This window comes from Cydia amplana, chromosome 11 (genome assembly GCF_948474715.1).
Source record: "Cydia amplana chromosome 11, ilCydAmpl1.1, whole genome shotgun sequence".
Taxonomy (NCBI): Eukaryota; Metazoa; Arthropoda; class Insecta; order Lepidoptera; family Tortricidae; genus Cydia; species Cydia amplana.
The window spans coordinates 14,079,225-14,135,353 of NC_086079.1; the positions used below are offsets into that span (position 1 = coordinate 14,079,225).

Sequence of the window (56,129 nt, forward strand, 5' to 3'; positions counted from 1 at the left end):
TAGAGTTCCGAGTCAAAAAATAACATATTTCAGGATTCCGATGGCAAAAATGTTGTAATTCATTATGTAGATGTTGGAGTTAACAAACACCTAAAAACTACCCTCCTAAAACAAAAAGTTAAAGTATAATTGGATTATTTAGCAGGATACGCTCTTTTGCATGAGCTGGTGGCCTAGCGGTAAGAGCGTGCGACTTGCAATCCGGAAGTCGCGGGTTCGAACCCCGGCTCGTACCAATGAGTTTTTCGGAACTTATTATGTACGAAATATCATTTGATATTTACCAGTCGCTTTTCGGTGAAGGAAAACATCGTGAGGAAACCGGACTAATCCCAATACGGGCCTAGTTTACCCTCTGGGTTGGAAGGTCAGATGGTAGTCCCTTTCGTAAAAACTAGTGCCCACGCCAATTACTGGGATTAGTTGCCAAGCGGACCCCAGGCTCCTATGAGCCGTGGCAAAATGCCGGGAAAATGCGAGGAAGAAGAGAGACGCTCTTTTGCATGTACCGACCATCTCATGAGTACCTACCGAAAGATAATATTTAATTAATAAATGGTTACCTACGTATAAGATATTATGTTGAGGTTTTATGATGTGGGTAACATAAAGTTATCATAGTTAAGTAAGTACCTGATTTGTGAGATAGCCGTGTGCGTACTGCGAGTCGTCGTCTTCGGAGGTCGGTTCGTGCTTGACCTGCGGATAACCGCGGCCGGGCATTTCCTGCAATAAACAAAAATTTAATAGGTATTCTTCTTCTAAAACAGTCGTTATTTGATAAAGATCACAACAACAATATAATGCCAAAGAAATACATAATTTGCATTTTAAAGTGTAATCAAAATACAAAGAAAAGTAATTTAGACAAAGTACCTATTGTCGAGAGGTCGGGCCCTCGCGGGCGATACAGCGAAATGCTCCATTTTCCTTCTAAATGTCGCAGAAATCGAACAGTCGGCATAAGTACGTATACGTAGGCAATTAGACAAAAGGAAGCGAGCTTTATTGAATTTTTTCTCGATTGGTGCACAAATGAAGAGTGCGAAGTTAATTTCCCTCCCTTTCTGTCGCCCGCAAGGCCAGCGCTTTTTTAATTCTGTTTGTTTTTGCCGGGACGCTCGCAAACTTAAGTATAACTATATAGCTACCCACATATAACTCTCCGATAGTAACGTATTTTTTGACGCGCGTAAATTTCAAAACTATCGAAACACGTGACGGACGGCCACACAACTACCCACTCGCACCTGCGGACGCGGGAATAGTGAATGTAAAACTTGCGCGGTTAACCCTCTCCCCGCGTTACCGTGGACACCAAACACGTGCGCGAAAGTCTACCGTCTTTGCGAAGGACGAAGTAAAACACGGACGCGATAAACGTGGAAAAGGGCGCGAATAACGAACTTTACTTACCTAGAACACGGTCAGGATCCGCTGCCGCGCGGTGACCTTCGGGATGGGATGTCGCAAATGAAAGTGAATCCCGCACACACCCGGCCGGGCCCGCGTAGCTGCGTGGCGCATGTTTAGGACGCTGCAGGGCGGCGTTATTTTTTTCGTCGAAGAAATAAAAACAAAACGACTTCGCCCCGTCGTCCCCCCGCTTCGAGTTTCCAAGCGATCTTTTGAAATCTAAAGCTTTCAAGGCTACAAAACTACGCGTTTGGGAGAAAGTTTTTCGATTGTTTAGGAAGAGGTGTAAAGTAGAATTCGCGGAATAAATCGGGGAGGCAGGAGGTAGATGCACTATAGAGTTGTGTTGTAGATGTGCGGGGGAGCGCCCGACCAGTCGGCGCCCCGCGCGGCGCCTTCCTCGCTCCGATTGATTTTTATTACAAGAATTTTCGCTGGTGGTTTTTTTTTTGTTTTCCGCACACCGACACGGGCGCACACTAAGAGAATCGTATAATTCGTTTGTACGAACTTACTAATGCTATTGATTTTTATAACGAAGCCGGGCGGCCGACGACGATCTGTCTTTAGCTTGTAATGGTTACACGCGATTGTTTGATTTTAAAACGGTAAAATAAACATTACTTAATTCATTTTAAGTTTTGGATATTTCACGGATTTTAAGGGGATTAAAGTGCGACATAAATGTAGGTAGGGTAGGTAAATGTAAAACTACCCTCCAACAATTTCTTTAAAATCCATCGACAGTTAAATTTTTATCACTCAAATGATCGTAGAGTGCATAGATAGCTAATTAAGTTAAAATAACCTTGTATTTAAGCCGGTTTGATTAGATAATACTTGCACAGATATTTAATTTGTACAACATCTTTATAGCTAGATTTTTTTATAAATATTGAAAATCTTGAAGTGGTTGCAAAATCGCAGGTAAGTAAGTAGGTACACAAACTAATAACTATTTACATATTAGGTGCTTAACACGAATTAATCTACTTGTAACTACTAACTAATACTAAGTCTAAACAAGACGCAGCTCGCCTACTAACCGTTATCATAGCCTATGGATGCTTCCAACTCTGAGGATATACAAGTACATATCACATTCGCATTGCTGACTCTTTAAAATCCTGTAGGTTACCTACCTCCCTCCTTTTTAGGATCCTGTACCAATGGTGACAATGGTGACAATCGGAACCCTAACTTACACTGTTTGAGTCTGTACGTCCGTCTGTCTGTCAGCTGGTTCTATCTCAAGAACCGTTAAAGGTAGACGGTTGAAATTTGCTCAGTGCGTTTATTATTGGCGCTAAAAATTAAGAGCATAATATAGTGAACGGTCGCTACTCCGTACAAATGTTGTTCCCATTTTCCTCTCTGGATATTGACATTATGAAAAATATTCTTACACAATTAGATGGTAGGTATATTAACCATTACATTAACCATAGCTACGCCCCTACGTTTGACTTTTTTCAATTTTTTTATTATTAGATATAAAAGTAAAATTTTGAAATGCTAATTAACTCTGATATTAATAAGTACTTACTACCTACTTAATTAAAAATCGAAATAAATCACACCATTGGGCATAGCTGTATTTAATTTACTTCAAATTGTTTAAAAATATTTAGCATTATGTCGATATCCAGAGCAGGGATGTTGCGGATGCAGATTTTTTGACATCCGCGGATGTGGATGCGGATGCGGATATTTAAAGGCTCACATCCGCGGATGCGGATGCGTATGCGGATGCGGATGTCAAGATTAGGTACTTAGAAAACGTCAAATATATATTTTTATTTAAAAAAACGAAACGTTTAGTATTTAAGCAAGAGATATTAGGTGCGTTATATTTAATAAACAGTAACTTGGCCGACTTTTCTGGATCTAGACGATTTCGTTATAGATAATGACGAAATTACCTAGCACTTACGCCGCCGCTAAGACGTTCCTGTACCGACTTGTTCGACATCCGCATCCGCATAAGCTCCGCATCGATTTTATGCGGATGCGGATGTTGAAAATAATGCGGATGTTCCGCGGTTGCGGATGCGGATGTTCGCAACATCCCTGATCCAGAGAGGAAAATGGGGACAAGTTTGTATCGATAGACGTTTTCGTATTAAGACGAAAGTGGAAGACCGCTTCTCCATATAAAAGTAATTCCCATTTTCCTCTCTGGTTATTGACATTATAGAAAATATTTAGACGCAATCATTAACCACAACTATGGCCCTACGTTTTATTTTTTTACATTTTTTATAACAAACGTCCGCAATTAGCCACTGTTCGGGATTATCCCACTCTCCTCTACTTCTCGTTTCTGAAATCGCGTCCTTTAATTGGGTCCGTAATAGTGTGCCTAAGGGTGGTATGTATTACAATACAACTGTCCAATATTTGATCAAATGTGCATTATGTGCATTGCGTCTCACCGTCTCCATAAGCAAAATATAAAACCGGGTTATTCCCACTAGTTACCACCAAGTTGTTACCAGTGGTAGCTAGGTACTGGGAATTATATTCCCAGTTTTAGAGTTAGTAAATACAAATAAAAACACTATAAATAGTATAATATAAACATACAGTGATTTTGAATTACCTAATAAAATCACTTGAAAAATAATCTAAATGGATTATTAAATTTATCCTTACATATATTTTAGTTTATGTACTAGTACCGGTTAAACTGTTTCAATAAGTTACATGATATTGGATTACCATGCAAACTTCCACCGAAAATTGGAAAAAAATATATGATGTACATTAGTACATCATGTATTTTTTTTAGTTTTATCATTCTCTTATTTTAGAAGTTACAGGGGGGGGGGGGGGACACATTTTACCGCTTTGGAAGTGTCTCTCGCGCAAACTATTCAGTTTAGAAAAAAATGATATTAGAAACCTCAATATCATTTTTGAAGACCTTTCCATAGATACCCCACACGTTGCGTCCAAAGTTAAAACGGCCGTTTTTGTTTTGAGTTTATAGATTGACGAATCCAGCGAGATAGAAACTAGTTTGATGTATTCAAAAGGTACTTTAATGCAAGATACAGTACGTAGCGGCCCCCTTTTTAGGGTTCCATAGCCAAATGGCAAAAAAACGGAACCCTTATGGATGCTTCATGTCTGTCTGTCCGTCTGTCTGTCTGTCTGTCTGTCTGTCTGTCTGTCCTGTCTGTCCATCCGTATGTCACAGCCACTTTTTTCCGAAACTATAGGAACTATACTGTTGAAACTTGGTAAGTAGATGTATTCTATGAACCGCATTAATATTTTCACACAAAAATAGAAAAAAAAAACAATAAATTTTGGGGGTTCCCCATACTTAGAACTGAAACTCAAAAAATTTTTTTTCATCAAACCCATACGTGTGGGGATAGGTCTTCAAAAATGATATTGAAGTTTCTAATATATTTTTTTCTGACCTAAATAGTTTGCGCGAGAGACACTTCCAAAGTGGTAAAATGTGTCCCCCCCCCCCCCCCCTGTAACTTCTAAAATAAGAGAATGATAAAACTAAAACAAATACATCATAATTTGCGGGCTTGGTTTCCGCAACTCGACGTCATATTATTGCGCCTATTTTGCGTGATGGGTTGGCGGCACTATTCCTGCCAACCCAGCTCTACCAGGAAGCCTAGCAGACCCTTGACGTTGCCGACGACTTCTGGGAGCGACCCCGGTGAGCCGAGGTTTTGTGCCCGGTACTCTGCCACCCCTGGTCATTCGAGAATGACGTGGGCGGCTGTCTCCTCTGCCTCCATGCACGCCCTGCAGAGGGGGCTATCTGTAAAGCCGGCCACACACACTAGGTTATAACCGATGGTTATGCCTGCACAGTTTACTTGTGCAGGCATAACTGAACGTGTGTATGACATGACTCCTTGCCTGCGCAAGCAAAATTGAAAATATCAAAATTTATATTTTTTGCCTGTCGGTTGTGCTTGCGCACTTCGCTTGCGCAGGCATGAAGCCCTTGCTACACGGTCGCCGACAAGCCCCTCAGACCGCGTGGCCTTGGTTTGGACGGACCGTGTAGACAGTTGTTTCCAACAAAATTTGACCAAAACTGATCAAGGACAGACCAAGGTCAGACGGTTAGAAGGCTTGTCGGCGACCGTGTAGCAAGGGCTTAACTGAACGTGTGTGGCTGGCAGGCTTGATAGGCTTCAGTTATCCAGTGATTGCCGAGGGGATTGGTCGCAAGTCACTGTGCAACAATGTCGTCTCGCAAACGAAATGCAATTGTAGAGGATTTTTAGTAGATTTTTAGGGTTCCGTAACCAAAGGGTAAAACGGGACCCTATTACTAAGACTCCACTGTCCGTCCGTCCGTCTGTCACTAGGCTGTATCTCATGAACTATGCTAGTTAGACTGTTGAAATGTTCACAGATGATCTATTTCTGTTGCCTCTAGTACAACAAATACTAAAAAACCGGCCAAGTGCGAGTCGGAGTGGGGCTCCCATGATTTTTTTCCGTTTTTATAGATAATGGTACGGTACCCTTCGTGCGCGAGTCCCACTCGCACTTGGCCAGTTTTATTATTTTTTAAGTGTGGAGTGGATTCATGGTTTGTATGCGTGTATGGCTGACGAAATATAAGCCTAATAGCGCTATTGCGTCTACGTCAACCACCGCTACCGGTGCCATGATGGTTTGAACTGAGAGTTTGTGCAGGTTTGTCGTTACGTGTGTGTGCCCTATGGAACTTGGTCGTGCCTGTTGGTTTTGCTTGCACAAGCAAAACCGACACGCAAAACCTAGTGTGTGTGGCCTGCAGGTGCCTAGGTTAGACCAGTATTGTTGGTGTTTTACCTTGGTGTTATGTCGCAGCATGTTCCGGAGCCAGGCAAATGGCAGAGGTAGAATTGGCTCAGGTCCTGCCACCTTCAGTTCCGAGCTGAGCCACCTCTCGCCAGGATGTCGGCTGCATCGTTACCTCGTGAGTTGCTGTTTGCTGTGTCCTTTGATCCACTGCAGAGTTACGCCATTGGCCGCTTTTTTAAAATATCTTTCGTTAAATTGAAATAATCACGATTATTTAGCAGTGGCGCTAGTGTGCACGTTGATGGGCTCTTGTGGCTCTTAACTCTAACAAAATTTTGGTGATAACTAGTGGGAATAACCCATAAAATCCGGCCTAATTAGTAAACGTCAAACACTAAAAAATTTATTCGTCAAACTTAAAAAAATACTTCTAAAATTGCGAATTTTATATGCGCAAATATTTATAAATGCGCAATTAATCCAGGTAAATTAGTCTAGACTAGACAAGTAGACACTCTAGACTCTCGATAACAATATTAATTTTACCTATTATTAACCTGCTGTCAGTGTTTACTAGCTTCCAGTTTTACTCTAGTTAATTCTGAATAAATACCTACACTACCTACATCTTGAAATTGTTCATTAACATGGCATGTGTCCTCTGATAACATAATTACGACAAAATAAATACAATACAGTTTTTGCTTGCCGCGGGGTATTGCCAAGTAGCGAGAAACTGTAAAAATACATTGCTGTGTCGGTAGATGACGCTGATTTCAATAAAGTGGTAACAAGCCAGCGTCTATTTATTTTTCCAACTGGCAATGTTTTGAAGAATTGTTTTAACTTTATTTATATTTTATTTAATAATAATAATTTTAGTTATTAATATTTTAGATTGATTAAAATTGTACATGCATTAAACTAAAGTATATCACGACTTTGCATGAAGTAGGTCAAGGACAAGAAATCGAAAGGTATTCAAGTAACGAGCGCTGACTGTTTTAGACGAAAATCACATTTATAAAGTATATTGGAAACGTAACCCCAATGCACAAATTACTAAAATAGTTGAAAAATAACGTACTGCATTCATCAATGTTTGTTTTCAAGCTTTCTGACTATTTAACTCTGGCAACATTTTGAAGCTTATTTTGGGTCACTGCGTCGCTTCCAACTTGTACTTCATTTGGATTTTTGTAGAGGTGCCTTTCTCTAAACTTGCAACATAGCATAGTAGTTAGTATCTACTCTAAAGTAGGTGTTTTCATTCAAGAAAGCTGGCGGGTGTGCAAATGTGCTGAACTATAATCGTAGCGTTGTTAAAACAGTTCAATATTATCTAAAACAGTGTTAAAACTTCATACAACAGTTAATGAAATAGTCAAGGTAAGCGTTTAGATCTCCGATGTAGCGTTACGACCGCGATAAGCATTGCTCGCTACGAGTTTTCATCTTGAAAATTTCCACTCGTGAACTTTCGAAGTAAAGTTTCTCAGAAGTTTCTTTGTTGACTTCAAACTTTGTGGAAGTTCAGCGTGTCGCGGCCCCGTGTTGAACTTGAATCTGTTATATGTGTCATGAAAAGTTAGTCCAGAAAACAGTAAAACTTAGAATTTTCGTCGCCATTTTATTTTTTGTCGCGCTGGAAAAGCGGCCATTTTCTTTGTGTCGAGAGTGCCGCGTCGCTTAGGACCGACTCGTATGTGGTCCCTAAAGTTAAAGTTGGGGTGTGAAATCATTTCATGAGGTGAATCGGTGAGAAGATTGGCGTTTGCGCGTGATAATCGCGACTGATAAATCGTTGTTTGTTGTGGTCGGGAGAAGTTTCCGAGTGGCCTAATTATTGCGTGGTGTATAAATTGTGTTGATGAGGGAATGTTTTGATGTAGAACCGTGGGCGCGACGAGTGGCTCGACGACTGCAGCATGGACGACGACCAGCAGTTCTGCCTACGCTGGAACAACCATCAGTCCACGCTGGTGTCGGTGTTCGACACACTCCTAGAGAAAGGCATTCACGTGGACTGTACCCTCGCGGCCGAGGGCCAGACGCTAAAAGCGCACAAAGTCGTCCTGTCAGCGTGCAGTCCCTATTTCGAGGTTGGTAATTTGCTAACGCGCTCACGTAATGTAGGTCAATTGCTATCGTGTTTAACTTACAAGGCAACACAGTTTTGCTCTAATAAACAGCCCAGTTGTTTCGTTCTAGCTTTCATGCCTTAGCAATTGACTTAGATTGATGAATAGATGAGTTGGCAACAGAAAGTTGTTGCGAACTACTTTTCCAAAGTATCTATTTGTTGGCTACCATTACCCAATGATGCTCATTAATTGTGATTTGCTAAATGACATCAATGACATCTAGATCTTATATTACTAACTAAAACAAATGAATAACTTTCAAATAACATTTTGTTTAGGAACATTACATTAGAAATGTTATATTCAACTTTAAACATAGGCTTTGAAGTTTCAAGACAATGCACATTTACAAAGAATCAAAATAAATGTTTACCTGCACATAACAAACAATGTTTTTGTTACAGAATGTACTATCACAGCAATATGACAAGCATCCAATAATCATCTTAAAAGATGTGAAATATGCAGAGTTAAGAGCCATGATGGACTACATGTACCGAGGAGAGGTGAACATCTCGCAGGACCAGCTGGCAGCCTTACTCAAGGCTGCAGAGTCCCTGCAAATCAAGGGCCTCTCTGACAATAAGCCGTCCCGGCCGCCGTCGCGCCCTGCACAGGCTGCCCCAGCACACCCGCCTCGCGCACCGTCTCCACCACCACAGGTTTGTTAAGATCATAATTGTCTTTCATTTTATTTTAACGATGAATGAATGATGTCCAGGGATCGGATATTCGGATTGATATTTACCTAAACTTTGGCGGCGTGAACGGTGTGGAGACGGACTCGACTTTATTTTCGTAATAAATTTCCCGGGATTTCCCGGGATTTGTTAACTATGTAACAAGGCAATCTAAACTCATATTTGAACATTTTAATACGCTTATTTATTATGTATTTAATGTAATTTACTATGGAGAAATATTAAATTCAATGTACCTGAGATTTATTCAACTAGCGAAATATCATTATCATAACTTAGTTTAACGGAACTTGTCGTGAGTACTAGTACTTTTAAAACTACGAGTACTTTAGAAATTGTTTTCCTTCGACGTTTCAAGGACGACATTATGCCCGTGGTCTCAAATTTTTTCCCTTCCGCTATCTCTGCTACCGCCATTGTCTTACGTATAGCAGGTAAAAAAAGACGGGCAATACAAAGAAAATTCGTCACCACGTGTACTTTAGGTATGTACGTGGGCTTTATCTTAGAGATTAAGTGGGGTGTTGAGAGTAAATCATAGTGTCACGAATACCATCAAGATTTAACTAGACGTGAACCTTATGTACAACTGACAAAATTGTACCTTTTGCTTGAAAACGTCACATATATGTGTTATACAAAAAAATGTTTTATTCATCATCTTCCTCGCGTTGTCCCGGCATTTTGCCACGGCTCATGGGAGCCTGGGGTCCGCTTGGCAACTAATCCCTGTAATTGGCGTGGGCACTAGTTTTTACGAAAGCGACTGCCATCTGACCTTCCAACCCAGAGGGTAAACTAGGCCCGTATTGGGATTAGTCCGGTTTCCTCACGATGTTTTCCTTCACCGAAAAGCGACTGGTAAATATCAAATGATATTTCGTACATAAGTTCCGAAAAACTCATTGGTACGAGCCGGGGTTCGAACCCGCGACCTCCGGATTGAAAGTCGCACGCTCTTACCGCTAGGCCACCAGCGCTTTAAAAATGTTTTATTATTCTCTTATATTACAGAACCCTTGAATCTACTATAATAAGTAGTAAATAGTTATGTAAGATATGTATAGAGAAATGCTTACATTATTTTGCCAATTCACGCTGCGGCTACACTACATACACTGTTCTTGTTAGATCTATATAACAACATATTTCCTTACAAAAATTGTCAAAAATAGCCATAAACTAAACATGTAGGTAAATTTGTACCATCTTATGTCATTTGGTGCGATCCCGGAGTCCCGGAGCATATTTATTAAACTTATAATAAAAAAGAAGCCGACTCCATATTTTCCCAACAATTTCCGGAATTTTGCCAAGTTTAGGTAAATATCTATCCGAATATCCGATCCCTGATGATGTCATAAACACAAATAACAGAATGTGTATTTTTATTAGGAATTTTGACGTGGTTGCTCGGCAATTAGCTTAACTGATCAATTAACCATACAGGGTATTAACCATGTAGGTACAGGTTCTAATGGATCCTATACCACAGCAAGCATATAATCATAATACTAACATAGAATGAGAGATATCAATACTGGTTTAAGTTGCATATAACTACCTAATGATGGTACATAGGTATATTTATATTTGGTTTATGTTCAGAAACTTGTGCAAGGTCACACAATTCTTTGCAATACATTCCTTATGTAAAGACTAGGGATGTACCGACTAATCGGGAAAGCCGACTATCGGGCCACATTTGTAGTTGGCGACTAGTCGGCAAAAAAGGCTGATAAGTCGGCCTATTATTAACTACAGAAAGCAGGACATAAATAAAATAAAAAGTCAATATTAATCACATGTTACATGCCCATTTTGCTCAAATACGTTTTTAGGGTACAAAATGAGCTTGTGTTCATATTAAATTCATGTATAGGTAATTAATGTAATTATGTGGGTGTATCGTCGCAGTAGCATAAAACATCTTTAAGTTGATATTGAAAGCGCGACGACACAAGGAGCACAAAACATCTTTAAGTTGATATTGAAAGCGCGACGACACAAGGAGCAAAAAATATGTTTTTTTAATGCATCGTATACGAACGTAATCTTTATCGGGAAGTAACGATTATGAACTTGGCCGACTAATCGGCCATCCGAGCGCCGATTAGTCGGCTAGTCGGCCAAAACCATGGTCGGTACATCAGTAGTAAAGACATAAGGAATACACGAAGAGGAATATTAGTGAAAAATGCTGCTTAGTTTAATTCATAGGTACTCACCATAATTACATACTTTCCATATCTAATCCTGTAAATGAATGCTAAGAATTTATGTTTATTAATTTTATAAAATACAAGTTTTAGGGAAAAAAGTTTTCCTCTGTTATTAGCTAGAAACTGTTTCAATATTGTATTGTATAATTACTACTACCTTATACTAAATTATACCAAGCAAATAAATACTTAATTTAGTATTCAAGCTTTATTCTAAGTATCTATTTACTTTCATTATGTTCATCCACCTGACTCACACTATCTATATTTATGCCATTTATGTCACAAGCAAATGACAAGACATATTGTGATTAAATCTTGTTCCCTGAATCGGCTAATGAATGAATGAAAGTTTATTCACAAGAACTAAAACACAGTTGTTATGCTAATGGTTATATACCTGCCTACAATTATTTTACATAAATATGGTACGTCATGAGGAGTAATAAAAAATTTGGTGTCAATTTTTCGAAATTGTGACTGTCGTCATGAAGTTCTCCATTGTAAAGTAATTCTCTTCTTGTCCTAGGTCCGAGACGGTAGCATAGACAGTCGCGAAGGGTCCATAAGCCCGACCCGCCGCCGGAAGAAAGCGCGCCGCATGTCCGTGGAAGTCCCCGCGCCTATACCACAGCCCGCAGAAGTCCATGGAAATGGGGAGGAGCCCCCTTGCAAGGAGGAGAACGCAAGAGATGGTGTTGAGGATCTCACGCTGGACGAGGAGGCCGAGGAGCCCCCAGCCGTGGCACATAACGACGTCGTACGCAGTTAGTATCTCCTTGATTACATAAATCTAATACCTTTAAACGAGCAATTCTTGTTTATTTATTTATTTATATATATATTTCGGGGATCTCGGAAACGGCCCTAACGATTTCGTTAACGATACGGGGGTTTTCGGGGGCGAAAAATCGATCTAGCTAGGTCTTATCTCTGGAAAAACGCGCATTTTCGAGTTTTTATATGTTTTCCGAGCGAAGCTCGGTCAACCAGATATTAAATATTTCTCAGACTACTTAGGCAATATATATTATGTTGTGGAAGAATTGGTAGGGGAAAATAGAAGCAGCCTTCAAAGTATGGACAGTAGTTTTCATGATAAAAAGACTAATAAAATACAGTGTACGTGTGTTCAATGATGAGAAATATAAACTTGGAAGGGTGCCTTTTTAAGGAAAACATTAGTTTGATCTGATATAGCAATTTGCTTGAACAAAACTCCCTACAGAAGTTAGAGGGCTTAGTCACTTTTCTGTACTTTGAAGGAATATTTCTCATTAGGTTGAGATTGGGCAGCTAAAAAAATACGAGTCATTTATTTTAGACATCACATAAAAACAATTTTTAGGAATGTTTATTTATAGTACTTAATATTTATTATTTGGTAATAATCAACTATGGTTTTATTTAAAGTTTATCTTTATCGGCACTCGCTCGAAACCCGCGCTTTTTCAAAATATAATCTTAACTAACGCATATTTATCTAGGGTGGTATTCCACCTGTCCAGTTTCTTTATCCTTTGTGTATTTGCGTCTCACATTTTGCTAAGTAAGAGAGTGAGACGCAATGCACATTGAACCAAGAAATTGGACAAGTGGAATACCAACCTTATGTAAGCTAAGAACTATGAAGACTCCCTCCTCCCTTGTAAGAAAGAATAAAACATGGTCGTAAATCGTCTTACGTAATAAATGAATGAGCTATATCAAAATAAATCAAATTGGAGCCAGACAGTTGGGTACCTTTCCTTGTTAGTAACTGATGAAACGCCTAACACAAAGTACAAAAAAATCTAGTGTAACCACAAAGATAGTTTTATAATATACAAAGTGATCATTTCCTATAAATATTTACATGAGCAAGAACATGAAAACATCAAGAAAACAAATATTCTAGTATGAAATAGGATTGATGAAACTTGATGACAACAGGTGGGCATAACATAATCCTACTACAGCTACACAAATGACATTCTATTTCAAAGAAATCTCCATAAGGGTCAATCCAGGAAAATATAATGCGAGTTACGATTTCAAGTATCAATATATCTAAGAATGCATGAAACACTTAAATTTTGAAACAGGAATAAAAGGACACGCAATGGCGACTCGCGTTACACTTGCCAAGGACTGACACATGAATCCATTTTTGAAAAATACATTACTCTACGTACAGTCGATGTCAAAGATATGTTTACATTTTCAATAACTATTTATTTATCATCAAACATTGTATGCTACAAATGTTGCTACAAAACAAAGCATAAGTGCAACACATGTGTTGTAGTGTGCAAAATCGTGTAAAACTACCGCCTAAGTACACTTCTTTACAGTATGTACAACTATGTCAATAGAAACTAGTTCAAGGACATATGTGTTTACACCATTCAAGTTATTGGTGGTACTGGTAATTGAGTACCAATACAAACCAAATGTTATTATGATTGGCTCATATTATTCCTATACATTCTAATATGAATCTTCATTCCCAATTAACTTTTACAACATCTCTTTTCGAATCTTAAGTTATTTTTAGGGTTCCGTACCACAAAAGGAAAAAACGGAACCCTTATAGGATCACTCGTGCGTCTGTCTGTCTGTCCGTCCGTCCGTCCGTCCGTCTGTCACAGCCTATTTTCTCCGAAACTACTGGACCAATTAAGTTGAAATTTGGCACACATATGTAAGTTTGTGACCCAAAGGCGGACATGTAACGTAAACAAATGAATTTTAAATATGGAGGCCACTTTTGGGGGGTAAAAGAGCAAATTAAAAAATAAAGTTTTTCAAACTATATCGTGTTACATATCAAATGTAAGAGCTCATTTTAAGAATCTCAAACATATTTTATTTACAATTTTAAGATAAATAGTTTAGCAGTTATTCAAGAAAATAGGCAAAAAATGACCATTCCCCCCCCCCCCTTTATCTCTGAAACTACTGGGTCTAAAATTAAAAAAAATATATACAAAATAATTCTTTACCCATAGATGACAGGAAAACCTATAAGAAATGTGCAGTCAAGCGTGAGTCGGACTTAAGTACTTAGTTTTTGATCCGACCCCTACGGGTTTTTTAAATACATTTTACTCACTTTTCATTAAAAAAACATATTGTTAAAAATACTTGTAACGTAAAAAAATGAATTTTAAATATGGAGGCCACTTTTGGGGGGTAAAAGAGCAAAATAAAAAATTAAGTTTTTCAAACTATATCGTGGTACATATCAAATGAAAGAGCTCATTTTGAGAATCTCAAATATATATTATTTATAATTTTAAGATAAATAGTTTAGCAGTTATTCAAGAAAATAGGCAAAAAATTACCATTCTCCCCCTTTATCTCTGAAACTACTGGGTCTAAAATTTTGAATAAAATACACTAAATAGTTCTTTACCTAAAGATGACAGGAAAACCTATTATAAATGTGCAGTTTTTGATGGGGTTTTTACTCACTTTTTATTTAAAAAAAAAACATTGTTAAAAATTGTGTAATGTGCCCTTGGAACGCGAGTCCGACTCGCACTTGGCCGGTTTTTTTTTATATCTAGACATTCTAGACCACAGTTTTAAAAGTTGATGTGTATAACTGTAACAAAGGTTTCCATTTATCAATATTATTATTTTATAAATTGACTTATATAATATATATGATGATGACGACCGGTCTGGCCTAGTGGGTAGTGACCCTGCCTGTGAAGCTGATGTTCCCGGGTTCGAATCCCGATAAGATAATTGGTTTGTGTGATGAACGCAGATATTTATTTCTGTCTTGGGTGTTTTCTATGTATATACCCAGTGTACAAGCTTTGCTTAGTTTGGGGCTAGGTTAATCTGTTTAAGATTTTCCACATATATTTATTTATTATTTTATTCACTGGAGGACCTTGTGTCATTTTCTTCTAAGCCGCATCATTTATTATCACTGCCCATACAATTGATTTTAAACCAAACTATTAGTTCACTATCTCAAGCAAGGGCAAGCAGACAATGTTAAAAGATCGTAACTTGGGACATAAATATTCTATTATCATTCAAATCCGTCACAGCTGCGCGTTTTAACGTTTTAGGTTTAAAATGCATGTATGTGACTGCCATTTACAAGGCTTATTAATGCTAAAATAACAATAACTTGTACATATTATAAATGTTTTCATAGCCCAAGCCCTCTCGCGCATGAGAGGAGGCCTGTGCCCAGCAGTGGGACGTATATAGGCTCAAATTACTATTATTTATTCATAGTTATTTTCGATAGATTGCCACATCAGGCGGTCTAGCATAAGTTGCGTTCTCGCGCGCGAGACTCATGCTAGACCGTCAGATCTGTAAATACAAGACTTGTGGTCTATACAGTAGAGCCAGCAAAAAAAGTTGCTAAGCGGGCTTGGTGTTAAAAATGATTTTGACGCGACTTTATTGTTAAGAGAATAAGAGCGTGTCAGGGTAATTTTGATCACCTCGCCCGCTTAGCAACTTCTGCTGCTGACTGTACCTGAAATATTGCTTGTCTATTTTTACCCTGAAACAAAAGATAATACAGCGAGGACTGATAACTCGAAGCTTAATAGCTTAAACCTCCTCCTAAACGTATTTTCATAGTTTGATTGCAGGGACGCTATGTACGTGTTTAGACAGCTGTGGTGAAGTCTTTAACCACGTATAGTACGATGAATTTTATCGACAAATAAATAAATCACCTATACGGCCTAACGGCCTATACGGTCATTGTAAGAACCTCAATAATTATAATTTTAGGATAAATAGTTTAGCAGTTATTCAAGAAAATAGGCAAAAAATGACCATTCAACCCTTTATCTCCGAAACTACTGGGTCTAAAATTTTGAAAAAAAAAATACACAAAATAGTTCTTTACCTATAGATGACAGGAAACCTATTAGAAATGTGCAGTCAAGCGTGAGTCGGACTTAATGTACGGAACCCTTGGAACGCGAGTCCGACTCGCACTTGTTTGCCAACCGTTTTTAAATATCACCCCTTTAAAGTTTTAATAACAATTATGTTTATTAACAAAATTAAAATTATGTTTATTAACAAATTAAAATTATGTTTATTTGACATGATTATTAAACAATTACTTTTAGCAAAAATGACTATTCAAAAAGTGTTTTTTTTTTTATAATTACTATATCATATGTTATTTTTCTTTCTAGATTTTCAATGGCATATGGAAAGATCTCAGGATGAAATCATGAATTCAAGTGACAGTGTTCGAGACTCGCAAGGTAAGCCCGCACATGACTCTGGCAACATTGCCGGTGACATGCCGGCAACGTTGCACCAAAACACCTTGCGTAGCGTTGTGCTTCAATACATACCTAGTCTATTATGCTGACGCAGGGTGTTATTTGGACTTGAGTTTGGTATTCTGGGACAATGCACTTTGTATTTGTAATTTGCTTAAGATTTTTTTTTTGCTGTATGGATGACTAAAGTCCATTGTCCCAGACGTCTAAGGAACGGATGAAATGCGCAATGTCTTCCCATAATTTGATGAGATAAACAGTCATTGCTTAAATAATCTATTTATCTTGTTATATATAAAATATTATATTTCACGACGGCGGAAAGAGTGCTAGTGTTTTCACATGTGAAAATTCAACCATATATTAATTAGTATCTAATATTAGTATTATAAATTACTAATCTTATCACAATTTATATTTCTGTATCCATATGAATTTGAAAATATTTCAGTGCAACAGGTAAAGGTATTTTGGTAAAAGGTTTTTTTTACTGTAGCCTTTTTAAAAAGGTGAGGTAATTGATAAGGTAAGTTGATCTTGTTTTACATTTGTTTCCACTTGAATGTGTATGACGTTATGTACTCGCTTTGTCGTGGGGTCGCCAGTAGATCACTGCATGCTTACTACTATTCATAGATATTGTATTATACTTTGCATATGTAATACCTAACTTTCAATAGTGCTAACCTTCTTTGTCCTAATGTGGAGTGAGCTCATTGGTAAGTAAATTTTCTCATATTTATTATACACGTATTTATTTTTAATATGAATTAGATTCATGATAAATGTGCACAAACACCACTTCACCTTCGATTATATTTGGCTATTAAAAGCTAGCGGGTTTCGTGCGACTATCGCTCGGCGGTAGAAGTTTTATTTTGGCACAGATAGTGACACAAACTATTACTATTGTTTATAGAAGATTGGATGTGCCTCGGAAGCGGCTGATGGAACAAGGTAAACCTTAATTTGATTTAATTTGTAGTTTGATGGTAATGTGGCTTATTTATCTTATTTATTATTTCTTTATTTTATGCATTCACATGTGATTTCACTGCAGATGTATTTTTTATAGATTCATGTTTTAAATCATCAATCGATTTTATAGGCGTTCTCATTTATTGTGCATGTTCTTTAGACGAAAAACATCATTGTCCGCAACTAGGCTAATCCTGAGATTATTGAAAGCATGTCGAGACGTAAAGAACCCGATGATATTGGATGCGCATTTCATTTAGTCATACAATATGATTCAGTACACAATGTTACAAACATGTTAATTTAAAAGACTAGTTAGGTTCAAAGTGTTGAGTAGGGACCAGAAATCCTACCTACCTGTCACATGCCAAGCTGTTAACTATCTCACAAATATTAACCACTTGTAATATTCTTAATCCCAATTACCTGTTCCTGTCTTAGTCTCATAGCACAGACTGTTAATAACACCGTACTAAGCTGACGGCGACTGTACTAATTTTCTTCTTCACATTTTTATGTTTCTATGCTCATTTTAACTTTGTGTAGATCTTTTTACTTATCATTATTTATTGCTTTTCATTCTTTGGCCTTGCAGAACGACCCATAAAACTCATTAACGACCCACATTACGCGAAAACCCCTTTCCCATTAACTCGAGGGTGTCTTAAGAGCTCAGAACTTGTGAAAGCAATAGGACTAGAAATTAAACAGGAACAAGCAGCCATAGAGAACATGATGATCGTTAAGAGAACATACAAAAAGAGAGGAAGGAAACCTTTAAAGAGGGAATCGGAAGCGTTGCCTCCTAAAAAAAGGGGAAGAAAACCAATACATGCCGACAAAGATAGTCATTATTCTTGCTCTACTTGTAAAAAACTGTACAAGTATAGAAGAAATAAACTGAGGCACGAAAAGTATGAATGTGTAACGGGTCCTCAATTTGGCTGTGACAAATGTGGTAAAAAATACTCACAAAAGAAAACATTGACATGTCATATTGCTCTTAAACATCCTAATTGGCTGCAAGAGTACCAAGAAATTTTTAAAAAAGTTAAGAAAGAAGAAAAACCGTGACATTGTGAATTTTACCTTTTGACACTTGTTTTTTTTTCTATTTTGTTACTGTTGATTTTTTTCCAAATATTTAATTATGCATAGATTTATGCCACTTAGAAAAACTTGTTTTCTAGTTATTTAGCAGTGTCTAAAGATACATTATGTTCCTGTTAATTTAGAGTAGAACTTGATCTCGAGTAAACTGCCATGTTCCTTATATTTACAATTGTTGATTAGTAATATAGGTTTTAGGTACGTTGTTCATAAACTACACTTTACATTCCATTGATTCCATCTTATTTAAATGTGTAGCAGTGTAGGTTGGATATTGTTGAAACATTTAGAAGAAATTTGTTTTTTTGTTATAAAATTAAAACTTTTGATACTTTTAGTTCGTACTGTTTCTTTACTTTCAATATATGGTTTTCTTTACGTCACATTTGTTTTTATTTACGCTTTTTTATACAATTATGATTTATATTCGCAACTAAGCGAAAAACTGTATTTAGTTTTTCTCTTTCAGGACTGATATTGCCGAACAGAGTGGTGACTCGTAGTAAAAAAGTGGTGGAGGAGCCTCCGACCGCGACCACATTCGCAGTATTGAAGAACGTCACCTCGCCCAACTCGCTCGTCATGCCCGAGGAGACTAAAGAAAACAAGCGACAGCCGGCCAAACTAACTCCTAAACCGCCGACCACCCCCAAAGCTCCCAAAGCCGAGCCCGAGCCGAAATCTGAACCGAAAACCACGAAAAAAGAGTCTCGCTACAACATCTTCCCCCGGAGCGACCCGCCCGCCAACTTACCCTGCGCGCAATACAAGACGGAGGCCAACAAATACAAATGCCCCAACTGCCAGCGCGTGTACAACGCGCGCAAGAACCTCGTCCGCCACATAACGCTGGAGTGCCGCCGCGAGCCGCAGTACAAGTGCCCGTACTGCACGTACAGCAAGCACCGCCGCAACGAGCTCAAGAAGCACCTGGAGCGCAAGCACCCCGAGCACCGCCCGCCGCGCTCGCCCAGCCCCCCGCCGCGCGACGACGCGCCCCGAGCCACGCCCATTAGCGTCGAGTGATACAAACATATTCAGTGCTTTATACTAGTGCCTTAACTCTTCGATCTTCCTTAGATGATATTAAAACGTTAATTTTATATGAGCCTCGTATACATGTATTATTGATAATGATATTCGATATTTTTTAAAGCTATTAAACGACTTACGGTAGCCGGGCCTTTCATTTCGTCGCCCGATCCTCTTATGGGAAGATAATCTCGAGATTGTGCATGTCTGCATGATTAGAAGCTTCGCCTTATTTCTAACAGAGATTATTATTTTTTTAATTTATTATTATAACGCATTTCTTTGGTTCCTTAATTTATTTTAGCCTCTGGTAGTATTAACAGTACGTAGTCGCGCTTTTGTTTTTATTTTTGCAACATGTTAAACGTATTGGATTTCAGAGTCGCACAAGGAGGGGCTGCCGTCCGCGTTGCTGTCGCTGCTGTCGGCGCAGGCGCAGCCCGGGCTGGCCGCGCTCGTGCCCGCCTGCATCCAGGTCACCAACATCCTCAAGCCCCCCCTGATGCCCAAGCATCCTCTCGACTCGTTGGCCGCCATTCCCGACGACCTGAAAGCCCATCTGCTGCAACAGGCCTTTCTGCAGAACAACAATGCGCCAAAACGGGAGGAGCTAGATTCTGAGGAATACGACGATACGGACGACATCGTCCTGCCCGAGGACACTGAGGCCTTCTACGACCATTCCGTGCCGGGCGATGAGCACGAAGAGAACAATGCGGAGGTGAAATATGCGCGCCGCGACGGAAACAGCTCGGACGACGCGAGCCGTCAGTTCGAGTGCCGGCATTGCGGTAAGAAGTATCGCTGGAAGTCGACGTTGCGTCGTCATGAGAACGTAGAATGTGGTGGCAAAGCCCCGGCTCATCAGTGTCCTTATTGCTCCTACAAGGCCAAACAGAGAGGCAATCTTGGCGTTCATATTCGTAAGCACCACAACAACGAGTGGTACATCTACGCCAGCAACAAAGTCAGGCGTAATAAAAAAACTTCAATCTAGTTTAGACTTCATTCGACCAAAGTAGATACCTAACCAAATCGGTACTGCAATAATATTATTATTTATATTTTAACTTTTTTGTTAAAAGAGTTTATATACACTGAGAATAGTTGTAATGTGCACATTCCCTAACGGCATTAGCGTTAATTTTGTTGTTTTTGTTAGAGTTTATGATCGTAGTTAAGACTGACCCAAGTATTTTATCGGGAGTACGGCCCCAGGTCGGATGTATAATTATATAATAGAGTTAATGTCCGTTATTTCCAAAGCGATATATTTAATGAAAGTATAGAATCTAGTAGCGAATATTTTGATATTAATCGGACTTTACATAAAGCAATAAATTTTCATACCATATTTAGCTCGAATTTGTCTAGTTTTATAATCAACCATTCCTTATAAGGAATATGTAATTCCAAATTTGTTAATCGTAGTGCAATGATATTAGAATGACTAGTTAATTAGGTAAAAGTATATGTAATTGTTTTGTAGGTTATATTTTTCTTTCATCTTTCTCTCACGGGTAGAAACTTATTATAATTGTTGATGGTCAAGTCTTATATTCATTAACCAAGTTGTTAGTCCTGTTTAATTTATTTCTTCAGTTTTTGTTTTCCTAACTTAGAGTTTACATTCGAGGGACCATTATTTATTATGTACCTTGTCTTCCTATCTCTACACCTTTGTAGCAAACCCAAAGTTAAATTAATTTAAATTGTTTATTTATTAGTGTAAGGATAATGTTTATAAAGCTGCTTTTGCAGTCCTTTATAGGAAAACAATAGATCTCTCATGTGACTGTCTGAATTGTTGAGTTTGTTGACGAGGCTGTTCCACCGAGCAAATATATCAGTATACTGAGAATCTATTGCTTTTAACACGATTAGGTAATAAAAGCTCATCCATAATGTGCCTACAATGTTACCTGTAGTTATAATATTATAATACTTAATGGTGTTTTTGATATTGTTGTTATTCGGTAAACTGGGATAGAAAATGTGTTCAAAATTATGTAAATTGTTATCTTGATATTAACTGATATTTATTTGCAATAACCTATTCGAGTTTTGTTTAACATATTGACTGTTGATATTTTTTGTTAAACTAGGATAACAAAGCTATTTGACCAAAGTCAGTATTAGATTTAACGTGATGGTAAGAAATAAGAAGTTATTGTTGTAGAAACATTCAAGTCATACAACCGAGCATGCAAACCATTCTGATTAAAATATGCAATATTCCCATCATATATTTATTACGCTCTTGGACACTGAATGTATGTAGCATGAATTATATTCAAAACGAATGGTACGTCGTTTAAATTGTTTGTTAATTTTATTGGAAAACTAGTTTAATAATTAGTGTGATTTTTATATGAATATTTTGGGGTTTATCTGGTAGAAACGTTTAATCAAATATAGTTCTAATATATATGAACCATTTGTTTTCTTTTTGTTTCTGTTTGAAACGTTAATTAATAACCTATCAACAAAACGTGTAATTAAGGGGTAATTTTTAATACATGTTAAAAGTACAAGTTATTTTTGAAAGGTAATGTTTACTGGTAAGTCTTGTCACTGAATATTTACACCTGATTAACAATGCATGTACTGCATGTTAAATGTGAACCCATCGCAGCTTATTTTTCAACTTTGCATGTTTCAGTTTTTCCTTTTTTTTTCGTTCATACTAATATAATTAATAATTTCAGGTAGACAAGAAAACCCATGGGTCGGGAGACTACTTTTAAGTAACAAACTTGTTAGAGTTGTGACTAGAACCGTATCGGTCCAGTAACATCATTCCTTAGCATCGCGTGCCGATGATGCCGGTTTAGTATGCATAAAAATAAACGGATCTGAACGACGATACACCTTCACCGAACAATTTTATTCTTAAAAAAATAAACGTTATGATTTCCTTTTTGTTTCTTTTTTTTACTTTTCCTTTGCAAAGCTTTCATCACAGCACTCGGTGGATACTCACAGTAGATATCTTCTATAGTTTATGTATCTTTTTTGTATTTATGTATATTTTATTATGTATATAACATGTATACGTTGCTTGTAACTGTTTAACCACACGGGAATGTTGAATGTTGCGTGTCTGTGTGTTCGCGTGTGATCGTTTTATGACGTCTGTGGCGATTTCAGGAGCCGTGCCGGAGGACGTGTCTTTCACTAGGATCGGGGGCCTGTCTTGGGACCAGTGGTCGGCGCGGCTGGCGCTGCCGCTCGTGGCCTCCATGCGCGTCAGCGGCCCGCAGCTGCCGCCTGCGCCGGGGGAGCCCAGCTTCACCTGCCCCGACTGCGGCCGCGTCTACAAGCTCAAGTCCTCCCTCCGCAACCATCAGAAGTGGGAGTGCGGGAAGGAACCACAATTCCAGTGTCCTTACTGCGTATATCGCGCCAAACAGAAGATGCATATCGCGCGCCACATGGAGCGCATGCATCGGGAAGTCCACATGAAACCCGAACAGTACATAAAGCAGGATAACGTCGACGCTTGCACATAGCGCGACCGGTATAGTCACTATTAAATACTCCATATTTTTGTAAGAATTTTGAAACTGTATTGATGTTAGTGTTACAGTCTTTTTGATGTTTTTTGACACATTTTTGTATTAAGGACCAATTTTGATGTTAATATTTACAGTTATTAAATCGTGCGAAGTATATATTTAGTCAAGACGTGAAAAGAATCGTATCTAAAATCCGAAGTTTTCCTGATTGTGATAATTGTGATGAAATCTATTTGTGATAGTGGCACGAGGCAGTCACGTTAGATGTAGACGTCAGCTAGGTCACAAATGGTGCCTATAATCGTTACCCACTTAATGCGACATCAACGAGTGATGAACAATAAGATACCACAAATGACAAGTTACTCATAGTATTCACACTAGTTGCAGTTTAATTGCGACAGTGTAAGAAACTGTTGCATTTACGAGTATACAATAAGATTAAGATGAAGTGATTTGTATAGTTACGCTTTTTACTATTTTATGTACAGCATTTATTATGTAAACTTATCATTCCTGTACTAGGGCGTAAGTTCCGTGATTTTGGAGCTTTGATGTTACATACTCTTTGTTTAAAATTGTTACCAATGACAGTTTAGTAACATCGCTAAATCAGCATCGCTAACAGATTTCGTACAATTTAGAATATAAATTTCAGTATCGTCAGATCTGAGGTACCTACAACTTGCCACATTTTGTTAAGTATTTTGACAACCGTTTGAGATGCATAGAAATCGTGATTGAGATGTGCGACTCGTATATTACTTATATAAAAATGATATTTTAATTTTAATTAAAATGAAGCTATTACCGCTTAGTAAGCAAGCTCTAGTTCTCTGCCATAATGCATGTTCCATTATATTGTAATACTCACTTAAGTTAATTTTTCTATTATTTTTAGATCTCTTTACGTCTAATGCATTTATTTTATCTTTAGTCTAGGATTTTTTATGTTAAAATTCTTATATCAGTTGAGTGGACAATTGACAAACTCTGTAGTTCCTGGAATTGTATGTCTGTTAATTGATACGTTCTTGTGATTTTATCTGTAATTATAATTACTCCTTTTGGGGCCAATCGTGGTTGTTAGGTCAGACCTGCAATAGCTAGAAGTGCCTTATGAAAATTGTTGATTTTAATCGTTGAAGCTGAAGACACTGCCATTAAAATTGCGTTATCGATACTTAGTGCACAATCCAATTTTTAGAAGTTCAAATATTCTTCCACGTAGTTTAAGTAAATATTTACACATTCATTACCATTTAGAAATTATTATAAGATTAGTGTCGGTACCATGTTATAGTAGCTTATAAACATTTGTGAACAAATAATCAAAAATTTGTTGATTTAGTGTTAACATGGTACCATTGTAGGTTATTTCCGGAGTTACCATCATACAATCAAAATGTAAAGTTCGCAGTACAACCATACGAAGTCTTGTCAATATAAAACTAAGTGCCTTCAATCGTTAGTCATTAGGGTTTAAAACGTTCCAGTTTCTAAACTAGTTCAAAAACAAGCGTTAGTTTGACGATAGTGATCCTCTTGAAGAAGCTAACTTCTTTGCAAAGTACAGCATTTCTCATAACTGTGATATGTAATTTTTGCAGACAAGACGCATAGAAAACAGCGATACAATGTAGTAAAACTAATGTATTCCTAATTATTGGTAAGATCATGATCCTAGTGATGTATTGCCCCTCTTTCACATGAGTGTTTATTCAGGGCGGGTTGAAAAGTACAGGAATCTGTTAGAAAGAGACGGTTATATACATTCTCACTAACAAATTGCTGCATTACTATGGCTTTTCAACGCGCGTAATAAAGCGCATGTGTGAAATTAGGGCATTTGCTAATGAACAAATCTAGATACTGCCTATAGAATATTACTAGGTGATAGAACCAAGTTTAATCTGTTGATGAAGTTACAGTGATTAAATGCATTTGATTGTATTTGTATAACCATTTTGTATTTTAATAAAGTTGCTATACTTGATTCTTTGGTTTCACTTGCTAATGGTCAAATTTGGGAGGATTGGGACGAATTGTATGGGATACAAAACTAACAAACACTAACATTGCATGATAACTATGATAAGTGATAAAATATACCTGTGTATTTCGAAAACTTGTAACTAGGAACAGTCTGATTTTAGTCTGCAGATGACTTTCATAATGCGCGTCAAAGTCTACCGCTCTTGAGAAAACTTCAAAGATGATAAATTATTACATCGAATAGTTTGTGCTAGCCCTGTAATTTTTTTGGCAAATCAGACTGGTCCTTGCTGATCAAATACTGTGAAACGAACAAAATTTAGGTTTAAATGGTCGCATGTATAATATAAGGAGGTAGATATAGATATACCTGTAGATAAAGCAAATTAATGGGAGACATGGTGCATTATCCTACGCTTGGCGGCACATTTTATTCTTAAAGGTGGCTTGGCTTTACAGTAACGGTGGTAGCTTAAGTACTTGCACGTTTTATTTTGATTTGCGTTTTATTTCAGTTGCACAGTTGTACACTCCTTATATATTGGGTTATGGTACTTCGGGTTTGAGCGGCGGTAAGGCGGGATGGACGCTATACGAATGTGTGGACTGCGGCAACAAGTATAAGCACAAAGGTTCTCTACAACGGCACATTAAATACGAGTGCCGAAAACAGCCCAGTTTTAAGTGCCCTTACTGTGTGTATCGGGCCTATCAGAAACACAACCTGTTATTGCACGAACGCCATTTACATAAAGATTTGCCGGAAAAGGTGGATTTCGTATCGGAATGACACGCCAGGGTGTCCATGTCAGTAAAGTTCTTGTTTTTCCATAGCGACTAACATTGGGTTTAAGTCTTCTAGCTAGAACATGAATAACTAACCAACTAGGTACTTAAGATTTTTCTTGGGAAATTACTTTATTAAACAATATTGGATAGTAACACATAGATAAATTATTTGAGCATGATTTTAAATTTCAACTTCCGGTTCGGTATCACTTCCATTCCATTAGTGTATTAGTTTGCACGTATTTAACTGTAGTGTTTTATTTTAAGTTTGATAGCTTCATATCCTAGACCTAGAATGCAGTAGTTTGGATGTACAATACCTTCAGTTCGCAAGACAACTAATAATTTGAAAATGGTCATTGATAAACAATTTTAAATGCTAAAGACACCTTTCAGAAATAATAATGTCCATAAACTCACGCTCGGCTTACTAGATGGCGTTATACCCAAGCTGAAATCAAAGCGTTATACAAAATAAATTGCGTATAAATTGATATGAAAATATGTAAAGCCACATAATTAAGAAACCTTACCTGAATAACGAGGAACACGATTTGCAATATTAAATTATTTGCCTTAATCAATATAAACTGTTATTAATGGCCATCGTTTGTTGATAATAAAGAAATATTAAATCTTATTTCTGTTACAGCTATTAACAGTTTCAAAGAAAGAAAATCCTTGGACTTAATACTTAACTCTACAATATCATCGAGCCGAATGCAAGAGGATAGTATAGAAATAAATGAAGTATGCAGGCCAACCTACAGTCTACATCATAACGGATGACGTTAAGTGTATTTTTTTTTAATTTTACAGCTATTGTAAGCAAATGCACTATCGTAACAGAATCATTGCAGAGGAGCACGACATTTCACTGACTAGCCCAACTACATTATCAATGTATTTAGTAGGTATATAACTAGGGTGATTTTCGGGCTTGGATTTTCTCTGACACATTCACTACCAGGAACCCACCTGGTGGGCGCTCGTGAATTTTGCTCAGATGCCGGACAACCCGCTGGGCGGGTTGTTTTATACGCAGCTATAGACGACCGATTTCTGGGGTAGTGCGCCGTTTTTTGTCTGGCAGTGAATGTGTTAAAAACCTAACAGGCTACTGAAAAGACGGTTTCCGTTCTCGAATTTAAACTGTCGTGAGTCTACTATGCTAATTATACCCGAGTAGTTGCAATAATGTAAAATCGACACTAATATAATTCTAACCGTCAGAGAAATAACAAGGGGTTTTTGCCCTTTCTTCTTTTTAATTTGGACGTAGGTAGTCGGCAAGACCTTATCTTATATCCTTAGCTACCTCGGTGTATCCAATAATTTGATGATTATTTCTAATGGCAATTGTATGTCTAAACATTTTCTGAATACATTAGAAACCTTAGTAGGAAGCGTTTTGGAACCACCCCACCGGCTAAACATAAGGTAGAGGATGGCTAAGCTAACTGCACCGTATTTAATAGCACAGAATGTGAAATATTATTTTAAATTATAGAAGTTTGACTTTTATAATAACACTTCCACACTCTGCTATCAAACATGATGCAGTAGGTATTAGCTTAGCCTGACCACAGTATACTAAGAACAGTAGTGAATCTAAGGCCGCTCGGCAAGTTATTTACCTACTCTTGCGTTGGCGCTTAGGGTCGTCACTTTTATTTTTAGTTAAATATTATTTGCGTATTATGAGTAGCACTAGGTTTCTGTTTATATAATATAATGAAATGTTCTATCAATTCATAAATGAGGTATAAATTAAGGACGGTAAGAGCAGGTAAATGCGAGCGTACTCGAATGCGCGCGATCACAGTCGCGGTACGGCCCACACTGCCGCCACCGTATTCCCCCGTATATTATCCGAATGTGTGCGTGGCAGCGCGTGCGTACACGGCGCCCGGTGCGCACGCACACATTCAAGCCGGCAGCGGCACATTTATATGAAGATTCACTACTGTTCTTGTACTGTGGCCTGACTCTTTAGACAGTTATCAATCAAATTTGTTTTGTTAATTTTACAGTTTTATTATAGGGTATTTTCTAACCTTTATCATATGTATAAGACATATGGTAAACCTTAACAGATCTTCGAAGTAATGATTCTAAAGTTTGATATTTATAAATTTTATAATTTCATGTGAAGTATGTAAGAGAGTGCCTTTAACATACCTAATCTAGTAGGTGTACTGTTAGCAGAATAATGTAGAGGCTATTAAAATATTCAAACGTAGTGCCAAACCTTGTGCCTTAATTATATTTTGTCTTAGAAAGTCCAATAAGAAAAAAAATCATTGGAACTTTTTATAGTTGGCGATAAGTGTAGCTACATATTCGTGTGCAGTTACAGTTATACTTATCCGGTGAAATTAGTTTTTACATTGGATAAGACGAATGGACTTGTCTTATTATGCAATGTTTAAAGTACCTATTTCTAGCTAAAACTTATTTTTGGCAGCTACTGTAGGGCAGCTATTTTATCTTGACTGTTGATTTAAATTTTAAATTTTAGACAAATGTAATTAGTTATATGTAAGACATTTTATACATTATTATATTACGAATAGATTTGTTATATTTTCTTGTTCTTGTTATAAAATAATTATTTGTTAAGTGTGTGTTCCTTGTTACCAAAGAAAATGTATTATCGTAAAGTATAAGGGGGAAATGATAGTGAGGTCTGACACATTATCGAAGACAAAATAACTCTAATACACAGTTGAAGAATATAATGATCGAGGCACGGTTTTGACAACTGCATAGCAGCTATATACTTCTATCATACTTCGCGGGACAAGATTACGAAGTGTAAACATTTGGCAGTTACCTCGTAGGACAGTGCAGTAGTAGGTACCTTGTAATTCATCTGTGTAGTGTACTTGCAGCTACGACAGTTCCTTTGTCTTTGAATAAATCAAAAGAACATGCCTAATTATGCTATCAAAAAAACAGTAAATTAAGGCCCTGTTCTTCTGATCCCTGAGCCGTGTAAATAACAAGTACTTACAAACTCCATACCTACGATCTTATGTCCCTTCGAATAATGGCTAATGGGACCACTCTGTGACACAGAGCTTTCATGGTAACGCCTTCTGTTGAAACATTCAGTGGAGATTAGCAGTCTTTATTATTTACTCCTCTCAGACTACATTAATGTTACAGCCTGACTTTCCGCCCGGATGGTATTTTTGTCGTGAGCAAGTGTTATGTTATGTATACCAAACGTTTTGTAACCAAAAAATGTATTAGTACAGTATTTCTGTTAATGATTTTATTGCATTTGTTACTGTTATACTAAGTTACCGTTAAAGTTCAAATTTGAATCGCGCAATATTGAAACCAAAGAATCTACCAGTCGATTCTTAGCCTAAGATTTTAGTGCTTTAATAAAATACATAGATTTAATTACTGTTAGGTAAATTATTATGGTTATTTACTAGATAATGTGTTTTGGATATTAGTTAAAGACGTGACATTATTCTAGGAGGTTTATTGTTTTGGTTTTGTATTGAAGATAACTTTCTAGACAGAACAAGAATTATATCAAAATATATGATCTACCTATTTTACTTATACTACATTTATTAGATGATCAAACTTGGTAAATTAATACGTAATTCAGTTTGTAGTTTAGAAAAATATATTTTTTATTAAGAAAGTGTACCTACATCATTCAAATATACATAAAACAACTAGACAATACTTAATCGGGCAACTTAATCTGAATAGAAATTAGGTACTTTACATAAACTATAAACTGCTAAAATGAGCCAAATTAAGTAATATAGGTATGCTTGACAGTATTATAAAATGTATGCGGCAGTGGGATTACGAAACTTTGTATATGGCGTCAATTTAAATAGAGCAACGCCATCTAGTGAGCTCTCGGATAAATATAAAACTTGGCGGTATCCTCTTATTTGTAGTTTCTCTATGATGTGTCTCTATCTACAACAATTTTATTATGAGAGTAGTTTACACCACGTCTGAATGTCCTAAACCAAACAATCTCGGTAAACTCGTTTAAAGCTTTAGCGTGATTACAATTTTCTAACTGTAATAAGTGATCCATCCTCCAATTTCCGAAAGACGCAATTTAATTTAAATGATTATTGTATTTTTAATGACATTGAGTGTGTTTGGTTTGTTGTTTTTTTAATTGGAAATGCATGTGAATAAATGTTTCAATTTAATAACGATTTTTTTATTAATAGATCCTTGATCTTGTCCTAAGGATATCACATCGCGAAAATAGTACGATAGCATTAGCTAGAGTTTACTGTAAGTAGAATTTTAGAATAATTCATAGGGTGAGCCAATAAGAAGTTGATTACAAACTGACTTCTTGTTTCAGGTGAGGTTGATTTCTTTAAAACAATGATGCAAAACATGATGCCCATCATGCCAATGAAGACAAAAAACTACTGGTCCCAATACGACATGTCCTACGAATGTGAGAAATGCAAGAGAAAGTACCGGCATAAAAGCACATACAGGCGGCATGTTACTTACGAATGCGGAAAAGAGCCAATGTTCCGATGTCCATTTCTAGATTGTAATTACAAAGCTTATCAAAAAACGCACACAGATGCACACATCAAGACGAAACACAAATTGTCGTTAGAATACAAACGATGATGCACAGAGAGCACCTAGGTTTAACAAAATTGTGATATTAAAGTAATTTATTCTTTTACGTGGACGTTTAATTTACGATTGCCCACTTTATTTTATGGAGCATGAATACCTATTCAAGGTTCGTTGGATAACTTACCATTTAAGTAGCTTTAAGAAAGAGCTTAATCATCTTCAGTGCAAGTTAATTTCAAAAGCCCTTCAACTAAGAAAGTGTTATGCAGCAGTGATAACTTTTACTAAATACAATTATACGGAAATAACAATTTATAAAACATTGTAAACACTTACAGAATTGCCGCTTTATTATGCCAATAAAATCTGTCGACATAATTTCTTGAATGTAACAATCAAACACATTACAACTACGATTGAATACGGAGGCTTCTGTGACCAATAATTAGATATCACGGATCAAATCAGATCAAATGCTATTCCAATTCAAAATTTGTGTTAGTGTTATAATAAATTCGTTTTGACATAAGGAATATCCGTATCCGTTAAGACCTGTTTTTGAACTAGCAACACTATAGCTGGTCAACCAAATCGTGACAGTAAAAAAAGGCGCGAAATTCAAATTTTCTATGGGACGATATCCCTTCGCGCCTACATTTTTCAAATTTGCCGCCTTTTTCTACTGTCAAGATCTGGTTGACCAAGTATAAGTGTCGTAGTTATTAAAGCCATTACAGACGATCGGACCGCGACCTTCGTGCGGTCAAAATATCTCTTTTTCGCTCTCACTTATAGCTGCGTCCTTAACGGACATACGACGTACCACCTTACACACGATCGAACATGTGCCAGGCCGCACCAAGGTCAATGGAATCTAGGGGCACGGTAGTGCTCCGTATAGTACTAATAAAAACTTGTTACATAAGAGTCGAAAAATACGACTCTCTCCTGTCACTGTCATGTCACCATGTCAGATTAGTTTGACATCTAAAAAAATGAGTTAAAAATGTTTATCGGGCATACAATTTCTCCGATTTACTGAAAATGTTGTAATATAAATATAATATTCTATTAAACATTGAATGAAACATCATCATGAACCGCCTTATATTCATGAATAGTTGCAATGTTAATTTATTAAGGAACAGTATTATCAGATCTACACCGAAATTATTGACTCCTGTGAAATGTCCTTCCAACTTCTTTATCCGAGGCGCTCACGACCAGAAGAAGAATATCAGATCAACTTTAAACTATGTAGTAGCCCTAGGTGTCATGACTGTGGGCCTGAGTTACGCAGCTGTGCCGCTCTACCGAATATTCTGCCAGGTAAAACTAACCTCACAATAATTAGCTATATTTTCCTGTTATTATGCACTTTGCAAATTTTGTGCATTAGATCTATGAATACCATATTGCATTCAATCCACTCTACCTTTAAAACATAGACTTTAAAAGCAAAACAAAGATTTTAGAACTCCACAAGTTTACTTAATATTTTATTTTTAATAATGCATGACCCTAATCTATAGTATTAAACTGTTAACACAATTTTTATATTAGATTTGTGGACTGAAGAATGTCTTTATTTGAGATTACTGGATATAAATCCCAGTTGGAATTCAATATCTCAACTCTTACTAGTAAAGGTTTATCTGTGAGCTCTATATATGGAGCAGTGGCTTGTCACCTAAAGCCTTGCTTTAATCACAGGCTTACAGCTATGGAGGGACAACAGGACTGGCGGAGGCGAGTGATGTAGTGAGCACAATGACTTCAGTTAAGCATCGGCCCATCCGGGTGCGCTTCAATGCAGATGTAGCCTCGTCCATGCAGTGGAACTTCAAGCCACAGCAACCAGATATCACGGTGAGTGTTGGTTTTTTTTTCAGCCTGTTTAAAAATTGAGAATATGACTTGATTCCAGCCAACTTCGTGTTTCTCGTTATTTTGTAAGGATATTATTTGTTAAAAATTATATAAGTTTTGTGATCTGGCTAATATACCAGCATTAAGGTATTTATAATTATCATTTTGATTGTAATTCATGTCAAATGATTATTTATGCATCCGGCAACCCCACTTTGCATTTTGCGTTTATTTTTAATACTAAATTGGGGTTGCCAAATGGATCGTTTTTGTATTGTGGAGTGTTGGGGTTTGGCAAGATATAGTTATAATTTTAAGCAATAAGAATGGCAGATGCAATAAACCTCTCATTTTTGTTTGGTACTTTAATTATTCTTGTTAAATTTTAAAAATTAAGCTTGTTTACAATGTTTATTGTAATTGTTAAATTGTATAACGGGACTTAATCGCGTATCTAAGTTTTAAGATTTACCTCCGACGTTTCGAGGACGGCGTTGTCCCCGTGGTCTCGGAGAAGACTGGCTTAAGTTGACATCAGCATCTTCTAACCGCGCGAGTTTTTCGAACTACCCGCACTTGGTCTTGTTTATCCGCTTGAACGTTTTGCGCACGTTTTGGTTAAATCCCGTTGTACAATTTAATATGTAATGTGTAAAAATCGTGAAAGTTTAAATCAGTGTAATGTTTATTGTAGTCTAAATTTTTTACCAGGTTTTGCCTGGCGAGACAGCCCTCGCGTTCTACACAGCGCGCAACCCTACTGACAAGCCCGTGACGGGCATCAGCACATACAATGTGATCCCGTTTGAAGCCGGACAATACTTCAACAAGATCCAGTGCTTCTGCTTTGAAGAGCAGCAGCTCAACCCCCACGAGCAGGTAGGCACCCTTTGAACGCCAAGAACACCTAAAGGTGACGTTACTAATCGTGCCCACCGCGCCAAGGACCACTATAGGTGTTATGGCGGACGCTGTCAAAGTAACCTTCACACTTACTTAGGGTTTACATTAGCTCGCTTGCGCCCGGGATCTTGGTGTTTGACTGATGTTTGTGTTCCACAACTCACATAGGGAGCCTGGGGTCTGCTCGGCAACCTAATCCCAAGAATCGGGGCAGGCACTCGTTTTTACAAAAGGTACTATCATATTACAACACAGAGGACAAACTAGGCCTTAATCTGGGGGCACGGTAGTGCCCCCGCCAAGACGAGCAAAGCGAAGTGCAAGGGCACTACCTACCTTTTCTCGAAGCGCTTCGTCGTTTTTTTGAACCCTCTTAACTTGGGTTTGGATTATACCAGATAAACAAAACTCTCGGGATATGATGTCAGTAGTGGACTTATTAAGCATAAAAAATTTCAATTGCATAGCTCTTATACTTTGGATTTTATGAATGTCTAAAAAACCCCGATTTCGTCACTGACTCATTCACTCACTGTTGATCATCAAAACCTCTAGGGTACTTCCTGAAGTCCTAGGAAGCTGAAATTTGGTATGTGAGATAGTATTAGTCTACAAATAACAAAAAAGTTCAAAAACTTGAAATTATTAGCCCCTAAGGGGGTGAAAAGGGGGGTGGAATTTTGTATGAAAAATCGATAACCGCGGAACCGATTTAGTTGAAATTTGGTATGTAGATAGTTATTGTTATGGGGAAGGATATAAAATAGTTTCAACCCCAAAATCACCCTGTAAGGGTGAAAAGGGGTGGAAAAAGGCGTTAGGGGAAAAAGGGGGTGGAAGTTTGTATGGGGAATCAGTAAAAAAGCAGATTGTATATAAAAGATGCCCCCCAAGTACGTATTTCAGGATTTTTAATAGTAAATCACCCGCAACCCTTTAAATCAGAAGATTGTCATAAGCAACTCACAAAAAGATGTGAAATCCCACTAAAAACATTTTCATGTAAAATGTTGCCAAGACGAAACCATAAGGCTCGCACTGACAAAAAGTTATCAGATATCTTGTAGAGCCAAGCTTCTAACTCTAACAGGCCCTACCTTCACAGACTCTACACCTTAGTCAAAATATGTGGCTTGGCCGTTTCATTATTACAAGAACTATTTTATAATAAAAAATAATGAATAGTGAATACATATTTCGCCTTACGCCCATGTGACGAAACGGCCAAGCCACATATTTTGACTAAGGTGTAGAGTCTGTGAAGGTAGGGCCTGTTAGAGTTAGAAGCTTGGCTCTACAAGATATCTGATAACTTTTTGTCAGTGCGAGCCTTATGGTTTCGTCTTGGCAACATTTTACATGAAAATGTTTTTAGTGGGATAGAATTAGTCCAGTTTCCTCACACACCTAAATTAAACATAAATAAAAAACTATACATTGTTGTTGTTGTCCTATGGCACCCCAAAGGCAGGCGTGGCTCACATTTCGTCGCTTTGCTACAGGTAGCTAAAAGTACATCCGTTCCACCCCAATTTTGGGGAAAGCCATAAGCCGCGCGTGGCGCTGTCGCCACCTAGCGGCCATATCTGTGCTGATCGTATCAGACGCGTTTTGTTAGAGAGTGAGTCTTCTGTACCTAGTACTATTATTCTGTGCCAAAGGTACAAAGGGCCTTCACAAGCTCGCGCCACGCCGTATCTTCAGCGACCTTTCTATACATTGTTAATAGTAATTATCAGTGATCGGGGATTTCTATGCCACACCGCGGGATATCAAGTCGAAATGGTAATATGGATACGCCACTTGGCCCGCGATAGGAACAAAACTGTTCGAAAAGTAAACGCTATTTCGGTGTTGGTAATTCGTTTATAAAATAAAGGACTGTAAAAAACATGGGTCTCGACTCGGTCGTTGAAAGGCAATGCAAAACTGATAAGGTAATGCGAGCTTAGTGGTTTTATTGATATATTCAATTGATCTGTAATCAAATTTTCAATTATTCATATTAATAATATATGCAATGCATTGATTAACAGTAACATGCCAAAACACTCTCCTATATCGCACACGAATCCCGGATTCCCGCGGCATATCCATACTAGCATAATGATTGAGGTCATTCACCCCAAGTGGCATAGAAATCCCCGATCACTGGTAATTATCCAAATGTGTTGATTTCAGGTGGACATGCCAGTGTTCTTCTACATCGACCCCGAGTACACCCAGGACCCTCAAATGGAGTACGTAGATGAGATCGTGCTCTCGTACACTTTCTTCGAGGCAAAGGAGGGTCTGAAGCTCCCCGTACCCACGTATGTCAAGCAATAATGACATTACACCTACTGTAAATAATAGTTTAGAATGCATTTGTTTTGCTTAAGATGATGCGGTTTGTTAAGTTTATTTTTGAATATAATGAAATGCAAAATGCACTTTGTTACTTTTAATTATAGTAACAAAATCCTTGATCAATATTTCATATTCAGAAGTGTCAGTTCCGGGTTTCAGTGGTTGAAATGAAAGATGAAAAATCGAAATCGACATCATGATAATTTTTAATACACTAAACGAAACACTGGACAATCTAACACATTGGCAAAGTCTTAAGTATACAACGTGTACATTAGAAAATTTGAAACTTAGGATGCCAATACATATAAGTTTTTCTACTCTTAATCCCTTGGGCTCTGTTTGAGAAAATAAAAACACCGCACGTTTTATAGATTTACTCATAATTTATAACAGGGAACCCATAACCAACTTGCACTTGCAAAGTGCCTAAAAGAGATCCCTTAAGGCTTAAGTACAAACAAGAAAAATATGATGGCGTCAGAACCACGAGACAACTATATGCACGTATACAGGGTGTAATCTAAAACGTGATACAAGACAATCAAACCTGAATCTTTTCATGATTTTGAACAACTTTTACTATGGGGTCAATTTTGTAATATTAAAAAAAAATTGAGCTGTTCCATAGAAATAGTCAAGGGGAGGTAGACAAAAATGTATGGCAAAGATTTTTTTTATTGTTAATTTACAAAGTTGACCCCATAGTAAAAGTTGTTCAAAATCATGAAAAGATTCAGGTTTGATTATCTTGTATGACGTTTTAGATTACACCTTGTATCAGGGATCGGAACCGGTTTTTTGCAAAAACTTAGAAATAACCATATTTTTCGAATTATTTTATATAGTCTGTCAAGCCGGATATGTCAGTAACAATGTAAAGCAAACTAAAGTATGGTATCCCTAGGAAACGAACAAAGAGCAGCAATGTACATCGAACATCGATGATATGTAAACAAAACAGTTCCACAGATAAGATATAATGACACGCGATTTTCGAATAATTCAAACGTAGTGTTGCTAACCCGCGATTTTTCAAATCTGCCGCCTTTTTCTACTGACAAGATTTGCTTGAACGAGTATACTCGAAATGTAGGACTCAGTTGTGTTTTTAGGTTACGACTTCGTATTATTAGATTGCCCAATTAGAAATGAAGTAATTAGCAAAGAACGAAAAAATACCGTTTCCGATCCCTGCCTTGTATAGCGATGTCCCGCTCGCACGTCAAGATGTCAAGATCGCCTTAGGACTTGATAGCGGCGGTGACGGGATATCCTCTCCGCAGGCCCATGCACTGATCGCGGTCTATGAAGAGAGTGGCGCTCTTGTTGCGCAGGTCCGCCTCCAGCCCGGCGCGCACGCCGAGCAGCGTCTGGTGCGTGCCTTCCGCCGTGGCGATCTTAGAGCGAAGGGTCTCCATGGTTTCCTGGAGGTCGCACACTTCCTTTACGAGTCTGTAATGAGGAAATAGCAAATTCAAGACGAATCTCCAACAGAGGAAGCAAACCAACAGAGCGTTTTACAACATCAGCATCACATGTGAGAGTTAGTGTGCACGACGGGTCTCTGTTGTAGCTCGTCTTCTGGCTTTCTTGCGGCGCTGTTTGGTGTTCGACTCAAAAATGAAACGGCCCACAAGACCAAAAAGACAGTTTTTTACCAGTAGTACTTAACCTTTCAGTGATAAGGGACTTTTCTTGGACCACGGACTGTGTGATAGGCAGATGCGCGTAGCTCACGTAATACACGTAAACCACGTAGTGGGTACTAATCGAATTAATAAACAGATAAAACACCTCTCCATCCGATAAGGGATTTCCTCTTTAAGACGAGTAAAGTCTATTTTTTTATTCCGTAGACTGAAATGACAGTTAATTGTATGAACATGAAATGTCATTTCATACTATTAACTGTCATTTCAGTCTACCGAATAAAAAAATAGACTTTAGTTTAACAATATATATAGTTGATTATTAGAATTACTAGAGGAGATTGGTGGTGACTTGTATAGTGTCATGACATAAACGATAACACGGTACCCCTCCCGGTACTCTGCCTATTTCATGGCGACCGTGACCGTGTGGAAGTAATCTATGACGATCAAAGTCAACACAGGATTGTTCTGTGGTAACTTTGCGGACCACTTCAGGTGCTTCCAGGGACCACTAAATTAAATAGATACATAATTGATAAAGAATACCTGTTCTGTGCCTCGTCGCGGCACTTCTCGAGGTGGGGGCGGTTGGTGCGCGCCTGCAAGCGCGTGTGTGCGACGCGCATCGGTTGCAACTTGTCCTCTATAGCCTTGTTCAGGAGCTCTAGAGTCTTCTCGATGTCGAAGATTTCTTGTTGCACCTGACAAGTGACATAGGTTATGCAATGCACCCATTGTACCACCCTAGCACCCTAGTTTAGCACCCTAAAGTGTACATCTGATGACGGATTGGAGATTGAAGATCGAGGGGAAAACGCACTAACAATCCAACCTCTAGACTGAGCTTAGGCCAATTCTTTCATGTCACCGATGCTGCCAAAAATACGGGGGCGCGGGGGGACGAGGTGAGCGAATCCCGTGGCGTGATTGGTCCGTTCAAAGACACGGACCAATCACGGCACGGGATTGACTTGAAGATGGAGTAACGCTACCGTATGTGTGGCAGAGGGGGTAGCGCGACTATGCTATGTCTAGAGGTTGGATTGTCTGTGGGAAAACGTAATAGATACCGGTCCTGGTGAAAGATGCTTGACAAAGGAAGGGGAAAGGCTACGCCCCACACCATCCCTTAAATCAATATATCCATGCCCCGGTGCCTTAAGGATGAGTAGGGTGGAATGAGATGACCCTATTAGGCACCCAGGAGCTTTTAAGTTCTTTGTAATCTATTAGCATACTTAATTCCTAGCATAGTTATAACATGAACATTTGTCTTTTTTTTTTTGTATTTTTTTTGTATAAGTATATGAATTGACTCACTAAATTATATTTGCATATGCCAATCTCATTACCCATGTAAATAATGTAAAAAAAAAATGTATATAGTTAGATAATAAGAAATTATTTCGTACGCCAAAAGGCACATCATGGCTGTTCCTTAGAATATTAAGTTATCATCTATTTATGTACCTGTGATGAACGAATAAAGAATTGAATTGAATTTACACGCCCTAGCAGAGGAAAACAAGCAGGAAATAAGAGTAAGATGGATTGATTTGTCGTTAAACCTTATGGAGATGGAGTTGCAGCTTGTTCTTGATCTCAATAGTCTCAGCGATGCGGCGCGTGAACGCGCTGTTGGTGTTGCTCCATTGATCCCAGATCTCCGTTGCCGATACGTTGATTAAGTTATCCGTGTCTGTAAATAAATACAAAATTTAGGTTCAAACTCTGGCAAAAACATCCCGACCTATATATGAAAACTAAAGACCGTCATACTAGTAACTTGAACTTAAGAAACCAAAATAAGATTGCCCTTCCTGCCAGTAATTTACAAATGAGTAATAAAAGTCCCTATAGCATATCTATAAGAATTTTTAACAGTCTTCCTAAAGAAATAGCGGAAGAATTAAAATATGATAAATTTGTAGGTAGCTTGAAGACTTATTTAATAAGTAATTGTTTTTATTCTATACAAGAATATTTGGATGATAATAAATACCATAAATAGGCATATACTACAAACAATTTTTTTGGCTACTATTTGTTTGTGTAGGTATTCTGTAATTTGTATGTTATAATTGTTTTATGTGTTAGTGTTAGATAAAATTGCAATACCCTTACAGGGTGTCATATTGTGAAACATTATTAGTTAAGAACATCTGTATGAACACCAATATGAAAGCAATAAATATTATTATTATATTCATCATCTTCCTCACGTTGTCCCGGCATTTTGGCCACGGCTCATGGGAGCCTGGGGTCCGCTTGGCAACTAATCCCAGTAATTGGCGTGGGCACTAGTTTTTACGAAAGCGACTGCCATCTGACCTTCCAACCCAGAGGGTAAACTAGGCCCGTATTGGGATTAGTCCGGTTTCCTCACGATGTTTTCCTTCACCGAAAAGCGACTGGTAAATATCAAATGATATTTCGTACATAAGTTCCGAAAAACTCATTGGTACGAGCCGGGGTTCGAACCCGCGACCTCCGGATTGCAAGTCGCACGCTCTTACCGCTAGGCCACCAGCGCTTTTAAAATAAATATTATTATTATATTATTATTATTAATAACCATTGTAAGCAGCCTTCAATATGTACTCTATGATTAGAGAGCTCTCCTGACTGAAATATGTTCGGGAACCCTAGACGTAGATTAATTGAGACATACCTCAATCGAATATTGGGTAGGGGTTTTTAACAGACTAAAGATTGTGATAATCTGATCGCTTTAACCTTTTGGACGCCAATGACCGATATATCCGCACCGTAGGTTTAACGCCAAAGACCGATTAATCGGTCACAAACCACAGAGCAACATCGACTTACGTGCACATACATAAAGTTCAACTTCAGTTTTGACACTTCATTATGTGGCGTCTGAGTGACAGCTTTTGTGTTTGACACGGCGTGGAAAAGGTTAAGAGGATCCTGACGCACGTTAGAGTAAGGAGACCACCTATAGCCATTTATAGTTTGTAGCTTTCTAATAGACCCCGAAGGCTAATCCTATTGTCTATTGTTAAGAAAAACCGCTCGTGCCACGTGCCACAACCACCTGCATAAAAAATCGGTACTTCGGTTACTGAGTGCCGGCGAGTCGAACGCTACAGAACCAGTCTAAAATGTGTCATCGAGATGCGTAACAAAGGCGCGTTATCGGAGAGCGCACCTACACTGGTTTTTTGAGCGTTGGACTAGCCCGCGCTCAGGTGCCAAATAGAATAATTAGGACCCTTTTTTGCAGGTAAGTAGCACGTGCGGTTTTACTGAACAATAGACAATAGGATTAGCCTTCGGGGTCTATTAGAAAGCTACAAACTATACCTGAGAGCATCTGGATAGCTTTAGCTCGCTCGGACTGTGAGCGCTGCAGCGTAGCCGCGCTGGCGGCGGCCCAACGTGCCGTGTCACACACCGTTGGGTCATAGCGCTCGATACCCGCGTAGAATTGTAAGCCCTAAAGTCAGGAAGGAAGTTATAGTGTTAGCCAGGGATCGGATACCGGTATTTTTTGTATGGGAACGGAAACGGTATTTTTTCGTTCTTTGCTAATTACTTCATTACAAATTGGGCAATCTAATAATACGAAGTCGTAACCTAAAAACACAACTGAGTATAAAATAATTCGAAAAATATGGTTATTTCTAAGTTTTTGCAAAAAACCGGTTCCGATCCCTGGTGTTAGCTAATATTAATATTATATTTGTCGCCAAAGGAAGTTTGAGGACGACTATGTTGATAATTGTATGCTAAACAAAACACGAGGACATATATGCCTTTTGCAGGATAGCCGTGTCAAACTTGCTTAACTTGCAGTGGGGTTAAACGCTGTCAATGTCTGACAACAGAGGGGATTTAACTCCATAGACAAAAATTGGCCTGTTGTTTTTAATTCGAAACTTGCATTTCGAATTCATAAAAGAGCTTCTGGTGAGCATCAGTCAATTAAAACCTAATTAATTGCAGCGCTATCTAATAAAACAGACTCCAGAAAAACTATAACACTTTATGCAACGATAGTAAAAGTCTGGGGCAAGTCACTGTACCTATACCTAATAAGTACCTACTTGTTTTTTTTTTCTCCCTATATCAATATCGGCTTTAGAAAGTGAGATGCCTCTAGATACTCTATAGTAGACCAGAAATGATGTTACCTTGGAGAAGTTGTTGAGTTGATGGCACATGGAGTCAATACCGAGTGCGTATTCCTTGTTCCTCATGTCTGTTTCAAGCTCGTGTTGTGTGGCGCGGCAGTTCTTGGATTGCGCGCGCACCTGAGTTTTTCAATAAAAAGACACGTCAAGATTATATGTCCTTTTTCTAATGTTAAAAAAGGAAGTATAGTTGAAAGATCCAGTCAACACGGTGAACTGTCTTGTACCTTCTCAAGCATATTGCGGAATTTGTCCTGACACTCGCGTAGAATGCCTACCTCCTTGAGCAATGACTGTTCTACGTTGTCATGCACTTGCTCCAACCCTGCGAGGACAATACATAATTAATCAATTTTATATCTTTGGTAAATCTTACACTAATCAACTTCTTCTTTAGGTACTGCTGCAAAAGTTTATGCACACATTATTTGCAGCTGGTATACACATCTATAGATCTTAACACTAGATTTTGCCCTGTGCGCGGGGCCCGAGGGCCCCGCGGTGTGCGTACTGTTTGTTGTTGTTGTTGTTGTTGTGTAGTTGGTGCTGTTGTTGGTGCTGTAGTAATTTGTTTTCCAAAGGGAAAAAGAAATAAAGTTGTACTTTTGCTAGAAAGAAAAGATCCGCATGCGAGCACTTCATTCCCGCAGCTCGGCCTACGGCCTCGCGTGCTTGGGAAACCGTAAGGGACGCTCCGGGCCTTCGGCCCTACGCGGAGCTCGGCCTTCGGCCTTCGCTGGGTTTCGAAGCTCAGCGTCGGGCCTTCGGCCCGCCGCTTCGCTTATTAAAACACTTGGGGAGGGTTGGTTTTGCTTGGGAGCGTAAGCGGGAAGTTGAAGCTTAAACACGACCCAATAGTAAAAGTGTCTTGACAAGCTCACGTCGGGCCTACGGCCTACGGCCTTCGGCCCGCCGTTTCGCTTGTCTAAGCCACTTTTACTATTGGGTCGTGTTTAAGATCCAACTTCCCCCTCTCGTTTGACGCTTCGGGCCTTCGGCCCTACGCGGAGCTCGGCCTTCGGCCTTCGCGAGCCTCGACGCTTCGCCGCCGGGCCTTCGGCCCGACGGCTCGCTTATCAAGACAGTTGACTTGGTAGAACGCTTGGAAGCACTGCATTCACGCAGCTCGGCCTTCGGCCTCGCTTTAAATTACTGAGGGTTGCACGCTTGGGAGTCGGGGTGAAGGCTCCGGGCCTTCGGCCCTCCGCAGGGGTCGGCCTTCGGCCTCCCGGCCTGAAGCTCGCCCTTCGGGCTCGCTTAACACACTTTTTTTATAGGATTTTGCTTTGTTCGTCATTCCCGCGGCGAGGCCTTCGGCCTCGCCCAAAATTACTGGGGGTAAGAGACGCTTGGACGTCCGGGGTGAAGCTCCGGGCCTGACGGCCCGTCGCGGGGTCGGCCTCCGGCCTCCCAGCCTGAAGCTCGCCCTTCGGGCTCGCTTAACCTACTTGGAAATTTGACTTTTGCCCCTGCCCGCGCCGTTTTGGACTTTTCCAAAAAATTTTTTTTACATTGTAATCTTGGGCCCCCAGGCTCGCCGCGTGCCAAATCTCAGCGCGCTCGGACCAACTTGAAAAAAAAAAAAAAAAAAGTCGGCCGTTTTAAATTTTTTTTAATGCAGTTTGTTTTGTCTCGGGGCCCTCTATGACATTTGGTCGAGCACCCCCCACCCATCTCGCACCGTTTTAGAGCTGCCATACAAAAATAAAATTGCTATTTTCTCCGCCATCTTGGGACTTTTCCAAAAAAATTTTTTATCATACGAATCTTTAGGCCTCTATCTCCCGCCATGCCAAATCTCAGCGCGCTCGGACCAACTTGAAAAAATTTTAAAAAAAAAGTCGGCCATTTTGAATTTTTTTTAATGCAGTTTGTTTTGTCTCGGGGCCCTCTATGACATTTGGTCGAGCACCCCCCACCTAGGTCTCACCGTTTGGCCGGGCCGTCAAACATTTTTCTGACCGAGAGCGGTAGACCAAATGTCAGATTTTTCTGGAGGTCACCGAGCCGCCCTCTATACGACCGTACCATAGTCAAATACCCCCCGAACCCCCTTCCGGGAGATCAATTGATCATCAGTCAGTCGTGTTGCAGCTTTATATATATATCATATAGGTAATAACATCTGTTCTGTGATAATCTTATGAGAGCGCAGCGTACCAAAAGTTTGTACCTAAGTTCGTAACTCTCAAATTGCCTAGAGTTAGTACGTGTAGAATGTAGATACTTATAATATTTAGGGACCGACGTACCCTGACGCTTTTCGCGGTGGTAGAGGCACTCCTGTACGATATGCAACGGCCCTTCGATTCCCGCGATGGCGCGTTCCAACTGCCTCCGAGTATCATTCAGTTTCTCGCATGTTGACACCAATCGCTCCATCTCTATTGACACCTGTAAACACCCATGGTCTTGAAAGGAAGGAAAGGCAAATTACATATATGAGCATAGTACCGATTTTATCAAGAGCGACTTGGTACATAGAAATCTACGCCAGCTCACCTCGTTCCTCCAAAAGGTAGTGTCGGTTATTCGCTCCCCAATCCTTCTGCCCGAGTCTCTTTGACCCTGTGACCCAATTTCATCAGTTTCCCTAAAAAAGATGAAATGCGTGTAAAATTTAACTGATTGAAGATTTGAAAACGACTTTTGAAAAAACTCATAGGTACTGGCCATATGGCATATGCGACAACTCTTTTTCCTCTCGTTCATTTATCATCTAATTGGCCAAATGGTGAAGTCGTGTATCACCTCTTTCATATGTTATAGTTAAAGTTTTGATATTTTATTGTAGTTTGCTGTGTAACTCTAAAACAGCTAAACTAAGTACCTATTCTCACTACCCGGTCTTCCAACTCACCTAAGCATCCTCATGATATCATTCCTCACGCGCTCCGAGAAGTTCCTTTTCGCGTCCGACTCGTTATAATTCTTGATGCTGTTCTGGTTCCACTCGTACTGCGTGTATCTTGTGTAGAGAGCCGCTCGCGCCGCGTGCTCGGGACTCCGGTCAAAGCCAGTCACCAGATTAGGAAACCGGAGAGGTTCGGCTGCCATGCCCGCTGGAGTGTAGCACGGATCCACCATCGTGTTGGTTATGGGTTGGGAAGGCCTGACAAAATATTAACGTATTACGATGACGACGTTATTATATCTAATACCTTTAAACGAGCAATCTTCTTTTTATTAAATCTCAACAAGTTCCATGCAATTTTCATGGGTTTCACCATACGTGAATATGACATACCTACAGCTCTGAATCTCGTTTTCCTATTATAGCGTAGGATGAAATATTTGCGTAGATATTGCAAAGTGAATCCATCATATAACACAACGTCGATACAGTAGATTTCCGCCTTTATTTTGAATACCTATATAATTATAACTATAACTATAACCTACTTATAGCTTTTAAAAATAAAGGTGGAATAGATATGTACCCATACCCATCATACCTATTATCTATCTACCTAAAGTACCTTTATCCAACTTACATTGGAGTGACTTCGATCTCCTCGTAGCCCATGATAGGCCTCCAAGGGTGCTTCTTTGGAGTATGGAAGCAGTACCCAAGCTGTGGCGGCGCCAACGGTGCCCCCGCAGTTTCCTTCGTGGGGTTCCATTGTTGGAGTTGCTGCAAAGAAAGGTGTAAATATTTTATGTTTTTTTTTCAAGTCAGGTAAGTATCCCCAATCAATAAATTAATGGGTATATTATAGATTTACCGAGCACATCGTCACTTCCTTCGCCATTTTAATAAATTTTGATTTGGAATTTGTAATAAATTGCTAAAAAAATGTAAGATTATTTTCAAATTTGAATAAGCTTGACATATTCAATTTAATCAGGGTAGCCAACTTGAAAATACATATCTGTACCAAAAGACGATCGTACGACGAAAAATCTAAGTTTCAATACAATGCAATAACGAAACGAAGGAGATGCTACCAACATGGCGGTGGAAATGTCAATCAGCTGTCATTGACAGTTTGACAATCCCCCTTTATCGCGATATCACGGTGTTCCACTGTTCTAACACAATACAGCTTTATTATAATATATTATTAATGGTAGCATATATCGATTAAACGAAGTCTGCGTGGATGTTACAAGGCGAACGTTATCATGAACGGCGTCCCGGATAACGCACCCCAGCGTGAGTGTTAAGTTATGTAGCTTGGTAACCACAAGTTATTAAAAGCGTATACATAAATAACAATATTTGGTTATCAGATTGCCCCGGCACCGGCAGTGAGGACGCTGGTAAAGCTTCGGCGTGCGCCGGATGTCCCAACCAAAACATCTGTGCGTCTGGTAAGTGTACAAATCATTTTCAATTCAATTCATACCAACCAATCAACATTCCATCATGCCACATAAATTGTATGGTTTTAGCTTGATTAAACAGGTCAATAATTGGAAGAATGATAATCAGAATTGTTTCTTTTGTTTATCATTTGTAAATTTCATTTCATTTACTGTTTATACAATTTTTTTTGTCAGCTAACTGTGTCTTAGTAACTCAGTTATTAGTTACACTAAACAGTCCAATGTTTTTCATCTTTATTCATGATGTAACTCTCTTAAAATAAAACTTTTTTACTGAATCTTTGCAACCTCTGACAATCACTTTATAGAGGCTTCACTCTTTTCCACAGAGACTCAACCTATATGTTGAAAAATGTATTTACACAGATCTTATCTAAACAGGTGCAGCATCAGCTCCCGATCCAGCTATAGAAATAATCAAGGAGCGCCTCTCTAAAGTGAAACACAAGATCCTCATCCTCTCCGGCAAGGGAGGTGTTGGGAAGAGCACAGTCACTTCCTTACTTGGACATGCTTTGGCTGCCAAGAACCCGGACATAAATGTAAGCCTCTTATATTATATCCAGGCTTGGTACAGAAACTGATAAAAGTTTGAAAATGATTTTTTTTTATTTAGGTAGGTCTGTCAGGGTCTAAAAATAAAATAGTCTTAAAATTTATACTGTAATATGGTAATCTCTTTTGGATTCTATTTCTGTATACAAGTTTAGTACCTACTAATAATATGACAGTTTGGGTTTTGTGTTTCAATCAACATAACAACTACACTCAATAACAACAAGATTGGAGTAATTCTATTTATATTTCTATACACAATAGTCTGTTTTATTTTACTTGCTTGTCTAGTTGTGCTCTTTGAACTCATTGTGAAATAGTGTGTTGCAAGAAGTTCAACATTAGTCACATTGTCTTGTATGCTTGTATCTCATTTGTATACTTGGTCAACCAGATCTTGACAGTAGAAAAAGGCGGCAAATTTGAAAAATGTAGGCGCGAAGGGATATCGTCCCATAGAAAATTTGAATTTCGCGCCTTTTTTACTGACAAGATTTGGTTGACCAGCTATACACAATATAATACAAACACGGGCAACATAATTATAGATAAACATAATATAGACAATACAATAATTTTAGAGAAAAATATTGAGCAATATTTAATTAGCAACAACACCTTTAATGCAACTGAAGTAATCACGATAGCAATACGTATTTTTACTATACCTACAATCATCACCCAATGAACGGTGATGATTGTAGGTATAGTAAATTATCCAATAATCATTACATTACAGTAACGACACGATTTTATCGTCACGACATTTACAGGGGACCAAAATTTATGAGAATTAATGCAGTCGCTTTTATACTTTTACAATGCCTCAGCATAGTGCTATATAAGTAGCAGTCAGCAGCAGAATTAGTTTTACGCGGGCCATGTGTTCAAAATGATCTAAACACACCTTTATTTTCGAGGAAACAAGTGCGTGTGCAGATTATTTTGAACACCGCGCTGTTAAGCAATTCCTGGTGCTGACTATACCTATCCGTTCAATAACCCCATTTGAATTAACTGAATCCTTGCAAAAGCTGAATTGCCTGGATCCCAATTCCACTTTTAAGGATTCTTCAAATTATATATTTTTTTAATAATGTTAATTGGTTTTATATCGGTGTACACGGCGGGAAGAAGTTGATAACTCGCGGGAAAAAATGGAAGAAATTTGAACCTTATGTAATTTAATTTAATGTTCTAATTTCTTCAATAAAATATCTCGAGTTATCAGCTTCTTCCCGCCGTGTACGGAATGTCGGTCTCTCATTTTTTGGTTATACTTGTACGTATGTTAGTCAATCACAACTGTGACCTGACCTCGTATAAAAGTAGGTCACGTAAGGTTCTTTTATTTTTTCTGACAGCGCGACCTGTTTATCAGACTCAGTCTATGCATGTATGTTTGTTCGTTTGTGGCACTCTAGAGACCAAACACGATTTTTTTAATTCTTAAAAAAAAAATTAATATTGTGTCTTCTGGAAGGCCTCTCAGCGCTTGTAAGAAATCGCATGCGATTTTAGATACATTGCCGGCTAATTGAGTTCAGCGATTCAATTGATCGATCAAAAGCCGCAATGTAAAAATCGCATGCGATTTGTTGCAAGGTGGGTACCTCTACCCACCCAGGTTAAAGGCCTCCCTTTAACCTGCTTTGTGTACAATACTAGTGACTACATACTACAACGAATTAAAAACAAGCAATTATCATACCTACCCTATTATACCTCGATCTTCTCTCGTGCGAGTTTCCAAATTCCATCTATACACAATTCACGTGTTCACTTTAATAGTCTAGAGCACAATTTTTTCACGTCTATTGATCCCAAGTGCTGAAAGTGGAAAACGAAGAATTCGCAACCTGCAACCTTCGTGCCGGCACCAGCAGGCACCGCGGATATAGGTCAAACGTATATAGCCATATTAAAAAAAAGATAAGCTAATTTGAACTTTATTTAATTGATTTAAGTTCGAAAATCTATTGAGCTAAGCTTTACGACTCGATATGGTGTCACAGTTCTAAAAAGGCGTATAAACCAATTAAGTTTATGGGTGCTTCTGACTGTTTAGTTTAGGATGTGCAACTATTATGCAAATGATTCGAGCATATGGTAATGCAAGACTTTGTAGACAGGGATGCAGAAACAATTGACATGCGATGTTTTAACTTGATCCTAATTAAGTCTCGATAGCTCAGTGGGAAGAGCGATGGGCCGCATAGTGATTTACAAAATGTTTCCATTGTCTCAAAAGTTGTAAATTGTTGTACTTGTAATGTTATAAGTATTCTAATTTACTTTGGCTTACAGAAATGCGAGGCTCAAAGTGGCCCAGCATGTAGCTAGCTAACGACCACTTTACTCATCATCTCATCAAATATTTACGTTGGTACTTAGTACCTAATATTATGGCGGTGTGTTTGTACTGTTTATAATGTCGATTATGGGTGTGTACGGTGAATTAGTGGATTAGGAATAAATCAAAAACCAACAAAGGGCAAATATAAAATAATTGATTAAAGATAGAGGCAGACAACGAGCGGTCTTACCTCTTTACAATACCGATTTCTTCCAGACAATCTTTGGGTAGCGGATTAGCAACTATGCATGATGTTCAAGGGTTACAAATATTGTTTATCGATTAGAGTAGGTATTTGTGAACTGTTATCTTGGTAGGCAGTTATGTTGCTTATCGGTAGGCTTTATTTTAATTGCATTATTGATTGAACAAGTTAAGCTCAACTGATAACGAGTTTGCGTCCTTTTCTATACATTTAGATTCGAGATAGTAATGATCAACAATAGGATACAGATGTACTATACTAAAGAAAGAATAACCATGATTACGAGATCTAACCGGAGTCATGATCACTCATTCTTTTACCTATTTACGTTCAATCACGAGTTCCGAGAAAGCGAAATGTCCCCCCGCTTCATCCACACGATAGATACGATACCCAACCGCGACGCATACCCAGGCCAGGGTTCATTTAGACGGTGCGAGAACTCGCATGCTAGTTTCATTACATTGCGTCATTTGATCGGTCGGCTGAATTGATGTAAGCTCAATGGTCCGCAATGTAACTAAAATCGTATACGAGTTCGCGCGCCGTCTAAATGAGCCCTTAAGTGGAGTCCAGACGAGACAATTTTTCGCCAATCTGATGAAATTGTCCGATCGAATCAGGCCGTGCGGACTCAAACGCCGATTTGATTCCCCGATCAAATCAGCAGGTGGGGACACAAAAATGCCAATTTTCGAAGTTAGTATCTATGGAATGCAAATTGGTGATTAAATTGTGTACGTGTAGACGCTAGATGAGATTGGCGCCAATTATTTTCCTGATCAAATCGGTCGATTTTCCCAGCTCGTGTAAACTCTACTTTACTCTTCCTCGAACATGGGTTTGAGTTTGAACTGTAGGTTGACTTCTGGAATTCTTGATATCTCCAGGTGGGAATTCTTGACGCGGATATCTGCGGGCCGTCGCAGCCCCGCGTACTTGGCGTGAGCGGCGAGCAAGTCCACAACTCCGGCTCCGGCTGGTCGCCTGTGGTGAGCAACTTTATAACTAGAAACTCATTTCAGACTGTAAAAAGTTACACTCCATTCCGATTGATATAGGAACGGATCCGATATAGGTACGAGTACCTATGAGCTTATGGTTCCGAAGAAGTACTCAAACACTCACTTCTTATACCTACGTCTTTTAGTAATGGGGTTGGCCGGTCGAAGTATTTAGCAGATGGCGCCGTCATAGCTTGCCCTGTCAATCCCTAGAATTGAGTCATATTTTTGTTTTATTAATGCCCTAGATGCCAGCCCTTTAAGCCAAATCTCATAGAAAAAGGGGCAAGCTATGATGGCGCCATCTATGCAAACCTTTGACAGTTGCCAACCCCATTTATACATTACCGCTGCGAGCAGGGCAAGGAGGCATCGTGTAAACAGCTCTGTAGCATGAATGTTTACAACTTTACATACTGCCTGTCTGTAGCTCTATATCTGTATTATGCTGCAACACAATACATTTTAGAGTATAACTAGCGACCCGCCCTGGCTTCGCACGGGATAACAAATTATGCATAAACCTTCCTCTTGAATCACTCTATCTACTTATTTAAAAAAAACCCGCATCAAAATCCGTTGCGTAGTTTTAAACATCTAAGCATACATACAGACAGACAGACAGCGGGGAGTGATTTTGTTTTATACTATATAGTGATGCTACCAAAGGTACCTAATGATAATTTGAAATGTTTAATTATTTCAGTATGTAACGGACAATTTGTCTCTGATGTCCATCGGCTTTCTACTCGGCAGCCCCGACGACGCAGTGATTTGGAGAGGACCGAAGAAAAATGGTACGGTAACGCAAGCCATTTGATTAAATTAGCCAGCTAATTAGACGCCTAGGCCGTTCACTAAACGCCGGCATCCAATTTGATGCCGATAGTTAATAGAACTAGAATCACTCAACGTTTAACAACTTGGCGTATTGAAAGTCAGCACTTTGAATATGACGTTCAGCCATCTGTTTAAACGTCGCGTTTCATTAGATGCCAGCGATTAATGAACGGCCTGGCGACTAATAATCTGACTAATTTGGCCAATTGGCTGCGACATGACCAATCCTAATCCTTATTGCAACGTGATAATTAATACTCTAAGCAAAATCTTCCGTGGTCGTGATGTGTATGGTACAGTACAGCCACAGACTTTAATTGTCAAGTTGTACAGGGTTTTGGTTTACATTGTACTTCGTAATGAAGTAGGTACCTAATTAACCCTAAAACGACCGTACATCACCATTATTCCACTGGAAACAGTGGAATACTTGAATAGTTTCTCAAAACTTTTTCTTGGAAAATTTTGCTTGCTATGTATGTACATTAAGTATAATTTTCTTATAACATTTTGTTTGTTGCAGGAATGATTAAGCAGTTCCTCAGCGAGGTAGATTGGGGAGAACTAGACTACCTATTAATTGATACGCCTCCTGGTAAGTCGTTGTCATAAAAGTAGCTCGAGCGATTTTTCGTTTTCTGCAAAGTTCAAGAGAAGTATTTATATAGCATTAAAAAAAAGAAAATACTTACACCGTTCAGTTTTTCCTTTTATTTCTAAAACCTAGTTTCGTTGGACGTCGTCATTAAGCTCTGCCGAGTGCACATGTTGACTTAATTAACACACTCATATTTCAGAATTGTATGTATAATTTAATTTGCCATGTATAAACTGTAGTCTTAATCTAAATTAATAAAGAAATTTGGGAAAAATTTCCGAGCGCGACATGTAAGGCATTTGATTGACGCCGTACGATGCATTTTCACGGTCTATAAAAATGTTGCGGTCTTCCCATAAGATATCTATTTTACAGCAGTAGGCGCCATTCCCACAATAAGTCACAATCTAAGGGTTTACAACAAACGAGAGAGTCAAAGTTTTGTTATCTATCCACTCTATCACTCTTGCATATTCGAGCGATAAAGAGGCCGAGTTTCGATTTCGCGTTTCCCGGTAGGCCCTTTGTAAACAAACCGCCTTGTCTATCAATGTCATATTTGATTGTCTGTGAAAACTTGTCAAAAAACAGTTTAACGTATAAGTTACTCTATGGTTTACTAAAGGTGCTAAGTGTTGTACTTTGGTGCCAAAACATTGCAGTAATCTAATACCTTTAAACGAGCAATTCTTGTTTACATATATATCGGGGATCTCGGAAACGGCTCTAACGATTTCGATGAAATTTGCTATATGGGGGTTTTTGGGGGCGAAAAATCGATCTAGCTAGGTCTTATCTCTGGGAAATTACGAGTTTTTTTATGTTTTCCCCAGATATTATTCCCTATAGCGTCAACCGGCCAAAGTCTAACATAGCATTACTTATAGGCACATCAGACGAGCACCTATCCGCCGTGCAGTACCTGACCGGCGCGGGTCTGACCGGCGCGCTGGTAGTGACCACGCCACAAGAAACCGCGCTTCTCGACGTGCGTAAAGAACTGCAGTTTTGTAAGAAACTGAACGCGAGAGTGCTGGGCGTGGTAGAAAATATGTCGCTGTTCATTTGTCCTAATTGCAAGGTACGCTAGATACCTCTATAACTAGTACATATTAACTTATTTTTAGGGTTCCGTACCCAAAGGGTAAAAACGGGACCCTATTACTAAGACTCCGCTGTCCGTCCGTCCGTCCGTCTGTCACCAGGCTGTATCTCACGAACCGTGATAGCTAGACAGTTGAAATTTTCACAGATGATGTATTTCTGTTGCCGCTATAACAACAAATACTAAAAACAGAATAAAATAAAGATTTAAGTGGGGCTCCCATACAACAAACGTGATTTTTGACCGAAGTTAAGCAACGTCGGGCGGGGTCAGTACTTGGATGGGTGACCGTTTTTTTGCTTGTTTTGCTCTATTTTTTGTTGATGGTGCGGAACGCTCCGTGCGCGAGTCCGACTCGCACTTGGCCGGTTTTTTTAATACCTAACCGGCGCCCTGGTAGTGACCACGCCGCAAGAAACCGCCCTTCTCGACGTGTTTTGTAAGGAACTGAACGCGAGAGTGCTGGGTGTGGTAGAGAATATGTCGCTGTTCATTTGTCCTAATTGCAAGGTAAGCTACATTAACATATTCAGTGCCGAAAACCCGACTATCGGGTATTTTATGATTTCGTTCCCAGGCCGGACGACCCGATAGTCGGGATCGTAGTAAGAGCTTTATATGACGACTTTTTTGTGGCCTGGAGCGGATGTCTTGTTTGGCTGGGTGGCAATGAATGTGTTAATTAATTTGTTTTTAAAATAGCTTACTCAACATCTGGTTCAGACCTTTAGATGGTTAATTTCTGGGTTTCGAAGTATGTACAGTTCGCGCACGAAAACGATTCAGAGGCTGAAGAAACGGGAGGATGTTCCCTACGCCCAGATACCTGTCTATTATATTGCGTAGGCTGTAGGTATTCGTGCGCGAACTAAGTACACAATACACATCTCGGAAGAGCTAAGTTCAAATCTCGGTATTAGCATGGGATACTGGCCAAAGAAACAGGTATTACAGGACAAAGGGTCATGTTCATATGTCATGTATAAGTATAATCAGAACTGTGTTTTTTTCATAACTTAAGTGTTATTATTTGACCTATCACTTTCATGGCTTAATTATAAAACCTTCAGCTATAATGCCATTACAATATATATTTTCTCAATTCATTTGCGTCGAGCTTTGTGCGTATAACCTAATTTTTGAAGTGAAAACTTCTTTAGCGGCGCTGTGCACTTTTTGAGGTGGGGAAAAATGTTAAACTCGCGACAGATCACGTGACCGTAAGACGGACACGTGACCTGATCGAAAAACTGTTACAATGTCATTGACTTTTTCTTTATTGATTTAAATGCCATCTAGTGAGTTTCCCTCTAACTGGTATTAATATAACTCGGGCACTAACAGTGATGTGCTTAGGGGTTTCAAGTAATGCGACGAAATAACGCTAGATGGCGTTAACCTCAATTATACAGACATTTTGCACTAGTCATTGAGTTTTCACTTCTGTCGGCACTCCCGGAGTGCAACCCGTTGTTTTTTCTTTCTTCATCTTGTAGACTCGCAGCGAGATCTTCCCAGCGACAACCGGCGGTGCAGCACAGATGTGCCTCGAGCAAGCAGTGCCCCTGCTGGGCGCGTTGCCGTTAGACCCGGTGCTCGCGCGCTGCTGCGACGACGGACGCGATTTCATCGCGGAGCTGCCGGACTCGCTGGCCGTCACCGCGCTGATGGGCATTGTCGATAGTGAGTCCTGATACTTCACAAAGTGTTATATATGACTCTTCTAGACTCTCAGCGAGATCTTCCCAGCGACAACCGGCGGTGCAGCACAAATGTGCCTCGAGCAAGCAGTACCCCTGCTGGGCGCGTTGCCGTTAGACCCGGTGCTCGCGCGCTGCTGCGACGACGGACGCGATTTCATCGCGGAGCTGCCCGGCTCGCCTGCCGTCACCGCGCTGATGGGCATTGTCGATAGTGAGTCCTGATACTTCACAAAGTTTTATATATGACTCTTCTAGACTCTCAGCGAGGTCTTCCCAGCGACAACCGGCGGTGCAGCACAAATGTGCCTCGAGCAAGCAGTACCCCTGCTGGGCGCGTTGCCGTTAGACCCGGTCATAGACTAGGAATCCTCTAGACTGAGTTCAGAGCAATTATTTCATGAAACCGATGCTGCCAAAAATACGGGGGTGCGGGGGGACGAGGTGAGCGAATCCCGTGCCGTGATTGGTCCGTTCAAAGACACGGACCAATCACGGCACGGGATTAACTCGAAGATGGAGTAAAACTACCGTATGAGTGGCAGAGGGGGTAGCGTTACTATGCTCAGTCTAGAGGATGTCTTGTCTGTGGACCCGGTGCTCGCGCGCTGCTGCGACGACGGACGCGATTTCATCGCGGAGCTGCCCGGCTCGCCGGCCGTCACCGCGCTGATGGCCGTTGTTGACAGTGAGTCATGTCTGCCGTCCCTCTTTCATGAATACAGTTAGAAAAAGACGGGTCTATCTCGCGGCGAGATACTGTCGCGTCATGTGCTAGGCCTACTGATGCTTCACAATTTAAATCACAAAGTTGTCTTTTGTGTGACATCAGTTATAGAGCCCTTAGACCACCACAGACATAAACGGATTATCTATTATCTAATCTAATACCTTTAAACGAGCAATTCTTGTTTATTTATTGATTTATTTATATATATATATATATTATTTAGGTCTTATCTCTGGGTAAACGCGCGTTTTTGAGTTTTTATATGTCGCCCAGATATGGATGGAATGGAATGGAAATTTTCTATGTATAAGGTATATTTTCTTGAAATTTTTCTAAACTTAGACTTTCTCATTTGTTTCAGAAATTGTAGCGGCTTGCGAAAGTACTTCTAGTTAATAAGTGATACTTAAATGTATAAATTTATAAAATCAATAAATCACTGCTAGTCCAGCTCACAATGTATTTCAGCTATTGGCTACAAAGAGAATATAACCACTATGTTTATTGACTAATGCAGAAAATATATGACAGTATATTATTTATTTGTAATAAATAAATGTTATTTTATTAAATTATTAGTAGTTTTTATTTTTATTTCTTCCTATCCAAAACCAGTAAAAATACACAAACTAAACTAGAGTCAGACCAAGAAAAGTCTGCAGCGGGTTTGACAGCCCTCGCAGTGCCAGTGTTATTTTAAACGTCAGAAGTTTGACGTTTAAAATAACACTGGCACTGCGTGGGCTATCAAATCCGCTGCAGACTTTTCTTGGTCTGACTCTAAGTACATGCATTATAAAACTAAAAATAATCTTAGAAGGCTGACAGCTACTTCGACCAGAGACTAAGTCTGGCCATTCAAAGAGGTAACGCTGCCAGTCTTCTGGGCACCATAACTCAGGACAGCGACCTAGGGAGCATTTTTTATTTATAAGTTTATTTATAGGTGAACCAGGATCTATTGAGGATGCGCCATGTTGCGGAATTTCACTGGAACTAATTTTTTCATACTACACTGATTTGTCACCCTATACATGAGAATAACAGCGCCCTCTTGACAATTATCATATATTACGTCAGGCTATACTTCAACAGTCAACTTATTCAGAACCGACTGGTGGCGGTGGAGCATAAAAAAGATTCTTATCCGGGAAAAATTATTTAATTATGAATCATAATCATAATTTATGATTTTCCCAAAATGTCTAGGTCGAGTTTTACAAAGCTAAG

At 38.9% G+C, this 56,129-nt stretch overlaps 5 protein-coding genes across 10 annotated transcripts in view; 3 read left to right on the forward strand and 2 right to left on the reverse strand.

The window, feature by feature from the left end:
* The window catches only part of LOC134652088 (uncharacterized), a 16,539-nt gene extending 14,552 nt beyond the window's left edge, over nucleotides 1–1,987 (reverse strand). The window contains exons 1-2 of one of the 2 annotated variants that reach the window (XM_063507252.1): nucleotides 1,417–1,987; nucleotides 634–726 (exon numbers count right to left, since the gene is read on the reverse strand). In XM_063507252.1, coding sequence (XP_063363322.1) covers nucleotides 634–723 — 90 coding nt within the window. In that variant the 5' untranslated portion in view covers nucleotides 724–726; nucleotides 1,417–1,987. Of the gene's footprint in view, nucleotides 1–633; nucleotides 727–876 lie in introns of both variants that reach the window. The other variant, XM_063507251.1, reaches the window with a different exon arrangement.
* Nucleotides 1,988–7,343: 5,356 nt separating this feature from the next.
* LOC134652086 (longitudinals lacking protein, isoforms A/B/D/L-like) lies at nucleotides 7,344–23,774 on the forward strand. Of its 5 annotated transcripts, XM_063507245.1 has the most exons (7): nucleotides 7,345–7,581; nucleotides 8,085–8,294; nucleotides 8,741–8,998; nucleotides 11,789–12,026; nucleotides 16,431–16,502; nucleotides 20,024–20,061; nucleotides 20,107–22,077. In XM_063507245.1, exons 2-7 carry the CDS (start codon nucleotides 8,121–8,123, stop codon nucleotides 20,638–20,640), a joined length of 1,314 nt encoding a protein of 437 aa, XP_063363315.1. In that variant the 5' UTR covers nucleotides 7,345–7,581; nucleotides 8,085–8,120; the 3' UTR covers nucleotides 20,641–22,077. The 5 variants fall into 5 exon arrangements, with proteins under 5 accessions (XP_063363318.1, XP_063363315.1, XP_063363319.1 ...); XM_063507248.1 differs by lacking the exons at nucleotides 20,024–20,061; nucleotides 20,107–22,077 and adding an exon at nucleotides 18,097–18,994 and having other exon boundaries at nucleotides 7,344–7,581; XM_063507249.1 differs by lacking the exons at nucleotides 20,024–20,061; nucleotides 20,107–22,077 and adding an exon at nucleotides 22,794–23,774 and having other exon boundaries at nucleotides 7,346–7,581.
* Nucleotides 23,775–31,553: 7,779 nt separating this feature from the next.
* LOC134652114 (cytochrome c oxidase assembly protein COX11, mitochondrial) lies at nucleotides 31,554–35,744 on the forward strand. Its single transcript, XM_063507281.1, has 4 exons — nucleotides 31,554–31,873; nucleotides 32,258–32,413; nucleotides 33,125–33,292; nucleotides 35,498–35,744. The coding sequence occupies exons 1-4, from the start codon at nucleotides 31,640–31,642 to the stop codon at nucleotides 35,642–35,644; spliced, it is 705 nt and encodes a 234-aa protein (XP_063363351.1). The 5' UTR covers nucleotides 31,554–31,639; the 3' UTR covers nucleotides 35,645–35,744.
* A 1,133-nt stretch (nucleotides 35,745–36,877) lies between these two features.
* On the reverse strand, nucleotides 36,878–45,339 carry LOC134652081 (tektin-3-like). Its single transcript, XM_063507237.1, has 11 exons — nucleotides 45,203–45,339; nucleotides 44,972–45,111; nucleotides 44,338–44,589; nucleotides 43,980–44,070; nucleotides 43,730–43,871; nucleotides 41,705–41,802; nucleotides 41,478–41,597; nucleotides 40,648–40,780; nucleotides 38,889–39,019; nucleotides 37,867–38,021; nucleotides 36,878–37,120 (listed from the first exon to the last, which is right to left on the reverse strand). Exons 1-11 carry the CDS (start codon nucleotides 45,227–45,229, stop codon nucleotides 36,910–36,912), a joined length of 1,500 nt encoding a protein of 499 aa, XP_063363307.1. The 5' UTR covers nucleotides 45,230–45,339; the 3' UTR covers nucleotides 36,878–36,909.
* A 147-nt stretch (nucleotides 45,340–45,486) lies between these two features.
* LOC134652338 (cytosolic Fe-S cluster assembly factor nubp1) lies at nucleotides 45,487–54,394 on the forward strand. The gene is made up of 9 exons (XM_063507510.1): nucleotides 45,487–45,633; nucleotides 45,711–45,791; nucleotides 46,188–46,348; nucleotides 49,813–49,914; nucleotides 50,633–50,723; nucleotides 51,290–51,361; nucleotides 52,252–52,445; nucleotides 53,966–54,152; nucleotides 54,219–54,394. Exons 1-9 carry the CDS (start codon nucleotides 45,603–45,605, stop codon nucleotides 54,392–54,394), a joined length of 1,095 nt encoding a protein of 364 aa, XP_063363580.1. The 5' UTR covers nucleotides 45,487–45,602.
* Nucleotides 54,395–56,129: the final 1,735 nt, after the last annotated feature.

Bases quoted from the DNA above. Each gene is read 5' to 3' on its own strand.
- LOC134652338 (XM_063507510.1), top strand. From the start codon at position 45,603: ATGAACGGCGTCCCGGATAACGCACCCCAGC. The intron at 49,915-50,632 runs GTGAGCAACTTT...TAATTATTTCAG, and splicing joins GCTCCGGCTGGTCGCCTGTG to TATGTAACGGACAATTTGTC. The intron at 50,724-51,289 runs GTACGGTAACGC...TGTTTGTTGCAG, and splicing joins GAGAGGACCGAAGAAAAATG to GAATGATTAAGCAGTTCCTC.
- LOC134652081 (XM_063507237.1), bottom strand. From the start codon at position 45,229: ATGGCGAAGGAAGTGACGATGTGCTCG. The intron at 45,112-45,202 runs GTAAATCTATAA...CTTTCTTTGCAG, and splicing joins AGGAAGTGACGATGTGCTCG to CAACTCCAACAATGGAACCC. The intron at 44,071-44,337 runs GTGAGTTGGAAG...CATCTTTTTTAG, and splicing joins GATATCATGAGGATGCTTAG to GGAAACTGATGAAATTGGGT.
- LOC134652086 (XM_063507244.1), top strand. From the start codon at position 8,121: ATGGACGACGACCAGCAGTTCTGCCTACGCTGGAACAACCATCAGTCC. The intron at 8,999-11,788 runs GTTTGTTAAGAT...TTCTTGTCCTAG, and splicing joins CACCGTCTCCACCACCACAG to GTCCGAGACGGTAGCATAGA. The intron at 12,027-16,430 runs GTTAGTATCTCC...TTTTCTTTCTAG, and splicing joins ACATAACGACGTCGTACGCA to ATTTTCAATGGCATATGGAA.
- LOC134652114 (XM_063507281.1), top strand. From the start codon at position 31,640: ATGAACCGCCTTATATTCATGAATAGTTGCAATGTTAATTTATTAAGG. The intron at 31,874-32,257 runs GTAAAACTAACC...CTTTAATCACAG, and splicing joins TCTACCGAATATTCTGCCAG to GCTTACAGCTATGGAGGGAC. The intron at 33,293-35,497 runs GTAGGCACCCTT...TGTTGATTTCAG, and splicing joins AGCTCAACCCCCACGAGCAG to GTGGACATGCCAGTGTTCTT.